General features: G+C 41.7%; 2 protein-coding genes and 1 pseudogene across 2 annotated transcripts; 2 read left to right on the top strand and 1 right to left on the bottom strand.

Moving 5' to 3' along the window:
* The first annotated feature begins 32,298 nt into the window (after positions 1 to 32,298).
* LOC143572565 (plant intracellular Ras-group-related LRR protein 9-like) lies at positions 32,299 to 48,849 on the top strand (annotated as a pseudogene).
* Positions 48,850 to 62,978: 14,129 nt separating this feature from the next.
* Positions 62,979 to 63,347, top strand: LOC143572570 (uncharacterized). Its single transcript, XM_077057697.1, has one exon. The coding sequence runs from the start codon at positions 62,979 to 62,981 to the stop codon at positions 63,345 to 63,347; it is 369 nt and encodes a 122-aa protein (XP_076913812.1).
* A 466-nt stretch (positions 63,348 to 63,813) lies between these two features.
* On the bottom strand, positions 63,814 to 68,875 carry LOC143572569 (putative serine/threonine-protein kinase WNK3). The gene is made up of 8 exons (XM_077057696.1): positions 68,781 to 68,875; positions 68,658 to 68,695; positions 67,264 to 67,491; positions 65,973 to 66,196; positions 65,727 to 65,884; positions 65,474 to 65,651; positions 65,265 to 65,393; positions 63,814 to 64,737 (listed from the first exon to the last, which is right to left on the bottom strand). Exons 1-8 carry the CDS (start codon positions 68,850 to 68,852, stop codon positions 64,106 to 64,108), a joined length of 1,659 nt encoding a protein of 552 aa, XP_076913811.1. The 5' UTR covers positions 68,853 to 68,875; the 3' UTR covers positions 63,814 to 64,105.
* Positions 68,876 to 72,089: the final 3,214 nt, after the last annotated feature.

Raw genomic sequence — 72,089 nt, 5'->3', positions numbered from 1 at the left:
AATTCACATACTTTCTCCAACAATTGGGGTAGGGAAGCAATGGAAGTGACAACGAATCGACCTAGAGAATTTAAGGATCCTGAATCTAGTCCTAGAGTAGAATCATGGATCCTCCCGATTAAGAAATTCCTCCAATACGGAGAGATCCTTAATGAAGAAAATCCTAGAGCTTTCAAAACCAAGGTATCCCAATTTATTATATTACATGATACTTTGTACAGAAAATCTCTGGTAGGTCCCTACCTAAGGTGCATTGAATATCCGGAAATCCAAGAGGTACTTAGAGTCTTCCATGAAGGTGATTGTAGTAATCATACATGGGCAGAGCATTATTCTCTAGAATAATTAGTAAAGGTTACTTCTGGCTAACAATGAAGAAGGATGCTATGGAATATTCAAGGATTGAAATGCTTATCAAAGACATGGCAACATTCTTCATCAACCATCAAAACTTGTATACCCATGGTCTTTCATGAAATGGGGGTTGGATATTATAGGTAAGTTACCTAAGGCACCAAGTGGAAAAGTCTTCATGCTTTCCATGATGGATTATTTCTCAAAATGGATCGAAGTGGAAGCATTTGTTCAAGTCCGTGAAAGGGAAGTTATTTCCTTTATTAAAAGAAACATTATAATTGGATTTAGTATCCCATCTGAAATCATTTGTGATAATGGATCCCAATTTATTGGAAAAAGAACAACTAACTTTTGTGAATGCTGGGGCATAAAGATGATCAACTCTACACTAGTCCATCCACAAGCTAATGGTCAAGCAGAATCAAGCAACAAAATCATCATCAGCAACTTAAAAACGAAGTTAGGATCTATGAAAGAAAAATGAGCTTAAGATCTTCCTTACGTTATTTGAGCTGATAGAACAACACCCATGAATGCAACAGGTCAAACATTGTTTTTACTGATATTTGGAGCAGACATTGTAATCCCTACAGAGATGGTAGTTCCCACCGCCTGAACAAGCATCCATGATTCTCAAGCGAACAGCGATAGCCTTATTCAATATTTATACACTATTGATAAACTCAGCAACTTAGCAAAAATCAGGATGGTTGCATACCAACATAGGATGGCTAGGGTATATAACAAAAATATCAGGATGAGAAGGTTTCAAGAAGGAGATCTGATCCTAAGAAAAGCCTTTCAAAATACAACTAATCTGACATATTGAAAACTAGCACCTAAGTGGGAAGGACCTTACTTGATCGAGTCAGAAGCCGGAAAAGGAGCATACCACTTTTTTACAATGAAAGGTGATCGACTACCAAGAGCCTGGAATGCCATGTACCTCAAAAAGTGTTTTATATAATCAGGATCAAGGATCCTTAAAGGTTCAAGGATCCTGAAATCGGTAAAATCCTATCCTACTATTTCTTGTTACTTATTGTTAATCAAAGGTATCGATATTCTTAACATCTACTTTCACCAAGTTTTGAGTTTATGCAGAAAATGCATATTTCAAATGATTTTACAAAGTTTAAGGGGTTGGACACCTCTCTCCCATGTTTAAGGTATAATCTTAAATGATTATACCTTCTAAGGTTTAAAGGTTTTCGTCTTTCATACGAGTAGAGTTTTGACACTTTCGCCTAAAGCGCACGCTATCCAAAGTATAGTTCGAGGCAACGAGACCAGTACACGCTTAGTGGCTGACAATTTCATTGTTGTTAGCTATATAGAGGATCTTACGAAAAATGGTAGACGTACCATATAAATATTTCTAACATTTTCATGTTAGCCATGGTTTCTAACATTCTCATGTTAGCTAAGGTTTTGACATTTTCACATCACTTACATTTGGGCTAGATCCCGATTTGGGCCAGACCCTAGTTCGGGCTTGACCCGGTATTTTTGGGCTTAACCCATAGATTTTTGGGCTTGACCTCTATTTCTTTGGGTCAGTCAAGAAGGTCTGTCAACAGTATTTGGTACTTAGACAGTGGTTGCACCTGACATATGACCAGAGACGAATCCTTACTATTTGACGTTAAACCGTTTGATGGTAGACATGTTTCTTTTGCTGGTGACATGGGAGGAAATATTACAAAGGGAGGAAAAGTTTCAAATGGCATCTTAACGTTTGATGATGTCAATCTGGTGGAGCAACCCAATCACAATCTGCTCAGTGTCTCACAAATACGTGATCAACAGTTCTCCATGTTATTCAAAGCAAATGAATGTTTGATTTTAATACCAGGTTTCAAGGTCCTAGAGGAATGGATTTTGATGTGTACTCCGAGGCATAATGATGCTTACATATTGGACATGAACAGTTCATACTCACGTCGAACTGCTTCGTGTTTAATTTCTAAATCCTCGTAGAATGATTCATCACTATGGCATAGACATCTTGGCCATGTGAACTTTAAACTCTAAAACAATCTTATCAAAGTTGAACATATGAGGGGCTTGCCTATTAAAACATTATTGTTAGGGCATGAATTTTGTGCTGGGGATCCTTAATCCTTAACTATCTTATGGATAGATTATCCTTGAGATATGTAACAGGTTATAAAGGATCAATGATCCTCGGTGTTATTTGTTTACTAATGATTGCGTTTAGTATGGTGGTGTGTTAGACAGGTATAACAATTTTAAGGCGTGTTTACATCAATTATCCTTATGGAGTATTCTCTAGCTGGAGTATGGATCCAGGATCCTTATTGAGCATAGCTAGTAATGGACGAATTTATGTGAAGACTGATGTTTAAATATAAACAACGGCTCTTAGACTTGTTCTTCCACTTATTTCACTACTGGACTTATATGGCACGTGGTCAAAGTGATGGGAGTGGCTAGTGGAGGACTTGCGGATTATTAGGAGTTATTGTTAATTGTATTTTCTTTATAATTATCGAGTTATGATTGAATAGGGGACACTTGTATTCTCACGCACTCTAGAGCAGAAGCAATTACTCTCTCTACTCACTAGTTTACTTTGTAACATCGATCATAAACTCCACAACACTTGTAACCACCTTTTACTATTAATAAAGAAGACGGTGATAGTTTTCACCGTCTGAGGGTTTTTTATGCCAGAGATTATTATAATCACGTACCATCCGACCAAAGATTATCTTGTTAATCTTTAACCGAAGCAATTCGACCAAAGATTACCTTGCTAGTTTTTTACCGAAGTAAGATTATCATAATCAAGGGTTTTTTCCCTCGTGATCAAATCATTGTGTTCACCAATAGCTCGGTTATACATTCACTTTTATCGTGTTAGCACTTTACCTCACTTGACAGATTTGGATACATTATCCTTAGCTGATTTTTATCCAAAACAATTTGGCGCCCACTATGGGGAAATTGGTGCTATAATCCATATTATTCCTAATTTTTTTCAACCTTTTCATACCCATATCACAATCAATGACCTCTCAATCAACCTCTGCTTCATCAACCATGCCGTCTACGGTTCCTCTCTCATCAAGGACTTTGCCGCCGATGCCTCCGCCAATAACGGGAGCACCACAGCTCGCTGCTGCTGGAAGCAAGACACATCTGCCAGTCTTCCAGAGCTCAAGAACCACTGCTGCCACCCCGGTGGTTAGTACTAACAATGATGTTTCATCTATGTTTTCGCAGGTTAAAGCATATATGGAGCAGCAGAACAAGACCAATCGAAGGATCCTTCGTGAGATAGAAGATCTCAGGAAGAATAAGAGGCCAGCGGAGGATCATACTCCCCTGATACCCAGGATGCTGGATTTCACAAGTCCAGGATCCATGGCTCAGTTTACTCAAGGATCATCTATCCTTCAACAAGGGTCCATGGGTCAACAGATTCAAGGATCCTCATTGTTTCAGCCAGGATCATCTATCCTTCAACAAGGGTCCATGGGTCAACAGATTCAAGGATCCTCACTGTTTCAACCAGGATCATCTATCCTTCAACAAGGTTCCATGGGTCAACAAACTCAAGGATCCTCGTACTTCCAGCAAGGATCATCTATCCATCAACTGGCGTCCATGGGTCAACTAGCTAAAGGATCCTCAACTTTCCCACAAGGATCATCGATCCTTCAACCAGGATCTTCTGGGTTATATCACTAGGGATCCTATAATTCACAACCTCAAGGATCCTTCTTTCAGAATCAAGGATCTTCCGGACTTCAGCATCAACGATCTTCCGAAGTTTATGAAGGAGATATAATCCCCATGCAAACTATAACTTCTGGAGGACCAACTTGTTTTGGACAAAAATCTGCTAAGGATCGAGTATCCAAATTTGTTAAGTGAGGTAAGGTGCTAACTCGATAATGACAAGTGTGTAATCGTAATATTGGTGAACACAAAGGTTTGATAACGAGGGAAAAAGCCCTTAACCAAGATAGTCTTACTTCGGTCAAAACTTATCAAGGTAATCTTTGGTCGAATCTCATCAATCAAGGATTAATCAAGTAATAGTTGGTTGAATCTTTTCGGTCAAGGATCAACAAGGTAACCTTTGGTTGATGAGTATGCGATTATCGTGGTCTCCGGCACAAAAAACCCCCGGACGGTGAAAACTATCACCGTCGTTTATATTAGATAAAAAAGGTGTTACAATCGTTGTGGAGTAAATGATCGAGATTACAAAGTAAGCTAGTGAATAGAGAGAATGCTTGTTTCTGCTCTAGTGTATGTGATCATACATGTTTTTTTCTACTCGATAATAGCTCAATTAAATAAGAAAATATCACTAACAATATTCCCTAACTATCCGGAAGTCTTCCGCTAGCCGCTCCACGACTTTTGACCACGTGCCAATAGCCGTCTAGTAGCGAGATAAGCGGGAGAACGAGTCTTGTAGCCGTTGTTGATATTTAAACATCGATCTTCACATGAGTTCGTCCATTAACAGCTACATTGAACTAGGATCCTGGATCCATGCTCCAGCTAAAGAATGCTCTGTGAGGATAATTGATACAAGTATGTCTTAAAGCTGCCACACCTGTCTAACACATCACCATACTAAACGCAATCATTAGTAAACAAGTAATACCGAGGATCGTCGATCCTTTATATCCTGATACATATTTCAAGGATCTACTATCTTTAAGACAGTCAAGGATAAAGGATCCTCAGTATAAAATTCATAGCCTAACAATTGCCCCCCAAAATGGTGGATGACAGTGGAATGCAGCTGTCATTTTGAAATTCAAAATTGCTGCGAAAACTGATAGATGGGACGTTTTTGCCAGAATATTTACCATTTAACCCCCAAGGTTAATTATAACCGTCTATATATGCCGCCCTATATCTTTGATTATATACACGGCTTCTTCCGACGGATCAGGTATCCTTTCTACCTTTCTCTCTTATTTTCTTTAATCATGTCTACCGCTTCGTCTTCTTCTTCTCCGGCTCCTTCTAATCCTTCCGACCAGACTTCCGATGACTGCGAGTTGTCGGAAATGGAACCTCAGTGCCTTATTGCCAATCCGTCGGCCGAGATTTGCAAATTTACGGATCCCGAGGTCGACTGTTTTCACTCATTATTTCCTCCGAGAACCCTATTCCGACCCTACGAATCCAGTGTCAGGTGTGATGTGTACTCCAAGGTTTAGATCTGTTTTCTGGCGACTCCATTTCTGATTGGCTACAAATACCCTTTTCCACCTTTTACCCAAAGTTTTTTCGATTCTACCGGTATATCCTACATACAGGCTATGCCGATGATTTGGAGGGTTCTCAGCACTATCGAGAGAATCATCGAAGATGAGAAAATCATTTACGGCCTTCCCGAATTATCATACTTATATGCCCTCACTACCCACGGTCCTGCTCGTTTCATCTTCAAATCCAAACCCCGACAGCCCCATCCGATCTCAAAAGCCATGCTAAATGATTCCGTGTAGAGGAATCAGTTTTTCTTCGTAAAACGCGACTCAGTACCAGGGGGAACTGATCTTCCTTCAACGTGGGTCACGAAGGGTAGGATCCCGGATCCTTAAGGAATAGCAGGATCCTTTATTCTTCAATTTTAATCCTTATTCTTTCTTGTTATCTGCAGTTGAGAACTTTGCTTCATTGAGTAAACTACCTGGAACAGAAGAGAAAGAAAAACGGTTCCTAGAGCTGGATACAGAAGTTAGGACCTTTCAAGCTCGATTTTTTGAAGGTTTTTGTGATATATCCTCAAGCTCAAGCATGTCAAGTAAGTTAATAATTTTAAAGTAAATAAAATAAAATAGTACACTAGTCTGTCAGCTTTTTCTTCTACAGGCACCAAGAAATCAGAAAAGTCTGCTCTCAAGTTCTCCCTATATGACATCGACTGTATGGTTACTTCTCCTGCTATCAAGAAGGAGGCTTCAAAGGCAGGCACTATCTTCGAGCCCAATACTGCCACGACCAGGGCCAAATCCACAGCTTCCAAGAGGAAAAGATCATCTGATCCCGAGACCCATTATGACATTCTCAACTCTGTAAGTATATTGTATTCTGTCTTTTAGTATTTTAGGATCCAGTATTGTCCCAATTCTGATATGAAATTTATCGATAGGCTGTGACTGCTATGAGGGATCACTATGAAAAGATTATCCATCAGATGAGCGAGAAAATGTCCGGGTTAGGGAAAGCTGTGGTGGCTAAGGACAAGGCTATGCTCCATCTCTCCCAAGAGAAGAAACAGCTGGAGAACCAGCTATCCTCATCAAAGACTGAGCATCAGGAAGCATTGAAGCAGGCCACGGAGGAAGCCAAGGTGTGGGCTGCTAAGTCAGTATTTCAGGCGTGAATCAAGATGGCAAAGGAGGCCGGTGATCCTGCTTTCGACAAAGTGACATGGGAAGTGGAGAAGTGGACCAATGCTCTGCATGATCTTGGTGGCGAGGATGAAGAGGATATGGCTGAGAATACCGAGGCCGGGACCAGTGGCGTTAAGGAGGCGGTTGAAGACGGCAAGGGAGAAGATGATGTTGCGGTTGAAGATGCAGCTTAAGTGGGCAATGAAGGATATCAAAGACAAGGCCCGAGCCCACTTTTTTGTTTAGTGTTGATGTTTTTATGAACAATTTCTATGGTCTGTAATAAACAATAGTATTAGGATAAAGGATCCATGATCCTTAAGACAATCTGTGGGGGTGACAAAGGTGGAGGGATCCTCTGTTTGTGGGGATGAAGCCTTTGCTGCCCCTGTTTTTAAATTTCCTGCACTTATGAACTGTTAGTAACTCTTACTTAACCCGGATGTATGGTCCATATTTTGCATGGTGAAGTCCGGGTTAAGAATTTTGAATAAGTCCTTGCGGCTTATTTTAATTAATATATAAATCTTTTGACTTTTTACTTGTTGTTTATTTTCAAAAATTTGTTAGATATAACATTAACATTGTTGATAGTTTGACAAATAGTTTTAAGTAAAAGATTTTTAGGATAAAAGATCCTTGTGAAAATCGTTTAGGATAGAATATCCTTAGGGAAAAAATATTAGGAAAGAATATCCTTAAATAACAAATATTAGGATAAGACATCTTTAACAGTTGATAAAATTTATATAAGAGAATTCCCTCAAAGGGCAAATTTTAGGAAAAAAGTCTCCTTAAGACATGCAAAATTTTTAGTATTAAAACAATTTTAAGGAAATAATCCTTTTAAACTGAAAGATCCAAATTTATTGCAACAAATATCATACATAAGTTAATTAGCAGAGATCATACCAGAAGGTCTAGATAGATCTAAGTTACCAGATGTATTGAACTCATAATGATCCTTAAAGGAATAGCTTTAGGATCCGGGATCCTTAGTTTCTTGATCTTCAGAAGGAACTTAGAAATCTGCTGCAAATAATTCGTAATATTAACTGGGATCAAACCCATTAAGCTGGGGACAAGCCCAAATAATATACTGGGGACAAGCCCGTGTAACTGGGGACAAGACCGTGCAACTGGGGACAAGCCCGTGTAATCTAAGGACAAGCCCGTGTAATCTGGGGACAAGCCCGTGCAACTGGGGACAAGCCCAAATACGGATGTTAACTGGGGACTCACCCAAACTGGGATTTAGCCCAAATGTGAGATAACGTGAAAACCTTATACACCGGTGGTATGATACGTCTACCATAAATCGTAGGATCCTCCATATAGCCGGAAACAACGAAATTGTCAGCCACTAAGCGTGTACTGGTCCCGCTGCCCCGGACTATACATTGGATAGCGTGCGCTACTGGCGATCATGAGAAAGGTGAAAACCTTTAAACCGTAGGGGATATGACCATCGGGGGTCATATCCAAACGTGGTCTAGGCCAAGAGAAACAAGATAATACCTTAAATGCAAAGGAGAGGTGGCCAACCTCTTGAACATCAAATGAATCATTATAATCCTGCATGGTTATTCAAAACTTGGAAAAAAATAAAGTGTTAAGAATATATTATCCTTAAATTAACAGTAATAATTCAAAAAGAATAATTGATTAGAAAGATGTTACCGATTTAAGGATCCTAGATCCTTTTTTGAATAATATATCCTCTCGGGATAATGGATCCTGATCAGAAAAAATATTTCTTGAGATGGATGGCATTCATGCTCTTGGTAACATGTTGCCTTCCATTGTGAGCAAATGATATGCCCCCTTCCCTGCTTCTGACTCAATTTGATAAGGTCCTTCCCATTTGGGCGCTAGCTTCCCATCAGCCGGATTTGTTGTGTTTTGAAAGGCTTTCCTTAACACTAGATCTCCTTCTTGAAATCTTCTGATTCTGATATTTTTGTTGTATGCCCCAGCTACCCTTTGTTGATATGCTGCCATCCTGATCTTGGCTAGGTCTCTGAGTTCTTCTATAGTATCCAAGTCTTCAAGAAGGATTTCTTCATTGACTTCAGGATCACGGATGCTCGTTCTTGCCGTAGGAACCACCATTTCTGTGGGAATTACTGCTTCTGACCCAAACACCAATGAAAAGGGTGTTTGACCTGTTGCATTCTTTGGAGTTGTCCTGTCTGCCCAAAGAACATAAGGAAGTTCTTCAGCCCATTTTCCCTTCTTGTATCCTAGCTTCTTCTTTTGATTGTTGATGATAATCTTGTTGCTAGACTCTGCTTGACCATTGGCTTGAGGATGAACCGGAGTGGAAGTAATCATTTTGATGCCCCAACTATCACAAAAGTTAGTTGTTCTATTCCCGATAAAGTGGGAACCATTGTCACAAACAATTTCAGCAGGAATACCAAATCTAGTTATAATATTTCATTTAATAAAAGATATTACTTCCCTTTCTCGAACTTGTACAAATGCTTCTGCCTCAATCCATTTGGAGAAGTAGTCAGTCATAGCAAGCATAAAGACTTTTCCACCGGTTGCTTTTGGTAGCTTGCCTACAATATCCATACCCCATTTCATGAAATGCCATGAGGAGGATATAGAGTATAAAGGCTCCGCTGGCTGATGAAAGATGTTTGCATGTCTTTGACAAGCATCACATTTCCTTGAAAACTCCACTGCATCCTTCTTCATTGTTGGCCAGAAATATCCAGTTCTAAGTATCTCGGAAAATAATGCTCTTCCGCCTGTGTGATTGCCGCAATCTCCTTCATGAAAATCCTTGAGTACTTCGTGGATCTCAGGATCCTCAATGAATCTCAATTATGGACCTGCAAGATATTTTCTATATACCATATCATTTAACAAAATATATTGGGATACCTTGAGTTTGAAGGATTTGGGATTTTCTGTCGGTGGAATCTCTCCAGTCTGAATGTAGTTCTTGATAGGATGGATCCATGATCCTTTGTTATTTAAGGATAAAGGATCCCAGAGCACGATTTCTTTATCATTTGTTATCTCTCCAACTTCTTGTTCTCTTATCGCTGGCGAGAGAATGTGGATTATTGGGATTTTCAAATTCTCAGGAATCTTCATAGATGAGGCTAAGTTTGCCAAGGCGTCTGCCCCAGCGTTTTCTTCCCTCGGTACCTGTGTAATACTAAATATTTCGAAGGATTTCGATAACTCCTTCACAACATCTAAATATTTCATTAGTTTCTCACCTTTAACAGCATACGAGCCATTAAAGTGGTTAGTTATCAATAAAGAATCTACATAAACTTGAAGATACCTGATCCTCATGCTTTTGGCTAATTGCAAACCTGCGATCAGAGCCTCATACTTTGCTTCATTGTTTGTTGCTTGGAACTCACAAGCTATGGACTGGGGTAATATGCCCCCCTGTGACGATTTCAGTAGGATCCCCAATTCTGTTCCTCTCACGTTGGATGCTCCATTAGTGAAGAGTATCCAAGGATCCTTGGTCTTTTCCAGTTGTTGGACCTCCAAGTCAGCTTCTTTTTGTAGATCACTAGTGAAATCAGCCACAAAGTCCGCTAGCGCTTGAGATTTGATTGCTGTTCTTGGATCGTATAGGATATCAAATGCGCTTAACTTCACAGCCCACTTGGCCATTCTACCTGATAATTCTGGTTGTCTAAGAACATTCTTCACAGGATAATTCTCAAAATAATAGGATGAGTTTCAAAATAATGTCTTAGCTTAGTAGAAGCCATAATGAGTGCAAGAATTAACTTTTCTAAATTAGAATACCTGGCTTCCGCATCTAGAAGACTTTTACTTACATAGTAAACGGGATGTTGTTCACCTTCATGATCCTTTACCAAGACGGCACTTACTGCATTTCCTGAGACAGCTAAATACAGATACAAGGATTCTCCATCCACTGGCTTCATTAGAGCTGGAGCTGAGGATAAGTAATACTTCAAGGCTGTAAGCGTAGCCTCATGCTTTTCAGTCCATTCAAATTTCTTATACTTCCTAAGGATGTCATAGAAGTCCTTGCACTTCTCGGAGGATCTTGAGATGAACCTATTGAGAGCAGCTATTCTTCCCGTGAGCCTTTTTACATCCTTTGCGTTTGCAGGAGACTTCAAATTGAGGATGGCTTCACTTTGTTCGGGGCTTGCTTCAATTCCTCTTTTGGTTACCATATATCCCAGAAATTTTCCAGCCTTAACACCAAAATGGCATTTTGACGGATTCAATTTCATGTTATAATGGTCAAGGATATTGAATGCTTCCTCGAGTTGTCTAAGGTGATCCTCAGTTTTCTTTGACTTCACCACCATATCGTCTATGTATACTTCCATAGTCTTACCCAACTGATCCTTAAACATCATGTTGACCAGTCTTTGGTATGTTGCCCCTGCATTTCTTAGTCCAAACGGCATAGTAGTATGACAGTATATGCCGGTAGGAGTCATGAATGTTGTATCCTTTTGATCAGATGGTTCCATCTGAATTTGTTGAAATCCAGAGGAAGCATCCATAAAAGTGAGCATTTCATTACCTGCCGTTGCATCCACCATGGAATCTATATGTGGTAGTGGGAAAGGATCCTTGGGGCATGCCTTTTTTAAATCGGTAAAATCGACACACACCCTCCACTTTCCATTCTTTTTTGAAACAACGACCACATTAGCTAGCCATTGAGGATATTGAACCTCTCTGATCATACCGGCCTTAAGAATTTTTTCAACTTCTTCTTGTATGATCTTGTTCCTCTCGGGAGCGAATTTCCTTCGCTTCTGATGGACGGGTTTAACAGACAAATCAAGGCCGAGTTTATAAGTGATTACCTCTTTTGAAATACATGTCATGTCCGAGTGCTTGAAGGCAAAAGTATATCTTCTTCGCCCTAAGAAGGATATTATATCCTCCTCAATCTTATTGGGGATACTGGATCCTAGGAACACCTTTACTTCTGGATCCTCGGGGTCCAATGATACTTCTTTGAGGTCTTTCTCCCGAGCTTCCAGCACGTCCCTAGGATATTGCTGTAGTTGCTATGCTATAGTTTGCTTGGCTGTTGGCTTCATTGACGATGAATAATAGTTCCTAGCCTCTGCTTGGTCACCCACTATCTTCACAACTCCCCAAGGAGTAGGTAGCTTGATGCATTGGTGATAGGTTGAGGCTACAGCCTTCATTCCATGGAGCCAAGGCCTACCTAAAATAACATTGCAATAGGAAAGGTTATCTATAACACAAAATTTTTGGTATGAATTTAACCCTTCGATATAAATTGGGAGGTTGATGTCCCCCAATGTCTTCTTGGTTTCACCACTGAAACCAATTAGCACCGATGTCCTAGGAATGATTTCTGAATCCGGGATATTCATCTTCTTGAGGACATCATGTTGGATAATGTTGACTGAGCTGCCACCGTCAACTAGGATCCTGAGTACATAATGGTTAGAAATAAATAAAGTAATAATCAAACCGTCATAATGAGGATCCTGAATGTTCAGCTTGTCTTCCTCGTCGAAGAATATTCTTTTGTCTGTTGGTGGTTGACACTATTGGTCAATCTCCATTATCCATCTTGATTTCTTTGGCAAGTCTTTTTGCTGCAGAGAAAGAAGTTCCACAGATGTCTGAACCTCCCGAGATGAAATTGATCGTCTGTACATCCAGCTTGTCCTGATGAGGATCCTGGATTCTTGAATTGAAAAAGATTCTCTGATCAGTCACTCGAGTAGTGGGGATGAGTGGTCTTCTCTCATCGTCCAATTCGAATTCTACTACAGGATTTTCTTTTATGGCATTAGAATCTTGATACAATTCGTAGTCTCTGGAGATAAAGTTGATCACATGAGCATCTGGTGGTGGTGGCGTTGCTTTTTGTGGAAGATCTTCAGGATCCTGGATCTTGTATTTTTTTTCCTTCCCAAGAGCTCTTTAAAGTGACCCTTGCTCAAGAGGTAACCAATTTCCCTCCTCAAGCCGATACACTCGTCTGTCGTGTGGCCGAAGTCTTCGTGGAAAGTGCACCACTTAGATTTGTCCTTGAAATCGACAGTCTTCTCATTCTTTCGCAACCACCTCGCCTTTTCTCCCAGATCCTTCATGGCACAGATCTAGCCATGAGTGTCTACAGAGAAACAATAGTCGGAGATGCAAGGATAGTCTTCATCGTCATCTCCTTCTTCAACTGCCCGTACGTTTTGATTGTTGAACTTGGTGTACGGCTTCGAATTGTTGTTCCTGTTCCAGGATCCTTTATTCTTTTAGGGGTTTTCTTGTTTTGTTTGTCCCCCAAGACGATCCTGGATCCTTCTGTCTTCTTCCAATCGGATGTATCTCAATGCCCTGTTTCTGACTTCGTCTAATGTCCTGCATGGAGTCATCACTAAATCATCATAAAAGGGGGAGCTCATCTGAATTACCATCTTGAATGCTTCAACAGCAGTAATCATGTCAAGATTCGGGATTTCTAGAGCTTCCTTGCCGAATCTGGTAACGAAATCCCTGAGGGATTCATCACTAGGTTGAACAACACGATATAAATCACTGGTTAACCTCTCAAATTTCCGACTACAGGAAAATTGAGTGTTAAATAAGTTAACTAAGTGACAGAAAGAAGTAATTGAAAAAGGAGGAAGACTTAGCAGCCATTTCAGCGCAGCTCCCGTTAGTGTGGATCCAAATCCTTTGCATAGGAAAGCTTCTTTGAGTATCTCCATAATAGAATTGATCTCCATCCTTTCCCTATATTGCGCTAAATGTTCTTCAGGATCAGTGGTCCCATCGTAAGTCTTCATATTCGGAGTCTGGAACCGCTTCGAGATTTCAGCATCACAGATAAGTGGAGCAAATCTGGATACTTTGTAGCTTCCCTCAGGTATCTCGGGGATTGGTCTTATGACTCCGGGAACACTGGATATCATATCCTTGAGCTTATGCAGCTCCTTGGCCATAGCTTGGTTGATACCTGCATCCTGTATGAAACCACGGTTAGCATCTAAGGGTAAAGGATCGTACAAGTTACCTCTCTGCTAAGTGAAGGTTGGCATCTCCGATGAGTAGACGGGATAAGAGGAGTCTGCGATAAGATTTGGTCCTCCAGAGGCTATGGTCTGCATGGGGAATATGTCTCCTTCATGGACTTCAGAGGATCGTTGATGTTGGACGCCTGAGGATCCTTGATTCGGAAAGAAGGATCCTTGAGGTTGAATATCGTATGATCCATGTGGAAGGATGGTCAATCCTTGCCGATAATATGAGGATCCTTGATTCTGCTGACCCATGGATCCCTGTTGGAGGTTAGTCGGCCTTGGCTGATCTAACGAGAATCCTTGAGCCTGCTGACCCATGGACCTCTGTTGAAGGATAGATGATCCTGGCTGAAATAGCGAGGATCCTTGGGCCTGTTGTGCCACGGACCCCTGTTGAAGGATAGATGATCCTTGTGAGAACTGAGCCATGGATTCTGGACTAGTGAAATCTAGTATCCTTGGCACCAGGGGGTGAGATCCTTTGCTGGCCTCTTGTTCTTCTTGAGATCTTTTATCTCACGGAGGATCCTCTGGTTGGTCTTGTTCTGCTGCTCCATGTATGCTTTAACCTGCGAAAACATAGATGAAACATCATTGTTGGTATTAACCACTGGGGCAGCAAGCAGCGGTTTTTGAGCTCTAGAAGACTGGTAGTTGCGTCTTGCTCCCAGCAGCAGCAGTTCATTTGTGCTACCCGTGATTGGCGGAGGCATTTGGTGGCAATGTCCTTGATGAGAGAGGAACCATAGCCGACATGGTTGATGAAGCAGAGGTTGATTGAGAGGCCATTGATAGTGATATGCGTATAAAAAAGTTGAGAATGATAGGAATAATATGAATTATAGCACCAATTGCACCACGGTGGGCGCCAAATTGTTTTGGACAAAAATCTGCTAAGGATCGAGTATCAAAATTCGTTAAGTGAGGTAAGGTGCTAACTCAATAATGACAAGTGTGTAATAGTAATATTGGTGAACACAAAGGTTTGATTACGAGGTAAAAAGCCCTTAACCAAGATAGTCTTACTTCGGTCAAAACTTATCAAGGTAATCTTTGGTCGAATCTCATCAATTAAGGATTAATCAAGTAATCGTTGGTTGAATCTTTTCGGTCAAGGATCAACAAGGTAACCTTTGGTCTATGAGAATGCGATTATCGTGGTCTCCGGCACAAAAAACCCCCGGACGGTGAAAACTATCACCGTCGTTTATATTAGATAAAAAAGGTGTTACAATCGTTGTGGAGTAAATGATCGAGATTACAAAGTAAGCTAGTGAATAGAGAGAATGCTTTTTTCTGCTCTAGTGTGTGTGATCATACATGTGTTTTTTCTACTCGATCATAGCTCAATTAGATAAGAAAATATCACTAACAATATTCCCTAACTATCCGGAAGTCTTCCACTAGCCACTCCAAAACTTTTGACCACGTGCCAATAGCCGTCCAGTAGCGAGATAAGCGGGAGAACGAGTCTTTTAGCCGTTGTTGATATTTAAACATCCATCTTCACATGAGTTCGTCTATTAACAGCTACATTGAACTAGGATCCTGGATCCATGCTCCTGTTAGAGAATGCTCTGTGAGGATAATTGATACAAGTACGTCTTAAAGCTGCCACACCTGTCTAACACATCACCATACTAAACGCAATCATTAGTAAGCAAGTAATACCGAGGATCGTCGATCCTTTGTATCCTGATACATATTTCAAGGATCTACTATCTTTAAGACAGTCAAGGATAAAGGATCCTCAGTATAAAATTCATAGCCTAACAGAACTCCTATTGCAGACTCCTCTTATCCCAACTACTCATCCGGGATGCCTACCTTCACCCAGCAAAGAGGTAACTCGTATGATCCTATATCCTTTAATGCTAACCATGGTCCCGTGCAGAATGCAGGTAACAACCAAGCTATGGCCAAGGAGCTTCAAAAGCTCAAGGATATGATATCCAGTGTTCCCTGGGTGATACGGCCTATTCCCGAGATACCTGAGGGAAGTCACAAGTTATCCAGATTTGCTCCACATATTTGTGATGCTGAAATCCCAAAGCGATTCTAAACCCCCAACATGAAGACTTACGACGGAACCACTGATCCTGAAGAACATGTGGCACAATACAGAGAGAGAATGGAAATCAACCCTATCCCGGAGAGACTCAAGGAAGCATGCTTGTGCAAAGGCTTTGGATCCACACTCACAGGATCAGCATTAAAATGGTTGCTAAGTCTTCCTCCTTTCTCAGTTACTTCTTTTTCACATGTAGTTAACTTGTTCAACAGCCAATTTTCCTGTAGTAGGAAATTTGAGAAGTTAACTAGTGATTTATACCGAGTTATCCAACCTAGTGATGAATCCCTAAGGGATTTTGTTACGAGGTTCGGCAGGGAAGCTTTAGAAATCCCTAATCTTGACATGGCTGCCGCTGTTGAAACATTCAATATGGGGCTTCAGAAGGGATCCCCCTTTTATAATGATCTTGTGATGACTCCGTGCAGGAACCTAGATGAAGTAAGAAACAGGGCACTCAGATTCATACGTTTGGAAGATGATAGGTGGATCCAGGATCGTCTAGGGAGTCAAAAAAAACATGAATCCTCTGACAAGAAGCAAGGATTCTCATTCAAGAACAACAACTCGAAGCCCTACTCCAAATTCAACAGCCAAAACGTCAGAGCTATTGAAGAGGGGGATGATGATGAGGACTACCCCAGCCTTACAGAGTACTGTTTCTCTGTAGATACCCATGGTTTAATTTGTGCCATGAAGGATCTAGGGGAGAAAACAAGGTGGCCACGAAAGAACGAAAAGTCGACCACCTTCAAAGACAAGTCTAAGTGGTGCGCTTTCCACGAAGATTTTGGCCACATGACGGCTGAATGCATTGGCTTAAGAAGAGAGATCGGATACCTCCTGAGAAAGGGCCACTTCAAAGAGCTTTTCGGAAGGAAGAAATCCAAGATCCAGGATCCTGAAGATCTTCCACAAAAAGCAACGCCACCACCACCAGACACTCATGTAATCAACTTCGTCTGCAGAGATTATGACATACTTCAAACTTCTTGTCCTGAAGAAGTGTTCAAGCTAGACGATGAGAGAAGGTCACTCGTCCCCACTACTCGAGTAACTGATGAAAGAATACTTTTCGATTCGAGCATCCAGGATCCTCACCAGGATGAACTTGATATACAAATGGTCAATTTCATCTCTGGAGGATCCGACATATGTGGAACATCCTTTTCTGCAGCAAAAAGGCTCGCTAAAGAGATCAAGTTGGAAAACAGAGACCGACCAATAGTATCCACCACTTTAACGACAGATAAAAGGATCTTCTTCGATGAAGAAGATAAACTGAACATCCAGGATCCTCACCACGGTTTAATTATTACTTTATTTATCGCTAACCACTATGTACGCAGCATCCTAGTGGATGGTGGGAGCTCGTCAACATTATCCAGCACGATGTCCTCAAGAAAATGAACATTCCAGATTCCGAGATCGTCCCAAGAACATCAGTGCTAGTTAGATTCAGCAGAGAAACTAAGAAGACATTGGGGGATATAAACCTGCCAATTTATATAGAAGGGTTAAATTCATACCAAAAATTATGCATTTTGATAACCTTTCTTGTTGTAATGTAATTTTAGGTAGGCCCTGGCTGCATGGAATGAAGGCGGTGGCCTCAACTTACCACCAATGCATCAAACTACCTACCCCATGGGGAGTTGTGAAGATAGTTGGTGATCAAGAAGAGGCCAGGAATTATTATTCCTCATCAATGAAGCCAACAGCCAAGTAGACTATAGCATAGCAACCACAACAACATCCTAGGGACGTGCTGGAATCCCGGGAGAAAGAATTAAAGAAGTATCCTTGGACCTCGAGGATCCATATATAAAGGTGTTCCTAGGATCCAGTATCCCCAGTAAGATCGAGGAGGATTTGGTATCCTTCTTAGCACGAAGAAAATCTACCTTTGCCTTCAAACATTCAGATATGATAGGTATTTCAAAGGAGGTAATCACTCATAAACTCGGCCTTGATCTATCTATTAAACCCGTCCATCAGAAGCGAAGGAAATTCGCTCTTGAGAGGAACAAGATCATACAAGAGGAAGTTGAAAAACTTCTTAAGGTCGGTATGATCAGAGAGGTTCAGTATCCTCGATGGTTGGCTAACGTGGTTGTAGTTTCAAAAAAGAATGGAAAGTGGAGGGTAAGCGTTGATTTTACATATTTAAACAAGGCATATCCCAAGGATCCTTTCCCGTTACCACATATAGACTCCATGGTGGATGCAACGGCAGGACATGAAATGCTTACCTTCATGGATGCTTCCTCTGGATTTCAACAAATTTAGATGGAACCATCTGATCAGGAGGACACTGCATTCATGACTCCTACCGGCATATATTGTTATATTGCTATGCCATTTGGACTAAGGAATGCAGGGGCAACATACCAAAGACTGGTCAACATGATGTTCAAGGATCAGCTAGGCAAAACCATGGAAGTCTACATAGACGACATGGTGGTGAAATCAAAGAAGGCTGAGGATCACCTCAGAGATCTTGAAGAAGCTTTCGATATCCTTGACCAATATAACATGAAACTGAATCCGTCAAAATGACACTTTGGTGTTAAGGCTAGAAAGTTTCTGGGGTATATGGTGACTAAAAGAGGAATTGAAGCAAGCCCAGAACATATTGAAGCCATCATCAACCTTAAGTCACCTGCAAATGCCAAGGATGTCGAAAGACTAACGGGAAGAATAGCTGCTCTCAACCGATTCATCTCAAGATCCTCCGAGAAATGCAAAGACTTCTACGATATTCTTAGAAAGAATAAGAAGTTTTAATGGACAACAAAGCATGAGGTTACGCTCAAACCCTTGAAGGATTATTTATCCACGGCTCCATCCTTAATGAAGCCTGTGGATGGAGAATCCTTGTATTTATACCTAGCAGTTTCAGGTAATGCAGTGAGTGTTGTTCTCGTCAAAGATCATGAAGATGAACAACACCATGTATATTATGTAAGTAAGAGTTTGTTAGATGCAGAAGCCAGGTACTCTCACCTTGAAAAACTAATTCTTGCTTTAATTATGGCTTCTACTAAATTAAGACATTATTTTGAGACCCATACTATTATTTTGAAAACTAATTATCCTGTTAAGAATGTTCTTAGAAAGCCAGAATTGTCAGGTAGAATGGCTAAGTGGGCTGTAAATCTGAGTGCATACGACATTCAGTATGAGCCTAGGACAGCTATCAAATCACAGGCACTTGCAGACTTTGTGGCTGATTTCAGCAATGACATGCAGAAAGAAGCCGACCTAGAGGTTCAGCAACTAAATGTAACTAAGGATCCTTGGATCCTCTTCATAGATGGAGCATCCAACGTAAGAGGAACGGGATTGGGCCTACTACTGAAATCGCCACAGGGGGACATAATACCCCAGTCCATTGCATGTGCATTTCAAGCTACCAACAATGAGGCAGAATACGAAGCACTCATAGCAGGTTTACTTTTAGCCAAAAGTATGAGGATCATGTATCTTCAAGTTTATATGGATTATTTACTTATTACTAACCACTTTAACGGTTCGTATACCGTGAAAGGTGAAAATATGATCAAATATTTAGAAATTGTGAAGGAATTATCAAAATCCTTCGAAATGTTTAGTATAGTACAGGTACCAAGAGAGGAAAATGTTGGGGCAGACGCCTTAGCAAATTTAGCCTCATCCCTAAAAATCCCAGAAGATATGAAGATCCCAATTACTCACATACTCTCGCTAGCAATAGGAGAGCAAGAAGTTGGGGAAATAACGAGTGATAAGCAGATTGTACTTTGGGATCCATCATCCTCAGACAATCAAGGATCCTGGATCCTTCCAATCAAAAATTACATCCAAACTGGAGAGATCCCAGCTCTGGAGAATCCAAAGTCCTTCAAACTCAAGGTATCACAATATATTTTATTAGATGATATGCTATACAGGAAATCTCTTGCAGGTTCATACTTGAGGTGCATCGAGAATCCTGAAATCCAAGAAGTACTCAAAGACTTTCACGAAGGAGATTGCGGCAACCACACGGGAGGGAGAGCATTATTCTCCAGGATACTTAGAACTGGGTACTTCTGGCCGACAATGAAGAAGGATGCAGTAGAATATTCGAAGAAGTGTGATGTCTGCCAAAGGCATGCAAATATCCTTCATCAACCAGCAGAACCAATGTATCCTATATCCTCTTCATGGCCTTTCATGAAATGGGGAATGGACATTGTTGGGAAGCTGCCAAAGGCACCAGGTGGAAGGGTCTTTATGCTCGCCATGACGGACTACTTCTCTAAATGGATTGAGCGAAAAGCATTTGTACAAGTCCGAGAAAGGGAAGTTATATCTTTTATTAAAAGGAATATTATAACTAGATTTGGTATTCCTTCTGAGATTATATGTGATAATGGTTCCCAATTTATTGGGAAAAGAACAACTAACTTTTGTGACAGTTGGGGCATAAAAATGATTACTTCAACACCAGTGCATCCTCAAGCTAATGGTCAAGCGGAGTCTAGCAACAAAATCATCATCAATAATTTAAAGAAGAATCTAGGATCCAAGAAGGGAAAGTGGGCCGAGGAACTACCATATGTTCTTTGGGCCGACAGGACAACACCCAAGAATGCAACGGGCCAAACACCCTTTTCGTTGGTATTTGGATCAGAAGCAGGGCAACAGAGATAGTGGTTCCCACAGCAAGAATAAGCATTCGTGATCCTGAAGCCAACGAAGAAATCCTTCTTGAAGACTTGGATACTGTTGAAGAACTCATAGATCTGGCCAAAATCAGAATGGCAGCTTATCAACAAAGGGTAGTTGGGGCATACAACAAGAATATAAGGATCAAAAGATTTCAAGAAGGAGATTTAGTTTTGAGGAAAGCCTTCCAAAATACTACTAATCCGGCTAATGAAAAGTTAGCACCCAAGTGGGAAGGACCTTATCAGATCGAGTCGGAGGCAGGAAAGGGGGCATATCATTTGCTCACAATGGGAGGCAATAGACTACCAAGATCATGGAATGCTATCCACCTCAAGAAATACTTTTTTTGATCAGGATCCAGTATTCTGAGAGGATATATTATCCTTAAAGGATCAAGGATCCCCGAAATTGGTAATATCTATCCGATTACTTATCCTTTTCAATTTCTTTTTATTAATTTAAGGATAACGTATTCTTAATATTTTGTTTCTTCCAAGTTTTAAATTTCAACGCTGGATATTATTAAGATGTGTAATGATCAAGAGTTTGGCCACCTCTCCTTTACATTTGAGGTACTATCCTATTTCTCTTGGCCTAGCCCACGTTTGGATATGACCCCCGATGGTCATACCATCTAAGGTTTAAAGGTTTTCACCTTTCTTATAAATAGAGTTTCTACACTCTCGCCTGGAGCGCACGTTATCCAACGTATAGTCCGGAGCAGCGGGACCAGTACACGCTTAGTGGCTGATAATTTCGTTGTTTTCGGCTATATGGAGGATCCTACGAATTATGGTAGACGTACCATACCACCGTTTTACAACGTTTTCACGTTATCTCAAGACAAAGGTTTCTAACATTTTCATGTTAGCTAAGGTTTATAACGTTTTCACGTTATCTTCGTTTGGGCTAAATCCCGGGTTGAGCGAGTCCCCAGTCAACAGCCGTATTTGGGCTTGTCCCCAGTTTTAGGCTTGTCCCCAGATTACACGGGCTTGTCCCCAGTTTTAGGCTTGTCCCCAGATTACACGGGCTTATCCCCAGTTGCACGGGCTTGTCCCCAGTTAATTATTTGGGCTTGTCCCCAACTTAATGGGTTTAATCCCACTAACACTATAAGTTGTTTGCAATAGATTTTCTAAGTTCATTGTGAGGATCAAAATTCTAAGGATCTAGAATCCTAAAGTTATTCCTTCAAGGATCACTGAGAGTTCAGTACTTATGGTAACGTAGGTCTACCTAGACCTTCTGGTATGGTCTCTATTAATGAATTTATGTATTATCTTAGTTGCAATAATTTTAAATATTTCAGGTTAGAGAGTTATTCCTTCGAAGATATTTTGTCACTAAAATTTTTTAATTATTTTTAAGGATACCTTATCCTACCGTTTGTTCTTTAAGGATATTCTATCCTAAGTAATTTTCATAAGGACCTTTAATCCTGAAATCTTTTACATAAGATTATTTTTCAAAACTATCAATAATGCTAAAGTTATATCTAACAAACTTTTAAAAATAAACAACAGGCAAATAGTCAAAAGATTTATATTAATTAAAATAAGCCACCAGGACTTTTCAAAATTCTTAACCCGGACTTCACCATGCAAAAGATGAACCATCCATTCGGGTTAAGTGAGTACTACTAATTGTTCATAAATGCAGGAAAATTAAAAATAGGGGCAACAAAGGCTTCATCCCCACAAACAGAGGATCCCTCCACCTTTGTCACCCCCACGAATTGTCTTAAGGATCATGGATCCTTTACCCTAGTTACTACTGTCTGTTACAAACCAAAATTATTGTTCTTAAAAACATCATAAAAGCAAAATAAGACGGGCTTGGGCCTTGTCTTCTGTATCCTTCATCGCCCGTCTATGCAGTTGCTTCAACCTCCACCGTCACCTCATGGTCACCTTCGGCTTCATCCTGACCCTTCACACCGCTCGTCCCTGCTTCACCTGCATCAACCATCTCACCTTCAGCTTCATCCTCGCCTCCACCCAAGTCAATCAAGGCTTGCTTCCATTTCTTGATTTCCCATGAAGATTTGTCGAATGATGGATCATTGGCCTCAGTAACCAGCTTGATTCTAGCTTGGAGAACCAACTTGGCTGCCCAGACCTTTGCCTCTTCGGTAGCCCGATTGATCTCGTCCTGCATTTGGACTGCAAGTGCGGCAGCATGCTCTTATATCTGTCTCTTCTCTTTGGTCATCTTGGAGAGGGCCTTATCCTTAGCAGTAGCCATAGATCTCATCGCAGCAAGGGTCTCTTCATATTCTCCGACAGTCTTCTCATAATGGCTTCGGGCAGAATTGATGGCCTATAAAAGAAAACAGGATAAGCTTAAAAGGATACTTGGATAATAAAAATTGAAAGGATAAAGGATCCTTACGGTTGAAAGCATTTCCAGGATCTGTTTCTCAGTGTCAAAGGGATTCTCTGGTTCCGAACTCTTCTTCCTCTTAGCTCCTGACTTGGCTCGATTTGTGATTGGACGAGGCTCGGACGTAGGAGTTGGTTTCGGGGTCTCTTTCTTGGTAAACATGTAATCGATATCCTCAAGGGAGAACTTGGAAGCAGACTTTCCTGATTTCTGAGCGCCTGTAAACAGTAATTAGCAGATAAGTTTTCAATTATTACACTTTTTAATACAAAAAAATTTACTCTTACTTGACATGATTAACTCTAAGTGTGATTCTTGAAAAGCTTCAATGAACTTGGCTTGAAAGGTTCTGACTGCAGGATCCAGCGAAAAGAACTTCTCAACTCTCTCTTCAACTCCAGGAAGATCAGATAGCAAATCAAAATTCTCGACTACACAAGCAATGAAAAATATTAGCAATAGAATAAAGTATCCTACCTTGGTTACCTAAGGATCCTAGATCCTACCCTTTGGTATCCACTTTTTGGGAAGGTCAGTTCCACCCAGAATGGAATCCCTTCTAACAAAGAAAAATTGGTTCCTCCAGAGGGTACCATTTAGGGTAACTTTGGAAATGGGGATCACTTGGTGGGGTTTCGATTTGAAGACGAAGCGACTGGAACCATGGGTAACCAGATTGTACAGGTACGACAACTCTGCTAAGCCGAACTCAACACCTTCTTCTTCGACTATCCTCTCTATGGTGTGAAGAACTCTCCACAACATCGGCATGGTTTGAATATAACTAATCCCCGTCAAGGTGAAGAATCTTTAGGTAAAATCGGGAAAAGGGTACTTGTAGCCTATAAGAAACGGTTGGGCCGGAAAGCAAACCCAGTTTTTCGATATACTGTCACTACGGGTTGAAGGATCGAAGGGTCGGAAAATTGTGTTGGCCGGAAAGTGTGATCGGATTTCATCAATCTCCGAATCTGTGAACTTACAGATATCGAAGGAAGGAGTTTGAAGGATACCTTGCGAGTATAGATCATCGGGGTCGGTATGATTGAGAAGAAGAAGAAGAAGAGGATACAGAAGCAGTCGACATATTGAAAGAAAATAAAGAAGGAGGAAGAAGGATACCTGAAAGACGCCTGAATCTGTGGTTATAAGAGAATTATGATTATCTCATATATAAGCGGTGTATAATTATGGCTTATCGATATTAACCGCCTGACACACGTCTAATCACCTTCTTTTTGCAGGGTTTTTGAAATTCAAAATGACAGCTGTTTTACACAATCACCTGCCATTTTGGGGGCAATTGTTAGGGCATGAATTTTGTGCTGGGGATCCTTAATCCTTAACTATCTTATGGATAGATTATCCTTGAGATATGTAACAGGTTATAAAGGATCAATGATCCTCAGTGTTATTTGTTTACTAATGATTGCGTTTAGTATGGTGGTGTGTTAGACAGGTATAACAATTTTAAGGCGTGTTTACATCAATTATCCTTATGGAGTATTCTCTAGCTGGAGTATGGATCCAGGATCCTTATTGAGCATAGCTAGTAATGGACGAATTTATGTGAAGACTGATGTTTAAATATAAACAACGGCTCTTAGACTTGTTCTTCCACTTATTTCACTACTGGACTTATATGGCACGTGGTCAAAGTGATGGGAGTGGCTAGTGGAGGACTTGCGGATTATTAGGAGTTATTGTTAATTGTATTTTCTTTATAATTATCGAGTTATGATCGAATAGGGGACACTTGTATTCTCACGCACTCTAGAGCAGAAGCAATTACTCTCTCTACTCACTAGTTTACTTTGTAACATCGATCATAAACTCCACAACACTTGTAACCACCTTTTACCATTAATAAACTAGACGGTGATAGTTTTCACCGTCCGAGGGTTTTTTGAGCCGGAGATTATTATAATCATGTACCATCCGACCAAAGATTATCTTGTTAATCTTTGACCGAAGCAATTCGACCAAAGATTACCTTGCTAGTTTTTTACCGAAGTAAAATTATCATAATCAAGGGTTTTTCCCCTTATTATCAAATCTTTGTGTTCACCAATAGCTCGGTTATACATTCACTTTTATCGTGTTAGCACTATACCTTACTTGACAGATTTGGATACATTATCCTTAGCTGATTTTTATCCAAAACAATTCTCTTGCATTGAAAAATGTCTTTCGTGCTCTAAATGCAAGTAGCACAAGCCCAAGACTATCAATACCATAGATTCCATTCTTCAGCTGTTACATATGGACTTACTTGGTCCCATTTATCCCTTGGCAATCGGCCGAAAAGCCCATTGTCTTGCTATTGCTGGTGATTTCTCGCGTTTTAATTAGAGTTTCCTTCTAGGAAACAAGGATGAAACCGCATAGTTTTTAATCAGATTCATAACTCTTGTGGAGAGGCAAACTGACAAGAAGGTGAAGTGTATTAGAAGCGACAAGAGAACAGAATTCTACAATAGAGTTGTGGATGACTTTTGCCATTCAAATGAGATAGATCGCCAGTTCAATGCTCCGTACACTCCAAAATAGAATGGGGTTGTTGAACGTCGCAACAAAACGCTGATCAAAGCCGCAAGAACCATGTTTTCAGACACAAAACTTCCATTGTTCTTTTAGGGTGAAGCCATCAATGTTATGCTTCATACAAAACCGTGTGATCATCAACAAGCGCTTAAAGAAGACTCCTTTTGAAGTCTAATATAACATTAAGCCACAACTCAACTACTTTAAAACCTTTGGATGTCCATGCACCATGCTCCATCCAGGTGCTCACCAAGATCCTAAATTTGCTGAAAAGGCGGATGAGTGTTACTTTGTTGGATATGCAGCCAATAAAACCGCCAATCGTGTCAACAACAAGAAGAAAAAAGGTGATTGTGGAGTCCTTCAATATTGACCGGCAAGAGCTTAACCCTTCAGATGCTCACACGGGACTCAACTAGTTGTTTAACTATGGCTACCTGTTCAATCAGCTTCGTGGCATGACTATACAAAATTGTTTTACTTTTGTTATTGTTTGTTTTATTTTGTTTTAGCTTGAAATTTACTTTAAATATATTTTATTTTGTTTTGTTTTATTTTATTTTATTTTAAAATTTTTAATTTTACTTTTATTTCTACCTTTTAACTTTGCTTATAATATTATGATGTTTATGGATTTATGATAAGGTCTCACATGGAAAGCGTTGTTAATAAATGGACCGACAAAAATATATCGGTATATATTTGAGAGTTAGGTTTCGGTGTATAAATATTTTTTGAGTTTAAATATGTAAACGTTTTCAGAGTCGGGGGTTGAGAGAGTAAAATCATTTAAAACTCGAGATGTTTTGACCCTATCGCGAGATAGATTGACCCTGGCCAGCCACAATATCTTCCATATATTCATTCACTTTCCCCCAAACTCTCTCAACACTTTGTCTCTCTACCTTATCCCTTATCCACCTCCACCGCCTCTTCTTCAAACCCTAATCCATAAGAAATCTGCTTCTATCTCCGTTGTTTACACTTGATAATCATCACAAATGGATTCTTCACCATCAGTAAATTATCTTTCTTGGTTAAAACTATGTTTGATTTTAACCTTATTCTTCGTTAGTTCTTGACAGAACTGTTGTTAAAAAAGGGTTTCATATGTTGTTGTTTGTTAAAATCTTTGTTACGAACATGTCGTCGACACGTTCAGATTGATTTAATTGAGTTTTTGTTTGAGTTTTTATAGTTTCTAGATTTTAGGACATTTTTTGACCTGTTTAGGTCTAATTGACACTATAAAGTGTTTGTATGTGTAAAGGAAATGCCCAGAAACCTATATCAGGGTCATATGGACCCACACAAGACGAAGTTAGAAGATTTGGAATGAGAGTAATATTTGATTCGAGTTTAATTTGAATCAATTTGAATTTAAAAACCATTCGAATCGAATTCAAATTCAATTTGAATCAAATATAGTCACATAAATATTTCTCTAAGGCAAAAGGAAACGAATCGATATGATCTACAAACCATTCGAATCGAATTTGATTCCAATCAAATCTAATTCCAAACCATTCGAATCGAGTTCCACACTCGATTCGATTGGTTTGACACTCGATTCGATTCGTTTCAAACTTGATTCGAATCGTTGATAGTTGGACAAAATCTTTTTTTTAACAGACTAAAAGGATTCTCATTGATTACAACTCAAATATAATAGAACATCTAACATATCAATTCAATCTAACTTAATTTAAATTGAATCGAATCTTCATATTCGATTAGATTCAAATTAGACTCCATTAGATTCATTTTAGATTCGATATTATTTGTTTTATAATCGATTTGATTGGTTTACACTTTGATTGTTTTCATCAAACGTAATCCAACTCGAATCCTTTGAACTCGATTCGATTCTTTTGCACTTGGCAGTTTTCAAAACTAGTTTTAAATCTTTATTTTTATTTTAACTTTTGTTTTTATTCTTTTATTTTTATTTTACATCAAATTTTAATCTAATCTTATATTTCAGTTTATTCTGTTGTTTTCTTTATGTTTATTTAATTTTTTTTCTTTAACAATTTATGTATATGTATATGTATATATATATATATATATGTTTGTCTTAACTCAATGATTAATTCTTATGATTTGTCTTATGTTTTCATATAGCAACACAACATGTATTGTCCATTGGATATTCCAATGAAGAAGAAGCACAAGGTGTTCACCTCAATGATCAAGGGGCTACGAGAATGCCCTCTGATGCATACTATCTCCACTAACCCGTAGATTCACAGTTGTTAGGTAGAAGAGTTTTGGACGAATGGCAAGAGTGTGAAGAATGGGGATTCTATTACAATTGAGGTGGCTAAACAAAATTTGACAGTTACAGATGATGTTGCGCGCCTAGCTCTAAATATCAAAGATGCCCCACATCACTCTTCTGAGCGCATCGAGAAAAAGGACTTGGAGGGATATGTGAAAGACATTGGATATGATGTGGTTCGGAGCACTTGTGAGAAAAGACATCTACCGGCATATTGGAAGTTTCTATTCCATCTTGTGGCTCACTGTTTATCTGAGCAAAAAGGTGGTTTTGACAAATTGAAGACGTAGTGGGTCGGGGTGATGGCCTTCTTAACAAATAGGGTACAATTCAACTTCTGTAGGTGGTTCTTCAAGTGCATGCAAACTAATGTACTCTCGAAGAACACCTAGATGATGTATCCTCGTTTTGTTCAACTGATTCTGGACGACTTGTTGAAGAATATTCCAAGACCGGTCTATCCCAAAAATGTTGATGATGAAGGAAATGTGTTTCCATCATCTCAGCCTCATCATGTGAAGATGGTGAAACAAACTGTGTTCAAGGCTATGTTGGAGCCTGTTGGACAAAGTAGGTACAAGTACTGAGGATAAGAACCTGGTACTAAGTTCGGTTTGTTTGCTTAAACCGAACGTGATATTGATGAGACTATTGTGGAAGAAGGTGATGGAGATAGTGGAGATAATGGGATGACGATGGCCAAAGGGGTGATGATGTCCATGATAGTGATCAGGCCACAGATACTAATACTGACGTGGAGGGTGAACATAGAACAAAGAAACTTCAAGACAAGAAAAGGAATGTTGTCAGCAAGCCTTCTGTTGGTGGTTTGTCCCAACAGACTGAAGAAGAGGAAGAGGGACCCGAACGTCCTCTAATACATTTGAAAAAAACCAAGGACTCCAAGAAGTATAGGCCTTCAAAGATGCCGACTTCAGTAAAGGTAATCTTTCCTTCTGCTTCCATTGTGACACAACCACCACCGACCACCCAAGCCGACCCTCACCAAGCCTCACGAACCACCTATCCCGCACATTAGAAACTCTTAAGGCCAAATAAATTCACGTGCCCAAGACCAAAACCAAGACAGAAACAAAAACCAAATCCACCACCTCTAGGAGAATTTTAGACGAACCAATCACACATCCAGAAACCTCACCCTCAAGATTAGATGAGCCCTTACCATTCATTCTTGAAAACTTACCCACACCTACTAGCCAAACCGAAATCGAACCTACACATCAAACCATTTCATCTTCTAGGAATTCATCAACCTTTAGTTCACCAACCTACTAATTCACATCCCCAATCAATGCTACATCTTTCTGGGCCTCCACCTTTACATCATCAACCCAAACCTAAACCATTACATAAGTAACCCAAATCTCAACCCAACCTATTAGCCTACCCCTAACCATAACCACATCCTTACCAACTCAAACTATCACCATGACAACCCAAACAACTATTCAACCCACCTTTTTTCCATTACACCTCCCACAACCACCAAAAGCTCAATCATACTTTTCATTCCCTTATCCAATGGAAATTCAAGGAGATCTCTAATGTTACGGGATCCTATCCTCGATCGGATACAGGCTCTGGAGGAGTCAACGAAAAGAGGGTTAAACGGGAGCATATGTTCATAAAGTTTGTGAAAGATCAACAAGCAACAAATGAAAGGGTTGTGAAGGAAAGGGATGCCCTGGCTACTCGAGTGGAACAGTTGGAACACGACAGAGAGGTTGATAGAGCCCTGATCAGGGGCTTTGGATTAGATATTTGCAGAACCAGGTAAACAACCACCAACAGTTGGCGACTCGAAAGTCTTTATTCAATGCTGAACGCCATGATGAAGTTGTTAGACTTCAGTCATGGGTTTCTCACCTTGAGACTAATCTTCCTTCCTCCTCAAACTTTGCTCAAAATTCAAAGAGGAAGCTAGAGTCAAGTATTTATAGAGCCTTGATCGAATGTGAAGGCCTTGATTCCCGTGTTCGTATGTTGGAAGGTGATCCACTTCTTCAAGAAATATGGGCACCTTGATTGGTGAAAATGCCAAGATCAGATCCATGATTCAACGGTTGGAAAGGGAAATTTAAGAACAAATAAGTCTTAACAATGACCAAGATCTAATCAATGAGGATCTTGTAAATTGCTACCTTGCAGCCATGGAGGTCATGCAAATGACTGATGATGATGTTAAGGATCTAAAGAATCGGTTGATGATGATGTTTAGAAGTTTGGTTCATTATGGAGAGCAAGGGATTGATAAGGGTAAGAATAAGCGGTCTGCTTTGTCAAATCTTGTTGCTGATGCTCAAAATGTCAAAGAGCAAAACAATCTTGATGGTATTCTTGTTGGACCTACAAGAAAATGTGCTATTAGTAGCCATGTTGGTGATGTTGGTGATGAACCAGTCACGGTTGTTGGTACTATTGTGAGAAGGGCTACTGTTGGTACAACTGCTGCAAGCACCACTTCACTTGTTGTGGCTACTACATTGGCACAAGTAGTTGCTCCTGTTGTTGGAGCAAATGTTGTTAAAGGCGGTGACGACGACGGTGATGATTTTGATGATGATTCTGATGATGATGACTCAGATGATGATGTTGAAGCTGAAGACGAGGGTGATGATGATAATGATGAGGATGATGATCCCCATGACAGTTATAACAAACCACGTGATGGTGATGAAGGTGGTGATGGTAGTGTTGGTGGTGGAAATGGAGTGAGTCAGCAACATGAAGACTCTCCTAATGATGTTGTGTCTGAAGATCCCGCAAGAAAAGTTTGAGACGCAGATGTTGCATTGGAGGTTGAGATCTCCTTTGTTTTTAATGTTAATGATATTGCAGGTACCGATTCTCCTGTTCAAGAAGTTGTGGAAGACGAAGAAAATAAAGATGACGATGATGGTATCAACTACTCTCTGAGCCCATACACTCCGGTTTGTGAGGATACCGTTGTGGCTCTTTCTGCTCACACTGTTGCTACTGCTGCTGAATCGTCTCATGCTCTGAGACATCGAAAGGAACAAGCTCTACACAATCAGCAATCGAGCAAGCGTCTGAGACCGAATTTATCCCTACCTTGATGATTCTCCTATCGTCTACTGCAAATGGCATCCCAGCAGTGAAACTTAGGCCATTAGACGATCAAACGGAGATCTGACTTACATGCATTTCAAGGATATGCATGCTATATCCGAGCTTGACATGAACTACTTTAAAAGAATTGTGGGTCACTACAAGACAAAGAAGGAGCTGAAGGGATGGTTCTATCGGTTCTTGAGCCAGGACTGAAAGAAGGATTACCCTAACTTCAAACTCAACAAGGGTAAATCCTTTCGGCACCCAACAAAAGTTGATCCAGTCACAAGGAAGAAGAAAAAGATGTGGCGACACAAGACCCACAAAGACGGGCGACCAATTTATCATGAGCCTTTCTTGCCCAACTTATTCGAGCACTTCATCTACTGGAGTTCGACAACAGCAATGGGAAGCAGTCATTCATTGTGATGACATGCATCATTTCTGTTTATTTGACGAGCATGAGTTGGCCGCCCTAAGCAAAGAAGATCTTCTCAAGTTGTACAACTCCCCGCTTGGAACAGTAGAAGATGTCCGAAAGGACAACATGGATGGAATATTTGAGAAGTTCAACAAGTTTGTGTATCATCTTGTTGACAATCAACTATTTAACTGTAAATCCGGCTTCGACTATGAGACCGGCTGAAGACAAGAGCTAACGGGTCAAATACTAAAGACTAGAGGAAGATTGTAGGGCCCGTTTTGTTTATTGGTTTTTTGTATTTGTTTAATCTCCTCACGATGTATTTAGTTAGCTTGTCGGTTTCTCTTAATGTATGTTGGGCCCGAGGCCATGTATTTAGAGCCCATTGGGCCGATATATATATAATAAAAGCCTAGTATGGCATGCCCTCACCTATATAAGGTGAGACATGCATATACTAGAACCAACCTTTTGCAAACAACAATCTTATCCATTCACCAACTCCTCTCTACCCTTTCTTCTCTTACCTTTTCGGGTAATAAACAACACCAAACAAGATCCGAGATCTCGGTTGGCTATAAGTGATTTCCGCTAGCTTGTAGTTAGAGATTGATTCAAGAACTTATAGTTGTTTGATCCGTTTATAGGACCTACAAATACCCTCCAAATCAAATATTACTCCGAATAATCATAACTTATTTTGGTAAATACTTTTCAAATAACCTATTTTAATAAATTATTTTTTTCACCCAGTCTATTTTGATTAAAAACTCCTATATGTATAATATACGTCATTATAATATTTTATAGTTTTTTATCAGTATTTTGAATTTTTAATAAATATCCTATCATAAATAGAATCAAAATTTACATCCTTAGTTACATGCAACAAGTTTTGACACTAGCTCTTTCAAAACAAATTTACAACATTTATGTTTAAAAAAAAACAAGAAACAAATACAACATTACCCTCCAAATATTACTCCGAATAATCATAATCATTAATCATTCAAATTGTTGACCATCACCTTCTCACCAACGAAACAAATGCATACATTCATCATCATCAACATCAATCTCTGTAAATCTGATTGAGTCTGATCATATATTCACAAATGGATCCAAACCCTAAAAACTACCCTATTCTCTCCTACGTCATGACCAGACTCCCAACCATCAAACGCCCACAACCACCCGAATTCGATGTCGAACAACCACCATCCAAGCCGATATCCAAACCCGAGCCTTATTTCGAGCTAACCGAACGAATGCCTCATTTAACAGATCCTCACATTCTGGCATCCATGCATGCAGCCGTGTCTGACGTGTCTCAAACACGTACATTACTCAAAACATTAGGCGACCGTCCGGATCACGAAGCCGTGGACATCGCCAAAGCTCGGCTAGCGGAGCTGGAAGGCTTGTTGTCGGACCAGTTGGATGAGATTTCGTTGTCGGATAAGGTGGATCCGGAGGAAGAGAAGAAGAAGAAGAAGAAGAAGAAGAAGAAGAAGAAGAAGAAGAAGAAGAAGAAGAAGAAGAAGAAGAAGAAGAAGTATGAGCGGGAGAAACAAATGCATAAGGCGTTGATATCTTTGGATCAAATGCATGAGTCGTATGATAAGTTGTTGTGTGATGCGTAGAGGAGGCTTGAGAAGATTTACGAGTCGGCTAAGTCGGGTCGGGTTGGGGACGAGTGGGGGTCTGGGAAAGGGGTGGAGGTTGTGGATGAGGTGAAGGAGGAAGTGGTTGCGATTCTGACCGATGCGATGGCGAATGGGGCCGAGAAGATTGATTTATCGGAGAGAAGGTTGCCGTTTTTGCCTGAGGCGTTTGGGAAGATTCGGACGTTGGTTTATCTTAATCTTTCATCTAATCAGCTTGAGGTTAGTTTATAATTTGTGGGTTTGATTTGTAAATGATTTGTTTTAGTTTTACCATTTGCTTTGGGCTCACATGACGTTATGAAAACCTAAACAATTATAGGAAAACTGTTAGAATTAACATGTGGTGTTCGGGATTCCTTATTTTACCTTCTTATAACTTAAAATTTTATACGTTATAAGTTATAAGGTGTTTCAGAAAGTTCGGTTTTGTGAGTGTATAAGTCATAAGTTACAACTTTGTAACTTATGACTTATGACTTATTTGCATGAATAACTTCATATTCTTCATTTAGTTGTGCCATCATATATATATATATATATATATATATATATATATATATATATATATATATAGGGGAGGGATATTTTGAGAACTTGATGAGTTTTAAGAACTTTGAGAACTCAATTTTGGATCACACATTTAATTAAATGGTATGAAATATGTGGCTGAGATTAAATTTAATTAAAAAAAATGAATCAGGAGAGAGATCAAGTATTTTTGATGATTACACAAGTTTAAATGTTAGTTACACATGTGTAATAAGTCGATTCGGTGTGTAAAAAAATACTGTAATTTTTTGTACATTACTTACACTTACGTATTACACATGTGTAAAAAAAATTCAAAAAAAGAAATTGTTACGTTGAGTTCTTTCGAGTTCTTAAAGCTCAAAACGGTTCTCAAAAGAAATCATATATATATATATATATATATATATATATATATATATATATATATATATATATATATGATCATAGAGATATAGTCCTTTGCATTACTATAAATATGGTGGAATTGCACTTTTAAAATAGGATTGAAGATAGTTATTATGATACCATTCCATGAAAAACATATTTCTGAACTCATAGTAACTTGTAAACAAGGTTTATAAACTTGCAAGGTGTTCCCATATGACTATCATCTTCCATTTCATCATTTTATTCCAAGTCATGTGACAAACATCTCCATCAAATATCACTTTAAAACCTTGTTTTGTAAAGTGTTTCAAACTCAATATGTTTTTGTCCAAACTAGGAACATAGTGTATACTCTTAAGAACAACTTTGGTTCAAAAGACCAAAGCTAGTTCTAAATGGCAAAGTTACTACATATATGTTTTTAGTACTTAAGATCAAAGTTAATATTGATGATCATATTCAAACAACTTTGTGATTATAAAGCAACTTCTTCTAATGCTTTGGGACCCCGTTGTTTAGTGGGCTTCGCGCACTTTAACTATGAAGGCTCACTAGCATCAAAAAATATAATAACTGTGATCAAGCGTGCTTACCGCACCTCCTAACTTGTCAATGTCCTTGTAACACTAAAATCACCAACAATATATTACCTTTGAAGTGTGTGATAGAACCCACTTGTTTACATATTACTACCAATAGGACCTTGTTAACGCTTTATAATTATATTATGGGAGATATAATTCCTGAAGTTAGGTGTTGAATTTTTATTTTTTTTGGGTAACAACCTAATGAACATCATGTCTGTACTTTTAGAACTATCAATTGTTGTTATATATATAGCTAAGTTGGTATATTTGCTGTTGAGACAGGTGATCCCTGATTCTGTTGCTGGACTTGAGAATCTAGAGGAACTTATTGTTTCTTCTAATATTTTGGAGTCACTACCAGATTCTATTGGCTGTTTGTACAAGCTCAAGATTCTAGATGTTTCTAGCAACAAGCTTGAAGCCTTGCCTGACAGCATTGCTCATTGCAGGTATATATGTCTCATTATTTTTCCTAACACTAACATCTAGTGTTGCAAAAGGGACAGGTCGCACGGGTTTGGTAATAGGTAAAAATGGACGTGTTTGGCGTGTTCCCAAACATTTAATTTAAAACGAACGTCTTTTCTTGTTCATATATCTTTGTTAAGAAAATGAATGTGTTCTTATTTGTTTGTTTATTTGTTTATATTCTAAACGAACGTAAATGACATACATAAATGGTCGTAGGTGAACGTAAAAAACGAGCATTATTTCTATAAATTGATTTGGGTGATGGGTTGATACATTGCTAATGAATAATTAATAATAAATAAATATCTAATGAACATAAACGAACAAACATAAACAAACAAAAATAAACAAATGTTCACGAATGTATATGAACAAACGTGACATTTTTTTACAAGCCTAGACATATGTCAGCGCCAGTGCCACGTATGGTCGAGTCATTAACTCGCTCTTTTACTTACTTTTCCGTCATAAAGTACGATAAGAATCTTGTTATTCTAGGTCATTGGTAGAACTTGATGCCAGTTTCAACAAGCTAACATATCTCCCCACGAAATTCGGTCACCAGCTAGTGAGGTTAAAGAAGCTTTCGATCCCATTAAACAAGGTGCGCAACTTGCCAACATCCATCAGCGAAATGGTATCCCTTCAATACCTAGATGCACACTTCAACGAACTGCGTGGACTACCAAACTCCACTTGAAGAGGTAGGTCCCAGCAGTGCCCAGTTGGTCCCGCAGGACTCACCTTGAACAGGGACGTCTGCGCAAAGGCCATCTGCTCCCGCAGGACCCACCATGCTCAGAGAACCTTACGCGCAGTACGCAAGCTGTACACGCAGGGAAAGCCTCCCAATGGTGAAGTACCCCGCCTGTTCCCGCAGTTGCGGATACAAGCCATCAGGGAAGGCTACCCGCAGACAGCAGGGCTACACGCACAAGACACTAGCTACTTCAGTAGTCACATGAAGGAATGAGCAAGGCGGGAACAATCCCGCCTAAATGAGCCAGTCTGTATGATTCTGAAAGATCTTTTGTACTATACCTACCAAGGTATGGATAGGACAGACGATCTGACCAGAACAGCCCATGAGCCAATCACAGGGTGACAGCTCACCGACAACAGTGCGAGGAGGAGCACCCTCTAGTACTGTTTGTCACTATTAGCCGCTGCTTACTCACCAACCCTTACTGTGGGGCATGCGCAGCCTACAGTTGGTGGAATAGTGTTACTGTTGGCCGTAACCTATTCACCAACCAGCATGGCCTGCGTACAATCCATAGTAGGTGGGACGTGCATAATCTACAGTTGGTGGAATAGTGCAGCCGACTTTGTTACTGTTGGCCGTAACCTACCCACCAACCAGTATGGCATGTGCATAGTCCACTGTTGGTAGAACAGGAATACTATTCAGCCGGCTGTACCTTTTAGGAAACCTACCTTCGGCTATAAATACTCCAACATCTTGGAATGGTAAGATCATCTGCTATCCTGTTATCTAGCAATCTCTTAATATACACTTATATTCAGAGCAATCTAGTCTGATTCTCACGCCGGAGGGTGGTCACAAGGAGGAACCCCCCCCCTTCTCAGTGACGAGCTTACGGTGTTTGTTTTGCAGGTCCCCTGAAGAACAACCGTCTCTGTTGGACCTCATTCTCGTGGGAAACATTACTTAACCCCCAGATTATCTATAATCTGTGCCGGGTCACTTAGTGTTTCTTCATTGGCGCCATCCGTGCATAAAAGCTAGAACTAATTTAGTTTTTTCAAATTTTCTGAAGAAATGGTTAACGTTACTCCGGTCCAAAGGCCAGTAACCGACCAAGAAACCCCGGTAACAACCCCAGCAACTGGGGGGAACACCGGCGGTTATACAATCCTTACGAACACTACCCCGACTACCCAAGCCGGGGCAAGTGCAGTAAATATTCCACTGGGGTTCACCGATACCCAGCTGGAAAAACGAACGAGGGTCCCTCGCCAAACACTAGATCAAGTGAAGGCGTGGGCCGAAGCACGTCAGAAAGAGTTCCAAGCTGAATTGGACGAACGCTTGCGTTCAGTTCAACAGGCTGACGAATTCGGCAGTACTCGCCAACACCTCATTATGAACAGCGAGGGCGAGTACTCAGATGACGAGAGGGAGGAGTCCGATACCGACGCAAACCCTCGCCATAAGGCGAAAGGGAAGCGTAAGGAAACGGACTCCCAGCCAAAAAGGAATTTTGGGGAAGCCTTTAAACCAACAAATGCGGAGAGAAACCCGCGTGACTTCTCCAAAACCTTCAGACCAACTGCTACGAATGCAGGAAAGTCAAAATTTGCAAGGGATATTGCGGAAGCAATCGCCCCGAGAAGTGCCAAACAAATGTCCAACATTGGCACTTATGATGGTCTATCCGACCCAGACGACCATTTGAACAGGTTCATTGCGGGGGCTACCGTCAGTAACTGGACGGAACCCACGTGGTGTTACATGTTCCAGATGACTCTGGTCGGAGCAGCCAGGGCATGGTTCGATCGTTTACCGGTCCACCACATATATGACTGGGCGGACTTTCAGAACAAGTTCAGCCAACACTTCAGCCAGCAGAGGAAGTATACTGAAGAGCAGTGGACGATCCTCAACTGCGTTAGAGAGGAGGATGAATCTTTACTAGACTTCATCACCCGCTTCAACTCCAAGAAGCTGAGTCTGGGCAACATAAGTGAAGATCTTGTTCGCGCCGCTTTCATCCAGGGCGCCGAGTACCCAGAGCTTATCCGCACATTGACGGGTAAGGACGGCATGCCATCCACATGGGATGCCATCATGACGGCAGCCAAGCGCTTTGCCGAAACGGAGAAGCAGCTGGGAAGAGATCTTCCCCAGAGTACACACCTCTACACGCAGAGGACAAGGGAGAACAACGTTAGGATCGCCCGGCAGAACAAAAAGAGGCGGCTAGGTATTTGGCAGTCAAGGGTAAACTTTGACACCTCATCCAGCTCTCGCCCTCTTGTTGGCAGAAGAGACAACACACACCCCTCAAACCGAAAACACCGGTGGACGCCACTCACCAAGAGCGTCACGGAGATATTTGCCACGGAAAAATTGCCATGGCCAAAAGCCCCATTGATCCGGCAGAAACCTAATGCGGATCAAAGCAAATCCTGTGATTTCCACGGGACAAAGGGTCATGGTACTGAAGAGTGCACATCCCTGAAGGATATTGTTGAGACATTTGTCAAGGATGGAAGACTTGCACATCTCGTGGCATCAATCAAGAAGGGAGGAAGGAATGACAACCGGTACAGAGGTAACGGACGAAAGCCCGTCGACATCAGCATCAACATGGTTCATGGCAAGGTCAGAGGAAGAAAAAGACGAGTGACAGAACCATGCGCGTGGAAGGAAGCTGAGGTGCGCTTCCCGCGAGTGCCAGGAGGCCCCAGCAAAGAAGGCCCCATCGTCATCAAAAGCCAGCTGGGGCATTACATCACTTCCCGCACTCTTGCTGACAACGGCGCTTCGTCGACAGTGATGTACAGGCAGTTCTTTGACAAGCTGGATGATGAAGACAAAGAACGCTTGGAAACGGTCTACGCTTCAATGGAAGGGTTTGACGGCAGTACAGAAACCCCCTGGGTATCCTATCTTTCCCCGTTACTCTTACCGATGGGAATCATTCATGCACAGAAGACGTGGATTTTGTCGTGATGAGAAAGCCACACCACACGTACGACATCCTATTCGGAAGAGACGGGATGGCAAGATTCAACGCCGTGGTATCTTCAGTCCACGGCATGATGGGATGGCCAACGGCTGAGGGTGTAGCAATGATCACTGGCATTCCCCAGGTATGCATCGCATCTGTCTCATCTAAACCCAAACCGAAAATGGCTAAACCAACCATCACCGAACCGGAAAAATGGGCCTTCAATGGCAAATACCCCGACCAGGCCGTTACCATTGGACCAACAATCGTTGATCCCACCCGCACCTTACTCAAACGCTTACTGCAGAAAAACGCTGACATCTTTGCGTGGACACCAGCTGACATGACTGGGGTACCCCAGAAGTAAGGCGGAGCATAAGCTCAAGTGCGATCCGGCTGTTACGCCAGTCGTACAAAAGCGCAGAGTAATGGGGCCTGAACAAACTAACGCGTGTAGAACCCAAGTCAAGGAACTCCTTGACGCAGGCATCGTACGCGTCAGTAGATATCAAACATGGGTTGCAAATCCCGTAATGGTACCGAAGAATGACAAACAATGGCGCATGTGCATAGATTTCAAAGATTTGAACAAAGCATGCCCCAAAGATTGTTATCCGTTACCAGAAATTGATCTTAAGGTGGATTCGTTGGCACCATTTCGCCTTAAATGCTTCTTGGATGCGTATAAGGGGTACCACCAAATCCACATGGCGGTAGATGACCAGGACAAAACCGCGTTTCGGACGCCCGATGGTACATTTTGTTATAAAATGATGCCACTCGGACTTAAGAATGCAGGGTCCACGTACCAACGACTGATGGACAAAGAGTTTCATGCCCAAATCGGGAGAAACTTGGAAGTCTATATGGATGATTTGGTCATCAAAAGCCCCGAGCCAGATGCGATGTTGAAAGACATTGAAGAAACTTTCAACACGCTCCGAAAGATAAACATGAAGCTCAACCCGAGCAAGTGTTCATTTGGGATGGAAGAAGGGAAGTTCTTGGGAGTCATTGTTACTAAAGATGGCTTCAGAGCGAACCCTGAAAAGGTCGAAGCCATTGTTAAAATGGAATCACCTACCACCATCAAACAGGCTCAGACACTGAATGGACGACTAGTCGCACTTAATCGCTTCTTGGCAAACCATGCGGATAAGTCGTTTCCTTTCGTGTCAACATTGAGAAACTGCTTGAAGAAAACGCACTTCCGCTGGACACCAGAAGCGGAAGCAGCTTTTCAGGAGATTCGGTCACGCCTGATCGAACTCCCAACACTTACAGCACCACAAGCGGGAGAGGAGTTAATCCTATACCTTTCCGCAACAGATAGAGCAACCGGGGCAGTCCTGCTAGTAGAACGAAAAGGCATCCAGATGCCAATCTATTATGTTAGCCGTGTACTAACAGACGTAGAAACCCGGTACTCTACCCTCGGAAAATTAGTCTTAGCACTTATACACGCTTCACGCAGGTTAAGACAATATTTCCAGGGCCACCCAATCACCATTCTCACCAACTTCAAACTCTCAAATGTTCTAGGCAAACCAGAATTATCGGGACGTCTAGCCAAATGGGCAATTGAATTGGGAGAATATGCAATTAAGTACAAGCCAAGACCAGCCATAAAAGGCCAGGTCCTGGCCGATTTTATTGCAGAAGTCCCCGCTTCGCGGGAGAAAGAGTGCCAGGAGGAGGCTCAACCCTCCCCAGCACAGGACATCAATGACGTCTGGCGACTCTACACTGATGGAGCAGCCAGTAGCGAGGGTTCAGGCGCAGGGTTAAAATTATCCAACCCAGCAGGCCAAGAATATACTTACGCTATTCGGTTGGATTTTCCAAGTACGAATAACGAAGCCGAATATGAAGCATTCTTGGCCGGATTGAGAATTGCGCGTAAGATGGGAGTGAAAAATTTGGAAGCCCACGTGGATTCCATGCTGGTGGCCAACCAAATAAATGGGACGTACACGGCTGTGAACGACACAATGGCCCTGTACCTCGCCCAGGCAAAAACCCTTATGCGTGATTTTAATGATTGTAAAGTCATACACGTCAAGCGCAGCGAAAACAAATCTGCGGATGCGTTAAGCAAGCTTGCATCACTAGCCTTCACCCACTTGGGAAAGGACATCCGCATTGAACTCCTCGAAGCACCATCAGTCCCGCACAAGGAAATTTGTGTCATCCAAACCGGTACAGAAACGTGGATGACACCAATAATAAATTACCTTGCAGCAGGAACACTACCAGAGTCAAAAACACAGGCAAGAAAACTACGCTGTAAAGCACTGAATTATCAACTCATCGATGACACCCTTTACAGACGTAACTTTCTTGGCCCACTCTTAAGATGCGTGGACAACCAAGATGCTGACTACCTCCTAAGGGAAGTACACGAATGCATCTGTGGAGTTCACGCAGGTCCCCGCGCTGTTGTGGCTAAGCTGAACAACGCGGGATACTTTTGGCCGGGGATGCATATGGATGCACTGGCATACATCAGAAAATGCAGGTCTTGCCAGCTTTACGCACCCAACACGCATCGCCCGAAAAATGAACTTGTTCCAGTCACTTCTTCGTGGCCATTTCAGAAGTGGGCCATCGATGTGACAGGCCCATTTCCCACAGCAGCAGGAAATGTTCAGTTCCTAGTGGTAGCCATCGACTACTTCACCAAGTGGATAGAAGCAAAACCTTTAGCCCAAACAACCGCAAAACATATCAAAAAATTTATTTGGGAATTTATTATTTGTCGTTTTGGACTTCCACAGAATTTGGTGAGCGATAATGGCACCAACTTTGCTGACAAGAAGCTACAGCAGTGGCTGAAAGAACTTCAAATCACCCACACCTTTACCTCAGTGGCACACCCGCAAGGTAATGGTGAGGTGGAAAGAGCAAATAAAAGCATCGTCGAAGGCATAAAGAAAAGACTCTTGAAACACAAATCCGGCTGGGTGGACGAGCTTCCGCACGTCCTTTGGGCAAACAGAACGCTGAAGAAGGCCAGTACGGGAGAAACCCCGTTCAGTCTCACTTATGGCACTGAAGCCATGGTCCCGGTCGAAATTGGTTTACCCTCACCAAGGGTCTTGATCCAGCCAGAAGACAATGATGCGGAAAGACGGTTAGACCTTATGCTAACCGAGGAACGCAGAGACTTAGCCGCAGTGCGTGAAGAGAATTACAAACGACAAATGCAAAAGTATTACAACACGCGGGTAAAACTCTGCAACTTCAATGAAGGAGACTACATACTGCGTAACAACGAGGCTTCGAACCAAGAACGCCCAGGAAAGCTGGCCCTGGTCTGGGAAGGGCCATACATTATCAAACAAGTTCTGGGAAAGGGCGCATACCGGCTCGAAAGGCTCGATGGCACTCCCATCCAAAGAACATGGAATGGAGCTCAATTACGCAAATGTTATATGTAGATCAATTCCAAACTTGTAAAGAAAAGGCCTAAGAGCCACTTCTAATGGAAATGATTCTCCTTTCACAATGTGTTGATAGCCTTACCTTTAACTTATGAACTTCCCATGTGCCGGTATTCACCGCATCAATGTGTGAAGAAGTAAGTAGTTGCGTGTGGAAGGCGGCAAAACCCGCATAAACACAGCGCTAAAAATGTTAAAAAGTTCTAAGGAAAACCTACACGCAGGTCAGATGTAAGTAAAGTTTAGCCATCCTTGTAAGTGCAAGTGACGGTCTTACCCGCACAATCGCGAACAAGGAAGCAAAACTTCAACCTATCATCTACCACGTTCAAAGGTTAACTTATTCTGAACACTTAGAAAATTTCAAAGGAAAAGATGAGGAAAACTTCCACGCAGGTTAAATGTAAGTTTAGCCATCCTACTAAGTGCAAGTGACGGTCCTACCCGCACAATCATGAAAGAGGAAGCAAAATAAACTTATAATTTACCACGTCAAAAAGTTAACTTATCTAAGTGCTAAAGAAATTGCTAAGTGTAAACATGCGTAAAATAAACAAAGAAAAGGGCAAACACATTCTTTATTTCATCAAAACTCGAATATTACAAACATTGCTGGGTGTATACCCGCATACAAAAGAAATACAAAAGCAAATATCTACGCTAGTGGTGGAAAGGGATCTTCTGGATCATGCTTCAGGACCACTTCCATTTGGACCCGCACCATCAGCAGAGTGTGGCGGTTCAAGGAAAGCTCTAAGGACAGCAAGCCCATCATCAGCAGTAGCAATTTCATTCACCTTCTCCACCACCGGATGCGGGAAGGCAGCGTACTGGTTCACTGCTTGGTCATAAATAGTTTCAGTATCCGCATTATACAAAGGGAAGTTGGAAGGAGGGACGCCTTTCTCAGCAAACCCTAGACCAAGCAGGAAGCCGGTCCGTTCCCCATCCTCATGAGAAGCGTTGAGAGCTGCGCTCATAGCATCGTCGTAAGATGTCTCTGAAAAGACCCGATGCACAACCTACAAAGAAAATGTACAAGTGTAAGAAACTTGTCACAAAGGAAAGCGTGAAGACGAAGCTAAAATACCTGAGGCAACGCTTCTCGAAGAAGCCATTCCTTGGCAACCAGAGCTTCTTGAAGGGCGGCTTGAGCTTGGGTACAGGCGCGTTCGGCTTCGCTCTTATTAAGATTGGCAAGAAGCACATCCTTTGCAGCGGCCTCTTCAACGCCCTTAAGCTTCCGCTCGGTGTGCGCAAGCACGCCCCTCTGGTCCAGGATCTCTTGAAGCTTCTTCGCATCCTCCATAGCCAAGGCATCATGAGCCTGTTGAAGAGCCTCTAATTTGGCTTTAAGTTCTTCATTCTCCAGGCGGAGAGGCTCAGCAACAGCTTCAGCCTTGGTGGCCCTCTCGGTCGCGTTCCTCGCAGTCTCCTTAGCTAGCCGAAGCTGTTCGTTAACAGCTTGGGCAGCCTTGGAGCGGGCCTCGAGTCGCGCTTGAACCTCAACCTCGAGGGCCTTGAAGGCCTTATCCTTCTCCGCAGCCACTGCGGATAGTTTTTGGTTCTCCTCCCGGAGAGCACGCGCCTGAGATACTTCTTTAACGGGAGCTGCTTTCAACTTGTCGTTTTCACGACAAAGCAGCTCGACGCGTGGCTGCATCCGGGCAAGGAGAACCCGAAGCTCGTTGGTTAGCCTACCCTCCTGGTAGCTAACCATGGCTTCCCCCAACGCACCATGGGGAGCAGCGTGGCGAGCCCAGTCCACGCACTCCACAGGTGTACGAAGGGTTGTTCCTCGGCGAATGTTCCATCTTGGAACATACACTTCATTGGAATCCGACACTGCAAAAGAAACAAAGCAGTTAGGAAAAGATGATATATAAAAAAAAAATGTAGAGGCCAAAAGAACCCTACGCACCTGTAGGGTCGATCAAAGGCCGATAGCCACCGAACCCATCACCTGAACCTAAGGGAAATCCATCCAAAAGGTCAGGCAGATGGGAAGGTAACAAAGATTGGCGAGAGGCCTCGCGCGTACCTGAAGGTTCGGCCGTCGAGGCCGATGGCGGAGGCGGCACGGTTTCCGCCGCAGTAGATGGCGGAGGCATGGTATCCGCCGCGGTCGCCGCCGTAGAGTCAGCAGCAACAGTAACCGCCGGCTCCGTGAAGGATGCTGTAAATATCGCACTCACGGCCGGCGGTGACGTCATCTCGGCTGGAACAGTCGGCTCAAAGGAGTGAGCAACTGGACCTGCGGATGCAGGCGCAGGCGCCTGGGTCGACGCCTCAGGTAGGCTGACCGAGCCTACCGTCATTGGCGGAGAGGTACTCCCCTGCGCTCCACCCTGGAATGCGTCAACATCCACGCCTGCACAAGAAGATAAGTTTCAATAAATTTATAGTGATAAATCTACAAAGATAAGGACGTTTGTACTTACGGGTTTTCTTGAGCCTGAACGTACGGACGGGCGGGGACGAGCCCGATGGAGCCGGTCTCTTGATGCCGGTCACCGTCGTCGTCGTTGGTTCTCCGGAGGCAACAGTCGTAGCCTCCGGAGCAGTGGTCTTCTCACCACCGGGGTTCCCCGCCACCTCTTCACTATCTGACTCAGTGTCAGATAGGAGCACTGGATCGGCTGTGGAGGCCACCTTCTCCTTCCCCTTTCCGCCGGCAGCTTTTCTCTTCCGCACCAGCGAAGGACCATCTGCGGATTCCTCAGAAGAAGGGATGTCATGAATTCCGGCAGCGGGTACAGCATTGAGGGATTGAGGATAGAATATCGCCTTACCTGGCCGCCGGTGGCTCAGGATCTCGTGGCCCAGCGGATAGACCTCCACAAACCGATCCGCCGTTTGTTCCAGGATGGGCAACTCGCCCTCGTCTAGAGCACGAGTACCCATCCGCGCGGGACCGTCAGCTTCCCGCGGGTACAGGAGCGACTCCAAATCGTTCCCCTCTGAAAGAAAAGAAACAGTTAGAAGACAAACTCATATCAGCAAAAAAGACAAGACATACCATAAGGAATAGAGTTCAAACCGTATTCGAGAAGGATGGGAACCTGAGACGCCTCCTTCCACACCCGGCTCATCCCCAACATCACCATCCCGGACTCCGCAAACCGGTAAACCGGAGATTGGACCAGGGATATCTTCGAGAACCATTCCGCCTCCTGGTAGTTGGTGGCGTGAAGGCTCGGAATTGCTTGGCCATTTTTAAACTTCATGGCAAGGGGGGCGGCGCGGGCGGATATGTAGAAGAACTCCCGCTTCCACGATCGGAGACTGCGCTCGGTCGCGCAAATCTTTAAACCCTTAATACGGGTTGTCAGGGTGTACCACCCCTGGATGCACCTCCAAGTATAGAAGGTCATCAGGCGGTCCACATGGGGCTCGATGCCCAAAATCCGGCACACCCACTCGAAGTGGCGAATCTTGGCGACCGCCATAGGGTGCAGCTCGGTCAAATGAACACCGTGCCTCTCAAGGACACGGTAAACAAACTTTGTCAATGGGAACCTAAGATTCCCATAGACAAAGAATGCTGCATAAACCCCGATCTTGCCTCTGGGGGCATCGTACACGGTCTGATGGGGTTCAGGAAACTCAGGCTCGAGAGGATCGAGCATGAACTTCCTAACAACATACCGGTACTGATCGCCGGGCAGAGCACACTGGCACTCGCCAGCAGTACTCCTATCATCGGTCGTAGACTCGAAATCATGTGAAGACATCTTGCAGAAGGAAGAAGAAAACGATTTCAAGGGAATGCTCGACTGAATAGAGTATTCACCGGAAATCGCTGTAAAGATGAAGAGAAAATGTGAAAGTATGAATTGGAAAGGGTCCTCCACCCCCTTTATATACTAATCGCAATTAATGCGGTGAAATTAATGCGGAGGAGAGAGAAATCGAAGGTGCAATGAAACTATGACGCGTGGCAAAAAGCAAGCTGGCAACAGCTGTCAAAAGGACGCGTGCCAGTAATTTTACGGCCACGCGCCCGAAAAATCGCGCCCACGCGCCTGAAAAAGCGTCTGGAATGACCATGTACTGTCACGTCACCATAACTTCCTGCACGTCCTGACACAGTCAGAAGAAACCGTCGCACGACGTTTCAGAGGTTTGGACTGTTCTTATCTTTCCACCAACCCTTCGAATTTCAAAAAATTCAAAAAGATTCAAAAAAGTAAGCGGGAAAATACCCCTTACCTTGGCAAACAAGTAACCATGAGCCGGGTGCGGGTACAGCGTTAAGGCAAAACCCTTCGCATACCTAGCACCCGCAGGGAATTGAAGCCAAGAATAACTTGGCAAACAAGTAACCATAAGCCGGGTGCGGGTACAGTGTTAAGGCAAAACCCTTCACATACCTAGCACCCGCAGGGAATTGAAGCCAAGAATACCTGGGCAACCAAGTAACTATAAGACAGGTGCGGGTACAGTGTTAAGGCAAAAGCCTTCACATACCTAGCACCCGCAGGGAATGGACCCCAGTACCTTGGAAGTAAAGTAACCGTAAGACGAGCGCGGGTAGTGTTAAGGCAAAACCCTTCACATACCTAGCGCCCCGCAGAGAATTGAAACCAAGAAGGATCTTCTGAGCAATGCTTGCGGATAGAGGAATAACATCCCCGCATAACGGGAACGTCGAGAATTATATTGTTTGAAACTCCGTGATGGAATTGGTGGTCTTAACATAATTGATCACTATGTTGAAAACCACCAGAACCCCATGGAGAATATATACAAGTGACTCAACGCTCCTGACTTGCGAGAAGGTTACATACCTACCCGCATCATACCCAAAGATCAAGCAAAAAAATCGGGAATTTTTGCAAGTGACATTAGGAAACCCGCGGGAAGAATCCCCACGGAGAACCTTAAAACTAAAAACCCCTTTTCAAAACCCCTTGCTTAAAGTCCAAATATTCACCTCACTTTATTAAACATTCATGAGAGGAACATTGGACTGGGGGGACTTGAAGAGGTAGGTCCCAGCAGAGCCCAGTTGGTCCCGCAGGACTCACCTTGAACAGGGACGTCTGCGCAAAGGCCATCTGCTCCCGCATGACCCACCATGCTCAGAGAACCTTACGCACAGTACGCAAGCTGTACACGCAGGGAAAGCCTCCCAATGGTGAAGTACCCCGCCTGTTCCCGCAGTTGCGGATACAAGCCATCAGGGAAGGCTACCCGCAGACAGCAGGGCTACACGCACAAGACACTAGCTACTTCAGTAGTCACATGAAGGAATGAGCAAGGCGGGAACAATCCCGCCTAAATGAGCCAGTCTGTATGATTCTGAAAGATCTTTTGTACTATACCTACCAAGGTATGGATAGGACAGACGATCTGACCAGAACAGCCCATGAGCCAATCACAGGGTGACAGCTCACCGACAACAGTGCGAGGAGGAGCACCCTCTAGTACTGTTTGTCACTATTAGCCGCTGCCTACTCACCAACCCTTACTGTGGGGCATGCGCAGCCTACAGTTGGTGGAATAGTGTTACTGTTGGTCGTAACCTATTCACCAACCAGCATGGCCTGCGTACAATCCACAGTAGGTGGGACGTGCATAATCTACAGTTGGTGGAATAGTACAGCCGACTTTGTTACTGTTGGCCGTAACCTACCCACCAACCAGTATGGCCTGTGCATAGTCCACTGTTGGTAGAACAGGAATACTATTCAGCCGGCTATACCTTCTAGGAAACCTACCTTCGGCTATAAATACTCCAACATCTTGGAATGGTAAGATCATCTGCTATCCTGTTATCTAGCAATCTCTTAATATACACTTATATTCAGAGCAATCTAGTCTGATTCTCACGCCGGAGGGTGGTCACAAGGAGGAACCCCCCCCCCTTCTCAGTGACGAGCTTACGGTGTTTGTTTTGCAGGTCCCCTGAAGAACAACCGTCTCTGTTGGACCTCATTCTCGTGGGAAACATTACTTAACCCCCAGATTATCTATAATCTGTTCCGGGTCACTTAGTGTTTCTTCAGTGCGCAACTTGCCAACATCCATCAGCGAAATGGTATCCCTTCAATACCTAGATGCACACTTCAACGAACTGCGTGGACTACCAAACTCCATTGGAAAACTATCGAATCTTGAGGTACTAAACTTAGCCAGTAACTTCAGTGATCTCCGAGAACTCCCCGACACAATTGGTGATATGACTAGCCTTAGAGAACTTGATGTTAGCAACAACCAAATCCAAGAACTACCATTAACTTTTGGTAGACTTGATAAGTTGACCAAGCTCAATGTTGACCAGAACCCGTTGGTGGTCCCGCCGAAAGATGTGGTGGAAGATGGGATTCAAGCCATAAAGGTGTACATGGTCAGAGGTGGTTTGATATGCTGGTTGATGAACAGGAAAAATGTAGGCGCGAACAAGAAGCGTTGGCTCAAGCTAGTTGGTTGAGCCGTAGCACGACTTGGTTGGCTGGTGCGGTTGTTGGTGCAGCTGGGACTGTTTCGTTATTATTGGCGGGAGAAAATGATGACCCGTATCTTGAGGAGGAACGATGAGGATTGGATACGTTGGGTAACAGATCAAAACAAGTCACTTATGTCGATGGTTGGGATGGATTGGGTTGATCATAAAAAATGAATTTTGTCATTTTAATATTCTTTTTTCATAAATAATGAGTCAAATGGTATTTTAAAAGTTATGTTGTTTTGACAACAATTATTTTTAATAAAATAATTTAAGAGGTTTTAATAAGCCATTTGACTCATATTTTAAGCTTAACTCTTTTTTTATTGACATGTTTTTAAGGTAATATTTTATTTGCAAAAACAAAACCGTGTTGATGAAGGACATTAAGTTGAAGAAATGGTCATCTTGTAGCCCTAGTTTTATCTTGTTTAATTATTGGTGAGTTGAATAATCATGGGATTGGCATGTAATTTGCTAAACTTGATTCCATTACAATAAGTTTTTATAATTGTTGAGTTATCATTATTTTGTAATTTTCTTTCGAGTAATAGAACCATACTTATGTCTTGAATAAACGTGGATCTACTCACTGGTAGCTGATCTACTTTCCTCGGGTGTGATTATACTATTTCACCGATGGTTCTTCTGGGTCTGTGTTCTTCCACCTACAAAATGAACAGCGCCGTTACTTACCCCTCAGAAAGGGACAGAGGGGTCCTCTTTGGGGTAACCCTCCGGCGTGAGAATCAGTATATTTGTGGAGAAGATAATAATGTGTGTCATAGAATCTCAAGAGTATTGCTGAATAGCTTAATACCCCCTGATTGTGAGACTGTCTGTTTTGTATGTAACTGACTGTGAGTGAATGTGATTCAATATGATTGAATGTGTTATCACTGCTTGTAACTGTCAATGATTGAGTATGAATGTCTCATCAAAGTGGAGTTGATGCTGTATTTATAGTGCTAAGGTTACCACCGGTTGGGCTCAACCTCGTTGGCTTCCTCCAATCGCACTGCGCCACGTGTCCTCTGGGACACCTGGCGCTTTCTCGTTGGTTGTAATCACGTGGTAACACATGTGTCATGCTGAGTTGTCGACCTCTCATTTGGCAGCTGTCAACATCAGCATATTCTTTCTCCTTAAAAAGATGCCTTCTGGAAGGTTGTCTGACGTGCACAATCAAGGTTGCCCTAATCCTGATTTGGATAAGGACGAGGTTGATTATGCGCACGTGTGATATGCGCCCATCCTGAGGATGCGCGAGGTCTTCTCTTTATTCTCACGCGCAGATATTTCATGCGCAGATGTGATATGCACGAGCATGTGATATGCGCCGCGCGCTGATGCGCTGCGCGCATATGTGATGCGCGAGCATGTGTGTCCGGGCAGATGTGATATGCACGAGCATGTGATATGCGCCGCGCGCTGATGCGCCGCGCGCATATGTGATGCGCGAGCATATGTGTGCCTGGGCATATGATGCCTGAGCATGTTTTGTATGCGCCATGCGCATAGGTTTTTGGCTTTGTGCCTTCATAATGTCTTTATCTTGTGGGTTGACCCGCCTTGCTCGGTGTTGAGGCGGGTACATACCTCTTCAAGCCCCCCCAGTCTAATGTGTGTCTTATCTCGCGCGAGCGCGGTAAGATGGATATTAGACTTACTGATTTTTGTCTTTTAATGGGGTTTTGTCTTTTTCCTGGTTGCTTCCATCGTTGCGCGAAGTTCTATCCATTTGGTTGAAAACGAAGGGTCCAAACACGTGGTTAGTTGGTGGTGACGTGCACCGTAAACGTGTCAGACGTTTCGTGTGCTCGAGGTGCTACAGTTGCCTTTCATGTCCCCTCACACAGCTGTCCTGAACACGTGTCGCGCTCGCATTGGTTAGCACCTGCGAGTGGGGGCGCGTCTCTGTTCCGTGGCAGGTCGGTTACATTTTTATGTCCCCTCAACAGTGTTAGGGACACGTGTCGCGCCCTCGTTGGCTTGCACCCGCGAGTGGGGGCGCGTGAAATCCGATCAGCTGCCACATTTCTCTCTCCTGGGCCTATAAAAGGAGGCCCTTAGGAAATTTTTATCTTCATCTTAATTGTTGATAATTTTCTAGTTTCTGCCTTTCACATTCTGATTTGAGTGTTTTCATCTTTTCGATTTCTCGATTATCTGCTGCTGCAGTTGTATGTCTGATAGTTCAGACTCGTCTAGCCCCTCAATCACCTCTGTTGCCTCTCGAAGACGCCGTGTGAAATCTGTGGTGATGTCGACATTGAAGCAAAAGGGGAAAGGGAAGAGGGTTGTTGAGACCACATCGGAGGAAGTAGGGAGGACCAAGGCCACCAAAAGGTGGAATGAAATCCTCTGCAAATTGAAGCAGGCCGATCTCGACAACCTCATCGCCTCTCAGGGCTTTCCCACCCTGTTTGGCTGCATGTTGCCCAGGTCCGGGCAAACGGCGGCGGACCCGCCTGCCGGCTATATATCCCTATATAGCCACTTTTTCACCCACTGCAACCTTCGTCTCCCGATGACAAGGTTTGTGGGTGCACTGCTGAAGTTCTATGGGATTCATATATCCCAAGTCCATCCGTTTGGACTCGTGCGCGTGACTCACTTTGAGTTCATGTGCAAATCCCAGCGCGAGGAACCCACTCCTCGGCGCTTTCAATATTTTTACAAGCCCAAGATCCAGGACAATTGGATCTCTTTCATTCCTCGCAGTCAGAAGGTGAAGTGCTCCACTGTTTCATTCAAGAGCCTTCATGACTGGTCTGAGAGGTTCTTTTACATAAGGGCTGGTGTGATCCCCATCCGTATGACCATGCGCTCTATCTCTTCTGCGCCTGCGGATGAGGGTGTCCTCAAGAACCCAACTGGCGCCTGGGTTAAGAAACTGACCGCCGAACCATCCCCCGCGAAGAAAATTTGCGAGGAGGCGCTGGTGGGGGTCGGCATGAGTAAGCTATGGGCCGACAGCGCGCTTGAGCCCGTTATCCAAGTCGACGGGTTGTGTAAGTTTATTTCATTGCTTTATTTCTTTTTCTGCGCGAACATAATTCTTTTGCTGATATCACTTGACTTGTTTTTGCGCAGTCACCAAGGATTATGTCCTTGCCGCTTATGATGAACAGGTGGAGGGTGGCTCCGTCGCGCTTGGCGCTGGGGAAGTTGGTTTCCCAGATCGCTTCGATGACATGTTCATCCCAGTGGATCTGGAATTTGACTTTGACAGTGACGCGCCTGGTAAGCCTTCGCACTTATGCTCATTCCTTTAGAATACCCAAGTTTATTAACAGTTCTGTTGTTTGTTTTTGCAGATGCGCTTGAAAACTACGAGCTGGAGCTCGCGGAAGAGGAGGAGGAGGAAGAGGAGGCGCCCCTACTAAAGCGCAAAGCTAAGGGGAAATCTGGCGCAGGGGCCAGTAAGAAACAGAAGAAAAATGACACCCCTGTTGCTCATCCCCATGCTCAAACGAAGGGACCTAAGGAAACCCAGGTGTTTACCACCAAGGTTTCTTTAGCTTCCCTGCCTGTGAGAGTGGGCAGACCTCCTGTCCACTTGAGGTATGGTGGCGTCACCTCCTCCGTTCGCGCGGCTGAAGAGAGAAGCAGTGCCGCGCCTGCAACAGGTATACTTTGTTTATCTTCATCTGATTGAATTGTTGTTAAACCTTTGCTCCTTTGAATGTTTGCAGAACCGGCGACGGTAGCAGATCAGCCGGAGGCGCCACAAGGTGCTAAGGCTGCGCCGGGGGCTGCTTCGGAGTCCCCTGTTCTACCCTCTGAAAAGGGTAGAATGAATTTTATGGCGATGTTCGCCGCGCGAACAGAATTGCGCCAAGGTATGTTTTGCACACTTGTCTTCTTTACTTTTCTTTTGGATTCAGTCATAAACCATTTTTCCTTGTTGATTTGTTCATAGGAGTTGTAGCTGGCGTACAAGTTGCCGGTGACACTCCTGGCGGCGTTGGCGGCGCCGCTGGTTCTGGTCCTGCTCCTGCTAGTGCTGATTCTCCCCTTATTGGGGTTACAAAGGAGCAGGAAGCCGTATTGCGCGCCGAACTGGCGGCGTCGAGACCTCCCTCGCCTCCTCCTACGCGCAGCCCTCTCCGCGATGCTGGTTTGGAGCCCCCCAGGTCGCAGGAGAAGAGGCCTATTCAAGAAGATGAGGAGGATGAGGGGGCTCAAGCTGAGGACTCCTTGGGAGACCGCGCCAGCCCTGCGATGCCACAAGTCTTCGCAGCGCATACTTCTGGTGGGGCTGGCGCTGACTTTTCTGCTTCATCCCCGCAGGTATGTTTTAATTTGTTGCTCCGCTGCGCGTACCTCCATATAAGTATGTTTATGACTTAGAACATTTCTTGTGTTTTGTAGGAAGGTGACCACGTTTATCGCCCGAGATGGAATATTAATGAAGACAGTTCCTTCCAATCCATGGGCGTATGCGAGGACTTCTGGGCTCATGCCGTGCCTCCTACTGAAAGGAGGTATCAGGAGGAGCGCACCCGCGCTGACTTGCTCAACGATCATATTTTCGCTGGGTCAGCTTTCTTTGCTGCCTCCCAAGAGCTTCATCGCGATTATATTAAAGTACGCGATGCTCTTGTGGCAGCCCAGCAAGAGGCTAAGGTGGCTGCCTGGAACCTTTCTGATGCTCGCGCACGAGCTGAGAAACTCCAGGCGGAGCTCAGTGAAAACCGAGCAAGCGCCAACACCGCCTATATTAAGCGCGGGCATGAGCTCCAAGCTGCGCGGGAGAAGCAGCAGTTGGCGGAGGCCGAAGTTGCCAAGTACGCGCGTAGAGTGCGTGTCTTGGAACAGCAGGCTGAGGCGCGTGACCAAGCTATCGTCCAGAGTATCACTGAAAAATCATCACTGGAGAGCGAGGTTGCGCGCCTGAAGAGGGAGTTGGCGGCCGCGCAGGCCGATAGAGATGAGGCCTTGGCGACGGCGGCGTCCAGCCAGGAAGCACTTGGTGCTGCGCAGGCGGAGAAAGAAAAAATTTTGGCGGCAGCAGCGTCTGATAAGGAGGAGCTAAAAAAGACTAAGGAAACTGTTGAGTTATTAAACTCCCAGGTTCCTGTCCTCGAGACGTCTGTTGCTGGCCTCGCGCAGGATCGCCAATGGCTGGTGTCACAGGGCATAACTCGCTGCGCTTTGGCGATGAAATATTCCGCCGAGTTTCAGGCCCTTGTGATGGACTGCAATGCCGCCGCGCGCTTGGTGGGCCGAGCTGAAGGGTTTACGGATGGGTATGAATATGGCATGTTGAAGAAGAACCCATCCGAGTACCCTTACAAGAGCGACGCGGCCTGCGCGGACATGGCCGCGGTGGGGGAAAAGTATATGAATACTCCCATCCCCATTCTTATGCAGGTACCTTGACCTTAATGAGTTTTACTTGATTAATTTTCCAAGTGTTTTGTACTCAATACTTTTCTATTGATTTTGCAGATTGCTGCGCTTGCTGACCAGCCCGACCTCGGCGCGCTAAAGAAGTTGCTCGATGAATGCGAGAGGGCTGGTAGCGATGATGGTGGCGCGGGGGATGTTGCCCCTGCCAGCGGCTCTGGCGCTGCGAATAAATCTGCTCCTGACACCGTCGTGATAGAAGACTCCAATGAGGAGGAAGAACTTGACTATGGTCAGTTCGGAGATGAGGAGCAGGCCGTGCCAGATGCCGCGGGAGATGATGAAGGTGATGAAGTGGCTGAAGTCGACGTGGAGACTTGAGAAGCCCTTCATCAAATTTTATATATTTAATTTTTTTATACTTGTAATTTGTAACTCATCATACTTGTAAATTTCAATGCAATGGAATGAAACTTGTTTTCTCTTTTTCACATCTTGCGCATTTTCATTCATCTCCTCATGTTTGCTTGTATAGATATAAGATATGCTTGCACGTTAAAATAAGAACAAGGTTGTAAGGAAATTATTCACTTAACCTCTGTTCTATTTTGTTTGTGGTTTCGCAGTATCTTGTTTATGCTGACATGCGCGCTAACTTTTTCATTATTCCTTTTTTTTTTGCGCGTCGTTGTCGCGCGGTTTTTATATGGAAGTATGAGTCTAGCCATTACATGTCAGCGTGTGTTACTCAGATATCCACTATGATTCCGCGCGCGACCTCGACCTGAGACCTTAACATGATATGGCATGTACTTTGCCTTAGTTGTGTTTAAGGATTTTTATGATCAGGCTGCGCGGGATGTAAGATGGATGTTTATGAGTGTTTTGAGCTAAGGCTCTTTGTTTTGGGCTAAGGCCCTGACGTTTTTAGAGTTAAGACTCATTAACGTGTTTGAGCTAAGGCTCGTAAGTTTGGGCTAAGGCCCTGGCGTTTTAGAGTTAAGACTCGTTAACGCGTTTGAGCTAAGGCTCGCGCATGTATGTTTTACTTCGCTTTATTTTGCTTTGAAGTCAATATAGTGTTGTCATATTGCTCCAAATTAATAAAGGAAGTGTGAAACATGTATGCAAAGGTAATAGAACAAATATTGAAAGATAGCGCGAATCATCATTCATGATGGCTTAAAAGCCTTGATTACATATTTGAACATTTACATGAAGCATTTTCTAAGCTGTGCCGCGTTCCACGCGCGCGGTATCTTTTTTCCATTCAAATCTTTTAAAGTGTACGCGCCTTTCCCCAAATCTTATGAAATTTGATAAGGTCCCTCCCAATTGGGGGACATTTTTCCTGGGGGTATCACGCGGCTAGCTTCATTGTTTCGAAGGACAAAATCATTTTTCTTGAAGTGGCATTCTTTAACGCGCTGATTATAATATTTTTCCAGCTTTTTCTTGTATTTGGCTTCATTGATGATAGCCTCTTCTCTGCGCCCTTCAAGCAAGTTGAGGTCCAATCTTCTTTCGCGCTCGTTATCAGACTTGCTCATCATGAGTACCCTATGGGATGGGCATCCAATTTCTGCTGGGATCATAGCCTCTGTCCCATAGGTTAGGCTGAACGGGGATTCGCCATTGCTAGTTTTGCTTAATGTCCTGTGCGCCCACAGGACATTAGGTAACTCTTCGACCCAAGAATGGGATTCCCCCTCCAACCTTTTCTTAAGCCCATTTAACAAACTTTGATTCGCGCGCTCCACTTGGCCATTCCCTTGAGGGTGGTAGACCGAAGTGAAGATTTGGTTGATTTGCAATTCTTTGAGCCAGCTGGAGATCTTCCTGTCAGTGAATTGTTTGCCATTGTCGCTCACAATTTCCATAGGAAGGCCAAAACGGCAAATGATGTGGCTCCAGATAAATTGCTTCATCGCCTCAGCTGTGATTTTTGCTAGTGGCTTGGCCTCAACCCATTTTGTGAAATAGTCTATCGCCACTACCAAAAATTTCACTCGCCCTTGCGCTTGCGGCAGGGGCCCCACAATATCAATGGCCCATTTGTGGAAAGGCCATGCGGAGGTCACTGGAATCAAGTTGTTCTTTGGACGCATGGTGTTTGGCGCGTAGCTCTGACATGCCTTGCATTTTTGGATTTCTTTTAGCGCATCCAAGTACATGCCTGGCCAATAGTAGCCTGCGCTCATTGCCTTGGCAACCACCATGCGCGGGCCAGCGTGTATTCCGCAGATTCCTTCATGAATCTCCCTAATCACATAGCTTGCTTCTTCAGCATCCAGGCATTTCATGAGCGGTCCAAGATAAGAGCGCCGATATACTGTACCATCAAGTAGTTCATAGTTCTGCGCCTTGTGTCTTATCTTTCTCGCCTGTGCGCGATCGTCCGGTAACTTCCCCTCCTTCAGGAATTCCATTATTGGAGTTACCCAGGATGAAGGGGTTGTATGAATTACAAGGACAGATTGCGTCTGCACTGACGGGCTGCTCATCACTTCCACCCTGACATCTTTGCCAAAGTGATCAAAATTAGTTGAAGCCATCTTACTCAACGCGTCAGCAGACTTATTTTCGCTGCGCGAGATGTGTATGATTCTGAAGAAGTCAAACTGCTCAACGAGCTTTTTTGCCTGCTCTAGATATAGAGGCATTGTGTTCTCCTTGGCGTCATAAAGGCCGTTGACCTGAGCTGCTACCAAGTAAGAATCAACATGAGCCTCTAGTCTTTTAACTCCAAACTTGCGCGCAATGCGCAGACCAGCCAGCAGGGCTTCATACTCAGCCTCATTGTTGGTACTCTTGAAGTCCAACCTAATAGCATAAGTATATTCATGATTATCAGGGTCCACCAGTTTGAGGCCTGCGCCGGACCCTTCGTTGTTGGAGGCTCCATCAGTGAATAGCCTCCAAACATCTTCTTCATCATTTGCTCGCGGAGGGTCTACCTCGCGCTGAGCTTCTTCAATCTTTCCCTCTGGGATTTCCGTGATGAAATCCGCTAAAACTTGACCCTTTATTGCTGGACGGGGCTTATAGGTGATCGTGTGTTCACCTAATTCCAGCGCCCACTTTGTCAGCCATCCGGATAGCGCAGGACGTCGCAAGACTTGCTGGATGTTGTAACCAGTCAGAACTTCAATAGGATGACCATTGAAGTATCTATGGAGCTTGCGTGACGCGTGTGTTAATGACAAAACTAACTTTTCCATGATGGAATAGCGCGTCTCAGGGTCTGTGAGCACCCGACTCACATAGTATATTGGCGTTTGGATCCCCTTGCGATCCACCAATAATACTGCGCCGATGGCGCGATCTCCAGCTGACAAGTACAATGTAAGGGTTTCGCCAGGAAGTGGAGCTGTGAGCGCGGGCAGCTTTATGAGACATTCTTTTATCTCAGTGAAAGCTTGCTCAGCCTCAGGCGTCCACTTGAATTGGCTCTTCTTCAAGCAGTTTCTCAAAGTGTTAACGAATGGAGTAGATTTGCTGGCGTGGTTCGCTAGGAACCTGTTGATTGACACCAGTCTACCATTCAGCTTCTGAACCTCTTTCATGGTGGATGGTGAAGGCATGTCAAGGATGGCTTCCACCTTTTCAGGGTTCACCTTGAAACCATCCTTAGTGACCATTACACCAAGAAATTTCCCCTCTTCCGCGCCAAAAGTACATTTGCTCGGGTTGAGCTTCATGTTAACTTCCGTTAGGCGCTGAAGAGTTTCCTCGATGTCTTTGAGCATTTGTCTCTCCTCCATGCTCTTGATCACCAAATCATCAACGTAGACTTCTAGATTTCTTCCGATTTGTTCACTGAAAACCGAATCCATAAGTCTCTGATAGGTTGCGCCTGCATTCTTTAAACCAAAGGGCATTTTTGTGTAACAAAAAACACCCTTGTCGGTTCTGAAGGCAGTCTTGTCTTCGTCCTGTGGTGCCATTTGAATCTGGTGATAGCCTTTGTAGGCATCCAGGAAACATTTGAGCTTGAATGGCGCCACGGAGTCCACCTTTGCGTCGATGTTTGGGAGGGGGTAACAGTCTTTCGGACATGCTTTGTTGAGGTCCTTAAAGTCAATACACATCCTCCATGACCCGTTGCTTTTCTTTACCATCACAGGATTGGCTACCCACGTCTGGTATCGGATCGGGCGGATGATGTTTGCGCGTAACAGGTCCTCAACTTGCTCATTCATGGCCTTCGCCTTTTCATCCCCCATGATTCTCTTTTTCTGAGCAATTGGCTCCACCGACTTGAACGTGTTAAGAGAATGTTGCGCCAAGTCTCGCGGGACCCCAGTCATATCGGAGTGTTGCCACGCGAAGACCGACGTGTATTTTGTGAGCAACCTTTTCATTCTCAATCTCGTTTCATCTGAAATGGTAGCGCCAATTGTGACCGTTTGCTCGGGGAATTTTGGGTTTAAAATCCACTTCTCTGGCGCATTGTCCGCCATTTGAAGTTTCATTCTCCCCTCCCGCGGCGTACTTGTCACTGCGCACAAATGATCGCGATAAACAAATGTTACGCCCGTTGGTGTAGGAAACCCCAAAGCGCCGTGCGCTGGCGACGGTACAGCATTAAATTGGGCGATCGTTCCCCTACCCAGGATCATATTGTGGCATGACGTGGTAGGCAAGACCAAGAAGTTGACAACTTCTGCTCGCTTGTGCTCATCATCCCCCATAGTCAATTCAAACTGAATCTGGCCCAGTGGATGGATGATTTCATTTGAAACACCACAGATTGGTGCGTTCACAATTTCGAGCCGCGCTTGGTCTGCCGGGTCTAACTTTCTGAAACACTGCTCATACATAATGTCAGATTCGCTTCCAGTGTCCACCAGGACCTTTGACACTTCGTAATGAGCAATGTGTGTGGTGATGACGAGAGGACTGCTTATTGAAGGGCCTCCCCTGATTCTTGGGAAGATGACTTGCTGCTCGCGCCAATCTCCGTGGATTTGCGCGCTTCTCTTTTTTGACGTCTGCCCTTGTCGTCCCCCCTCAGCCACACAGATTCTTTTGTATTTCTTGCTGGCAGAGGCTCCTTCCGGTTGCTCATCTTCTATTCTTTGATTTTTTACCAAGTGAGCCAGCCTGCCTGACTTTACATCCTTCTCGATCGCATCCTTTAAATGATGGCATGCGTCGGTGTTGTGGCCCGGGGACCTGTGAAATTCACAATATTTGCCACTGTTTTGCGGTCCCTTATAGTGTAGTTGCTTGGGGGGCTTGAATTGGACATTCTCAGTACTTAACACCTGTGAAGGTGTTTTAGTGAGGGGTGTCCATATTCTTGGCAGAGGTCTGCTAGGATCTCTGCCGCCCTCCCTCTTGTCACCCTCCCCGCGATTACGAACTTCTTTTTGGGGCTGGGGTGAGGTTGGTTGCGCTTGTTTTTCCGCGGAAGAAAAACTTGTTGGCTGCAACCTGGACCATACAGAGTTCTGTTTGGCCCTCTTCTCTTTGCTGCGCGGTGATTCTGCCTGATGCGCTCTTTCTCTTGCCCTGTCTTGGGCAATCTGTTTCTCATTTCTCGCGAAAACTCGCGATGCCTCCATTAACTTGGCCCACGTGGTGGGCATGCCATCTTTGCTTACGAGAGCCCGGCGGAGTTGATCACTGCGCGCGCCTTGTATAAAGGCCACGCGCAGGAGCTGCTCAGTTATACCCCCGATTGCCAGGGATTCCTGATTGAAACGAGTGATGTAATCTTCAATCGTTTCATCATTCCTGCGTATGCAGTGCATGATGTCATCAGGATCGCGCGTGTGCCTGCGCTGCTGTACGAAGTGGGCTTGGAACTTTTCTAATAGTTCCTCGAACCCATCAATTTGCCCTGTCGGCAAGCTCTCGAACCATACCCGCGCTGCGCCCGTGAGGCAGCGAGCAAACATATGACACCATGTTGGCATCGTCCAGCTCTCTAGGTTTCCCGTGTTATAGAAACCTTGCAAAAAGTCATCTGGATCTGTTGTGCCATCATATTTGCCCAGACCACTTGGCATCTTGGTCTTGTGCTGGATGGGAGCCTGCGCGATGCGCGCAGTGAACTTTGAGTGTTTTACCAGGATGGCTGGTCTGTAGGGCGTGGTTACGTCCACTTGCCCTCTGACCGGTGGGCTGTATGGCATGTGCAGATCCAGATCTGCTCTGGCTCCAGGCGCCATGTTCACAGGCGCGCGGAGCTGCGAGCCTCCTGCATGAGTATCCCGTGTCTTCCTCATGCTATGCACTTCTTCATCACTGAACTCAGTGTGTGCAGTGTGAACAGAATGTCCTTCTTCCGGCGCGCGCGGCCTTTTTGTAGTCTGCTTATCAAAAGCTTGCCTTTGTGTTTGGTCGGCTAGCTTTTTCTGCTTGACCATTTCATTGTATTTTTCCATCAGACGCCGCTGCTCGTTTATGAGCCATTCATTTGGATCATTTGTTTCTTCTTCTGGACCCATTGGTCCTTTCAGTTTCGCGCCGGCCATATTTTGTAACGTGAGATCGTCTGGAGGAGTTTCAGTCTGGCCGTGAGGGGTTGTGACGAAGGGACGGTTGCTGGTGGTACGCGTAGAATCACGCGGAACCCTCAGAACTTGCTGTCCGTCGTTAACACCCTCACGTTCAATATCCTCCAGAGCTTGATCAACGTTACGAACTCCAGAAACCATGGTGATTGATTTTTTTTTTTTTTTTTATAGATCTGATGAGATCTGATTGCCGTTTGTAACAGTGGATGGCGCCAATGACGAAACGTGGATCTACTCACTGGTAGCTGATCTACTTTCCTCGGGTGTGATTATACTATTTCACCGATGGTTCTTCTGGGTCTGTGTTCTTCCACCTACAAAATGAACAGCGCCGTTACTTACCCCTCAGAAAGGGACAGAGGGGTCCTCTTTGGGGTAACCCTCCGGCGTGAGAATCAGTATATTTGTGGAGAAGATAATAATGTGTGTCAGAGAATCTCAAGAGTATTGCTGAATAGCTTAATACCCCCTGATTGTGAGACTGTCTGTTTTGTATGTAACTGACTGTGAGTGAATGTGATTCAATATGATTGAATGTGTTATCACTGCTTGTAACTGTCAATGATTGAGTATGAATGTCTCATCAAAGTGGAGTTGATGCTGTATTTATAGTGCTAAGGTTACCACCGGTTGGGCTCAACCTCGTTGGCTTCCTCCAATCGCACTGTGCCACGTGTCCTCTGGGACACCTGGCGCTTTCTCGTTGGTTGTAATCACGTGGTAACACATGTGTCATGCTGAGTTGTCGACCTCTCATTTGGCAGCTGTCAACATCAGCATATTCTTTCTCCTTAAAAAGATGCCTTCTGGAAGGTTGTCTGACGTGCACAATCAAGGTTGCCCTAATCCTGATTTGGATAAGGACGAGGTTGATTATGCGCACGTGTGATATGCGCCCATCCTGAGGATGCGCGAGGTCTTCTCTTTATTCTCACGCGCAGATATTTCATGCGCAGATGTGATATGCACGAGCATGTGATATGCGCCGCGCGCTGATGCGCTGCGCGCATATGTGATGCGCGAGCATGTGTGTCCGGGCAGATGTGATATGCACGAGCATGTGATATGCGCCGCGCGCTGATGCGCCGCGCGCATATGTGATGCGCGAGCATATGTGTGCCTGGGCATATGATGCCTGAGCATGTTTTGTATGCGCCATGCGCATAGGTTTTTGGCTTTGTGCCTTCATAATGTCTTTATCTTGTGGGTTGACCCGCCTTGCTCGGTGTTGAGGCGGGTACATACCTCTTCATGTCTCACTAGTTGTTTGAATGAAGTTTTATTGTTTAAAAAAATGGTTATTAGGGTTCTAGCTGGTCACAAAATTCAACATACCAAATGAGCCTCATGCCAAGCTCAGTTAGTTTGATTCCATTATGAACTCGAAGCACAAAATTCAACATAAGCTTGATTGAGCCTTTATTTATAGCACGAGTGCTCAACTTGACTCGATTACTACTATTAAATATTAAATTATTAAAAATAATATTTATCAAAGTTCAGGATAAAACAGTTTGAAACTTTCAAGTTCGGCTAGACTCAACGCACAACGCTCCCATGAGTGTGTTAATTATTTAGCATTAAACAGTTTGATACTTTCAAGTACGTTTTTGGTGTGGACGAGTGAGAAGGTATGTTTGCACTTTGGCTAAACAAATGTTTATTTATATTGAAATAGAAGGTAAACTGACGTTCCGACAACATACTTAGAAAATGTGAACTCATACTTAAAAGGTGTACCTGTATTTTGCATGTGTTATGGCCCTATGGGAAGGTGATCATCTTGATGTGAGTTTCTCAACGTCTGAAGTGAAGTTAAGATTAATCAAATATTACTTTTAATTAAACTATTCAAGTCGTTTATTATGCTCTTTATTTCTAAATTGTTTTATATTAGTTTATGAACGGTACTTCTACACGTGAATTGTTAACTACATCAATAAGTTTTGGAACATAATAACTTAACATTAAAATATTGTTAATAAAGATAAACTATTAATAACATAGTTTTTCCTTTTTCTTTTATTGATATTATTTTTTTTATTTATTTTTGTATGTGCATGTTTCGATGGCTTAAATTGTATCACGGATTTTAGATAAGGTAAAAAACGAGAAGAAGACTGTTCCTACCATGTGATATATGATTATATTAAAGAAAATTTCAGAAAAAAAAATGTCATAAAATTCAAATATCCATTAAAAGAAAGTATTTTGGGCCCAAACCAAAATATAACAAGTGTCAAATCACAAATGATATCAACTCCAAACTAAACCTTTATAGATTGACGTTAATAGTTTCAAAAGTTTTGGACTAAATAGCATATTAAGAAATTATTTAAGAGTTAAGTTTATCATTTATTCTATTTTATAACAAAAGTTGACCACGGTCAACTATGGCTCCCATAATTAGACAAAAATGCTGTACTTAAAAGATTCAAATTATATCTACATGTGACTATATTTTAAGACATTGTTATTATCAAACTATTGTTCTTATATATCCCACCAATGCATATGATTCAAAGACCATCAACCACCACCACCATCATTCTCATCCATCTCCACCACCAAAGAATCTAATGGTAGCCGCCATCGGAACCACCATCGTCTCATGCGTGTTCTTTTTGATATCCTCCTTGTACATCTTATATTCGTGTAACGACCTTAGTGGATCATGGTGGATGTGGTTCTACATTCCGGTTGCAAGCGTTTTGATGGTGGGTGGATTAGTGGTGGTTATGGTTAGAGCCACCATGGTGACGCTGATAACGGTGTTTGTGATGCTAGCATGTGCGGGTAAGCGTCGTAGAGTGTTGGTAATGGAAGGTAGGAAGATTAGTAGTGAAGTTGTGATTCATTTGTTTAAGGTTTTGATTAGAGAAAGAAGCCTAGTGGTTGTTGCTTGTGGTGTATTTTTAACATCAATGGCCATAATTTGGGCTTCTTAGATTAGAATGAATCATTCAAAGTCATTTTGTTTTTGTATGATTTAGTATTTTTCATTTAACTGTGTATAATGTATTCTTTTATTATTTCAAAAAGTTGGTGTAGATAGTATCAAATTTGAAGAAGTTTTATTATACTTTAATTACCTTGAAAATCACATTATTATGTAAACCAAAACAAGAATTAATTATATTATAATAAATATTGTTTTTTTAACTTCATGTACAAAAATAAGATAAAAAAAAAGTTTATTAAACAAAGAACTGATAAGTAATAACCAACCCCACTTAAACGACCTCATCAATACACTACTAACCAACCAGTAATAGTTTGCTAAAAAAACCGACCACATGAATAACATATGTAACTATTTTCAACCAATCAAATCGGTAGCCACCGTAAAATCTCTACCCAATAACACCCAAAATGTGTTACAAATATAACAAACATATATACTCAAATTGACCAAAACTAAACTCGACCTTGCAAACGAAATAAAAAAAAATACTATATCCGTTTTGTGTTAATACATAAAGAGTATATCCGTCTATATGTACAAACATACACTTAAAGAAAAAACATCGTAAAACCTTTACCAAGTTCAAATCTACAAGTAGAAGTATGACATGTTGACCGCTATAAAGTCTATATACTTCAAAAAAAACATTATATATCTTTGTATATTCCTAGGGATGTCCTCAAATCAAACCCTAATATTATCAAACTCTATGACTTTTATAAAACCTTAAAATGAAAAAACTTACACTTCATAGTCAGACGCCTCGATGGTCTCGACTTTACATAAGTTCACAACTTCTCGACGGGTTTCTGGAGTTAGTTTTTTCAAAATACCCGAAACAGCCAGCTCGTGCTTCCTTTTCAATTCTTCCAACTCTTTTTGCTGCTCATATAACAAATTCTCGAGTTTTTCCACGATATTTTCAACTTTTTCGTCATCATTATCGTTATTATTATTATTAATATCTTCTGTTTTTTGTGTGTTTTCTTCCGAGAAATTTGAAGGAACTGGTCTAAACGGAGGGGTAAAACATCCTTTCGGTGAATCACTCCAATATCTTCGACCCGAAGGTAATCTTTCAAGGGCTAAAAGGGTAGGTGAGCTACAAGGTTTGATGGTCATAGGGGATGCTGACTCGGTTTCGGGATGGTCAAAGGTCGAGTCAACGGAGGGTGTAGGTTCATTATCTTGATCATCAAAGTAATCACGTGGGGCCCAGTTTGGGATACATGAACGGATTTCTGTATCGATCATTTCAGCAAGTGTGGAGACGTCTTGATCTGTTAAGTCCAGTTCTTCAACCATTTCGCTAGCAACCGCTATTGATGTATCGTTGTCGGTATCAAATGGAAAATGAATGTTCCGAATTTGACCTAGTAAACAAATGCAAAACTTCAAGATTTAAAGATGAATAAAATCATAAAAATTTATTATTGAAATAATATTGCTTTTTATAAGAGCAGATTGCAGAAGAAGGTAACCAAATTTAGACTAATTCTATTTTGGATTTCACATTTTTTGCACCCAAAAAAGCTCGAAATGTCAAAAAGTTTTCATTTTGAGTAATCTTGCAAGTTAAACGATTTCCACTGCCACGTCAGCATAAGAAAAAAGTGCAAATGATGAAGCTACCAACACGAGCTGCATCATTAGATTACCCTAAATCGAATTGTTTAAAAATTTAAATTTTTCAAAAAACTTTTTTTAAAGATGTGTGGGTGCAAAAAAGTGACTCGAAATAAAAACGAGAGCAAAATAGGTTTAATATTTTATACAATTAGCCCTTTTGTAATCATGTCCGACAGACCGACACACTTAGCTTCATATAAAATCTTAACCAAAGCCGACCGGTTTCAATCCGTAAAAAAACTATAAGTTTCGACGAAGATAAACAGATAACCTGTAGTATCTTCTATTCGTAGTTTTAGAAATACGGTATTCAAGTCTCTCACTTGACCTTCGACTGTGAAATCTCTACCAACATCCGCAAAAGGTTGGCTTTCACCATTGTCAAGCTTATCGACATCATCTATAAAAAAATCATCAGAAACTTGTAACAAAATAAAAATACACGAGAAAATATTTTGCAAAATTCCTTGCATATATTACCTGGATTTGAATTTGATTGACTTGGTTTATTTATAATGTCCCTATGCTCATCTTGCAGAAACTGATCCATTAGTAACTCCTTAGCGGATAATCTATCAGAAACCTTAGCAATACATTTCTCGAAAAATGATCTGACTTCGGGATCCTTAACTTTCGTTAATGAAGCCGGCTTTACACCCTAAAAAAGATTGAAATATTTGATAAATTCTGATTATTCAAGATACTAATAGATAAAACTATTAACTAAACTTACCGTTGTTACTTTCTTGTAAATCTGAGCAGCATTGGCACATTCGGAATAAGGATACTCAAATGTCACTAGTTCCAGTAAGCACATTCCAAAGGCGTATATATCTACAAGTTCATTATATTCCTCCTCATAAAGCTCGGGTGCCATGAACTCAGGAGTACCTAGATTATATATTATAATCATGAACAATCGCATTCGCAAAGAAAATAAATATGTCACCAAATGAATAAAAGAAAAGTATGTGTTTACCAATGACACTGTGAGCCGAACGCGCCTGACGAAGAATGGCTGCTAATCCAAGATCTCCAATTTTAACTTCTCCTTGATTCCCGTTGACAAAAATGTTGTCACATTTTAGATCCCGGTGTATAACGGGTGGGTCATGGCTATGAAGATACAAAAGTCCCTCCAGTATTTGTTTAGACCACTTTTTTAATGCTCTAAGATCTACATGTTTATGTTTTTTGCGGTACCTGTAAATGTTAAACATTCTCGGAAGTCATATCTACATGCTTATTTGCATCTCTTGTGTTACAATAAATCACACAACTCTATAATTCTCTCTTAGTAAAGCTAAAGACGATTTGTGTTTCGTGTGATTATTCTATGTAAGACACTACTTATTAACTTTGATAATTACCGAGCATTTAGTATGAAGCAATAACGGTGGCCTACTATCATTGGAAGTACTTTTTGTATGGTTGTTGCTTTAATTCCCTAAGTCACATTTTATGTTATCTGGATTACTATAACAAAGAAAGGTTTTGGAGTCGGGGGGTCTCAGTGGGAGCAGCCTCTCTGTCCTCTAGAACAGAGGAATGCTCGCCCTTATCCCACCCTCCTAGACCCTACCAATAGCTTTGCACTACGTGGGCTTCTATTGGATACGTTTGTTTGTTTGTTATAATCATCTGAAGGTCTAAAGGCCACGACCCATGACCACCATCCAAAGTCACCGTTTTTTGCAATCTCCTTGTTGAAGATTGGATTGTAACTCAATCAGTCTTAACCGACACACAATTCTTCTTCCTTACCCTCTTGTATGGTGCTTGCGTAAGGGCACATGAGAATCGGCTATTCGGCTCTAGATTTCATGCAAGAAACTTTCGGTCAAATTCTTTTTGTCCAATGCATATCTTGCCACCATCTATTTCTCGTCTTAGTCAAACACTAGGTAGTCGATGGGAATCACGTCTTCTCTCTAGTTACTGGACAAACATTAACTTTATCTCCCTTGTAATACGAGAAATCACTTAACTCTATAATTCTCTCTTAGTAAGATAAAGAAGGTTTGTGTTTCTCGGGGTTATTTTGAGATGCATATTCCTAAATTATAGTAACGACGAATAGCTAAATTGTAAATATCAAGAAAGAATAATGGTCAAATATTTACAGGCTATCTAAGGCACAGTCTATTAACTTTGATAGTAACCAAACCTTTAAATTTGACAATCACACAATCATCTAAGGCCACCATGCAAAGCAACCGTCTTTAACATGTCTAAGCAATAAAAAAAACACAAAAACAAGGTAAACTTACTGTCTTAATGTTCCAGATGTGAAAATCTCGGTAATAAAGTTGATGTGCTCGTTCGTTGTATCAACCCAAGAACCGTAAAACTTGATAATATTCTTGTGCTTAAGTGTTTTAAGCAAATGGACTTCTGAGTATAGACGCTCCAACTCCTCGGGATTCCTTAAGAAATCAGAAACCTTTACTTGATTCCAAGCTACTTCAATACCTTCCAATTCATCAAATGCTTTATATCTAAATTCCCAGTATAATTAAGAAATCAAAAAGTAAATCTGATAACTCCAATTTCTAATTGCAAATTTCATATGAATTAATCAACAGTATCTAGTGTTGTAAAAACCGCGATTAGTCACCGACTAATCAGTATGCTACCGATTCGATTTTATCAAATTGGACCAACAAATCAGAGGCTGGTCAAAGTCAGTCAAAGCCGGTCCAAATCGGCCCAAATCTTTCGAAATCACTCAAATTTCAATCAAAATCTGTCAGATTCGATCAAATTTCAGTCAAGACCTGTTAAAATCAGTCAAAATTTTAAGTATTTAAAAAATATATTTAATAATTCAATCCGATTAATAAGTTTGAAAAACTACATAAACAATTTTGAAACAATTCGTACGTATAAATAATTTTAAAAAACTATACATAAAATTCCAATCCGATTTACAGGTTTGAAAAACTATATAAAAAATTTTGAAACTATTTGTATGAATATATAACTTCAAAAAATTACATATCAAAATCCAATCCGATCCATCCCGCTTAACCCATATTAATCGCTAGCCCGTACCCCACCACCCAAGTTCTACAACACTGGCATTATCAAATTGAATTCATCATTATAAACTTCAATATTGATGTAAAAGTCAGTCAAAGCCGGTCCAAATTGTTCACAAGCAGTCAAATTTCGATCAAAATCCGTCAAAATCAATCAAATATCTGTCAAGATTCGTTAAAAACAGTCAAATTAGTCAAATTTTTGAAGTATTGGAAAAATTATACATATTAATCCAGTCCGATTAACAAGTTGGAAAAACTACATAAAAAAATATATTATATATAATATAAAAAAATTATATATAAAATTCCATCCGACTAATAGGTTTGAAAAAACTATATAAAAAAATCGAAAATTTTTGTATGTATATATAATTTTGAGAAATTACACACCAAATTCCAATCCGATCAGTCCTGATTAACCCCTACTAATCGCTAGCTTGTACCCCCACCCAAGTTCTACAACACAGACATTATCAAACTGAACTCATCATTATAAACTTCAATCCGATCAATCCCGATTGATCCCTAATAATCACCATTCAGTACCCCACCGCCCGAGTTCTACAACACCAAATTGTCAAATGCAGTTCATTATATTATAAAATACAAATCAAGGATACACTTTTTTAAAAGCCCCTTTGCCCAGCACTTCTTTATACTGCAAATAACCCCAATATCACTATAATATCAGAACCCAAAAATATTAATCAAATTCAAATTAATAAAAAATTAAACCCGCTAACCCGTCCATAACGTCCAGTCGGATCCACCTCGACGAACTCAGTATCCAAATCCTCCGCTTCGTGATCCGACATCGCCAATTCCAATGGCAACTCTGTATATTATTATTATTATTATTATTATTATTATTATTTGTTCGTGAAACCCAAATTGTTTAGGAACAAAATTGAGCTCAAATTGAAGTGATTTCAGTGAACTTACACGCAATGATTTGTGGGTTTTGGCTGGAATAGCGTTTTAAGCATGAAATTAGAATTAGGGTTTTGGGTGTTTGATGAAATTGAGTGAGATTTGAAGAAGAAGTTAAGTAGTTGAATATGTAGGAGGAGTTTGAGGTACTGAAATTGTTCTGTTTTATGTTATGTTCAGATCAAATCTAATTTTAATTATTTAAAATTAATAATAAAGGTTGAATTTGGAAGTATTGATGGAAGTCAATTTTGGGAATTTGTGTGAAAAGATTAGGAGTGTGGTTATTTAACCAAGACCGAAATTTGATTTCTACTTGTATTATTTTGAATGTTTGATATTAGTAACGAAGGATTTGAGCTACATTTTATGAGATTGTCAGTTTTGATTTTGAGTTCACCAGGTTTTTGTCTCACCGATTGGTACACCAGAAAGTTTTGCTCTTGTGATACAAAATGACCAGTTAAGTGATAGTTGGCGGTATGGTTTCCTAGGGGAACGCCCAAGCCAGACTCTGAAGGCAGCGTGGTTAAGACAATATATTATAGCCAAAGTGGAGCAACGGGGTTCTATAAATTGAGAGTGTTGTAGCTTAAACACAAAAAAGAAAGTTGTCGTTCTAAATAAAAGAAACTATGTTAGTTATAAACTTTTATACAGATGGGTTGACTGTAAAATTGAAAAAGTTGAACTGTTGAACCTTGGAACCAATATTGGCTTGACTATGCTCGATTTACATTTGATTCTAATATGATCATAGCCCCAAAGCGCTCTCTCTCTTTATCTTTTTTTATTTTTTTCATTTTCACAAGTTTGATGTGAATAGGTGATTTAACTTCGTTTAATTTTCAGGTTTTAAAAAGAAGAGCAAATAACCCAAATACTTGGAAGGGTTTTTCATTATTGAAAGGGACCCAAACTCTATACGTATATTTTCATGTGAATTTTAACAATAAGAGAGAACTATTTTTTTTTAATGTTTAGCGTTTAAAATCCAATTTATCCGAAAACAAAAGTTGAGTCGGCTCTTATAAGAAACATCTATTACTTTATGACCAATATTTTAAAGTTGTTTCTAAATGTGATTTGAGTTCAAAAATCCACCAAACCATCTATTATTCTTAAAAGAGGAGTTTTTTTACCAAAATAGGGGAGGAGGAAAAAGTATTTACAAAGTATTTACTAAAATAGGTTTTTCTTTACTAACTTATCTTTTCTTACTCTTACTTTAATTAATAAAATAATTTCTATTAAAAGTTATATGTAAAAAACATAGATAAAAAATGAATTAAAAATAATAAAACCTTTTATTTTTCATTTCGTTTAAAACAAAAATTTTCATGGAATGCTTTTCGAAACTGTATCTATATTCATATGTTTTTTTATCTAAACCAATAATAAAAACTCTGTTTTATTTTTTTATTATTTTGTTTTCAATTGCTATTTTTTAATATGTTTTCTCATATATAAGTGTTTAAAAGCTTAGTTTGACATGATATCGATATTGGTATCTATATTGTTTAGTCGGAATTGGTTTGGTTTGCTATCAATATTGGTAAAGTACACTTGCACCTGTAAAGCTTACGATATAAAAAATCAAAAAACAAATGCCGATACTTGTTCCAGTAATATCAATATTAGTATCGAAGTTCTGTCAAAATTGGCTCGGTTCGTCATAGTACCAATAAAGTAATAAAGTACTATTACTCGTATAACTTATGATATAAAAATATGCTTTAGTTTGAATACAATTTTGTATTCAACAAAGTTTAAACCTCAACGCGAAGAATAAAAATTGAACACAACTGTGTATTCTTCTTCTTTTTTTTTTACGTTAGCGAATGTAAATTATTTTTTTGCGCATATTACTTATTGCGTAAATATTAAAAAGAAATTTTAAAAGAAAAAAAGACAATAATAATATAAAGTTTTTATTTTAAAACATATGTTTTATCATAAAACAACTCTAAAAATTTTATTATTTTTAGCATAAAAACAGTTGTATTATAGGTTATACGCTTGATATATAAGAAAAAAAAGCTAGAAAAAAAATACAATGAAAAGGAAAAAAATTACGAACATAATAGTTTTATTTTAATAGTTTTTAATAAAAATAAAAAATAAATAATATGAATATAAGAAACGGAAACTTATTTTATTTTTAATATATTTGTTTTTAACAAAATGAAAAATAAAAAATAAAAGTTTTATTATTTTTAATTATTGTTTTATCTATGCATTTTACATACAAGTTTTAATAGAAGTTATTTAATTATTAGCAAATAAGATTAGGAATGAGAAAAGATAAGTAAATAAAAGAAAAACCTATTTTGATAAATATTTTTCAAATCACCTATTTTGATAAATAATTTTCCCTCCTCCCCCATTTTGGTCAAAAACTCCTTAAAAGAGTCCAAATCAAATTTTTATATTAACATAAAAGGTGCTTTTTAACACAAGCATCATCACAGAAGTCGTCAGATGTTGCCAAGTTAATTAACTATAAAGTTACGAGTGTACAACCTAGTTAAGAGTACTCAGAATTACTTGCTTAGTACTCAGTCTAGACAGAAAGTGTTGAGTATCACTCATTGAGTAGTTATCCGCCAAGACCGATATTTGCAACATCGAATACAAATGCTTTAAGATAAAGTAACTTTCATTTTCAAAATATTTTACTGTTCATTCATCACTTTCCATAACTCATTTTAAAGGGTGTTTTAGAGATTTTACTTTAATCATACTTTAAAAATAGAGAATTATTATGTCAATATACAATATAACAAGTGGTGCTCAAACAAATACTTTTTTTCCCGCATTTGATGTCCGTGACTATAATTATTCCCATGACCATATGCTAGGCCTCCATTGATAAAAACATCAAACAGTATCAAATTTAATAAAAAAAATTTGACAAACAAATAAATTAATAAAATAAAAATAAACCATCGTACTCCTCTCTTCATCAAATCACAATCTAATAAGAGAGGTACAGGCCCGGCTTCAAGAACAGTTAAAAACTTTTGGGTCAAAGGTGAAATTTTGTTAAGCCTTAATAAAAAGAGGTATCTTGTTGGGTTAAAACAATTTAACTTTTAAATAATGTTGTAAAAGTATGTTTA

This window comes from Bidens hawaiensis, unplaced genomic scaffold, assembly GCF_021521415.1.
Source record: "Bidens hawaiensis isolate Kalapana, Puna unplaced genomic scaffold, B.hawaiensis_p1.1 tig00025972_1, whole genome shotgun sequence".
Taxonomy (NCBI): domain Eukaryota; kingdom Viridiplantae; phylum Streptophyta; class Magnoliopsida; order Asterales; family Asteraceae; genus Bidens; species Bidens hawaiensis.
This window is presented reverse-complemented; position numbering and strand designations above follow the sequence as displayed.

What these genes read in the sequence shown, in the direction of transcription:
- LOC143572570 (XM_077057697.1), top strand. Translation starts at nt 62,979, where the DNA reads ATGGTAGCCGCCATCGGAACCACCATCGTCTCATGCGTGTTCTTTTTG.
- LOC143572569 (XM_077057696.1), bottom strand. Translation starts at nt 68,852, where the DNA reads ATGTCGGATCACGAAGCGGAGGATTTGGATACTGAGTTCGTCGAGGTG. An exon ending in ACATCTGGAACATTAAGACA is followed by an intron (nt 66,197 to 67,263) that starts GTAAGTTTACCT and finishes TAACATTTACAG; the next exon opens with GTACCGCAAAAAACATAAAC. An exon ending in TTCGGCTCACAGTGTCATTG is followed by an intron (nt 65,885 to 65,972) that starts GTAAACACATAC and finishes TATATAATCTAG; the next exon opens with GTACTCCTGAGTTCATGGCA.